This window comes from Solanum dulcamara, chromosome 6 (assembly GCF_947179165.1).
Source record: "Solanum dulcamara chromosome 6, daSolDulc1.2, whole genome shotgun sequence".
NCBI lineage: Eukaryota > Viridiplantae > Streptophyta > Magnoliopsida > Solanales > Solanaceae > Solanum > Solanum dulcamara.
The window spans coordinates 16403539-16467737 of NC_077242.1; the positions used below are offsets into that span (position 1 = coordinate 16403539).

Consider the following 64199-nt stretch of genomic DNA (forward strand, 5'->3'; position numbering starts at 1 on the left):
CTCAAAAAGGAACGAAAAGAGAAAAGCTCTAACAACTAAGGACTCAAAGAAGTCAAGACAAAAGAAAGAGGTGAAAAGAGAAAAAACTCTATCAAATAAAGACTCGAAAAAGTTGAGAAAAAAGAAAGAGGATTAGACGTCAAAGGCGTATCAATCATCAAAAGCACAAATTTAGTGTGATGCTCAAGGAGAGATTAAGTCACTTTTATCCCAAATTAATATCCCACCCGTTCCCTTAGCCTACATTACAAACCAATAAACAAGCCCTATATGATCTCATTCCAAATATTCTCACATTAGTGGAGACTTACATGCAGGCCAAGCATATGGTATCACAGTTGCATGCGTTGAACTTTCTTGAGAGTGTGAGTGCACTTTGTAAAATGTTCTCAAAATCAAACACTTCATATATGTGCGAAATAGAACTTTCTTTATTGTGAGGGCACTTGAAACATGATGATTGGTATAATTCTAAACCTTTGTTGGAAGCATGAGGAAAAAAATCTTGTCGACACTTAAGTATGTTTGAGGTACTACTTGAAGCTATAAGAATTACCTTGAAGTCAATCTCAGTTATGAGAAAGGAAATGAGAAAGGAAATGAGAAATATTTCTATGCATTCCTAACTGTTGATACCAATTGTAGTCAAAATTTGACTATCTCTTTACATTCACTAAAAAAAAAAAAAAAAAAAAAAAAAAACTCTTGCATTTGTCCTTTGAAAGTGGGTAATCCCATTGATGTGAGATGCCTATTTTACTTCATTGGATCGTCCATATCAAACTGGTGGAATATCTCGTGTTTTAAGCTGGAAATGTTGTAAGTAATACAGTTTTCCATGTCATTATGCTCATATTACACATGTGTCTACTGATTATCTTGTCTCAGATTTTGCAGCATTCATCATCCAGAGAATTGGAACTACATTTGACCTGATTCCTGCACCAACAGGATATGTAGGCGCCACAATGGCTCGGTCATGTTCTCTGTAAGATTTTCATTTCTCCCTTTTAATGAAAACTGGGACAGAATTTTTGAGATCTTCTCAAAAATTCAGAAGAAGATACTATCTCCAGCAAGTCAAGATTGGAGATCATGTTAATATATGCAACTGGGACAGAATTTTTGAGAAGATCTCAAAAATTCCATCAAGAATTGTCAGAAGTTCGAAGTCAACTTCAAATAATCTCCAACATTGCTAGAATGAAGCGAACTCAAATTCAAGTTGCGAGCCACCGAGGCCTCGTATAACTTCTATCAAAGACATGAGTTCCAACGAACACGAGTTGTTCAAAAAACAAAATAAAAAAAATAAATAAAAAAAATAAAAAAAATTGTCAAATCATCCAAGAAGATGACAATGCATTTCATTTCCATTGCATTTTCATTTGACAAGAGGGCCATTCATATTTTATTTTATTCATATTATATTATCGGAGGTGGTAATATCATTTGCCAAGAAGGCCATTCATATCATATTTTATTCATATTATATTATCGGAGGTGGTAATATCATTGCCAAGAGGGCCATTGCATTCATATTATATTACCGGAGGTGGTAATATCATTGCCAAGAGGGCCATTGCATTCATCATTGCCAAGAGGGCCATTGCATTTTCATTGCCAAGAGGGCCATTGCATTTTCATTGCCAAGAGGGCCATTGCATTTTCATTTGCCAAGAGGGCCATTTATATTTTATTTTATTCATATTATATTATCGGAGGTGGTAATATCATTTGCCAAGAAGGCCATTCATATTTTATTTTATTCATATTATATTACCGGAGGTGGTAATATCATTGCCAAGAGGGCCATTGCATTCATATTATATTACCGGAGGTGGTAATATCATTGCCAAGAGGGCCATTGCATTCATCATTGCCAAGAGGGCCATTGCATTTTCATTGCCAAGAGGGCCATTGCATTTTCATTTGCCAAGAGAGCCATTCATATTTTATTTTATTCATATTATATTATCGGAGGTGGTAATATCATTTGCCAAGAAGGCCATTCATATTTTATTGCATTCATATTATATTGCCGGAGGTGGTAATATCATTGCCAAGAGGGCCATTGCATTCATAATTGCCAAGAGGGCCATTCATATTTTATTTTATTCATATTATATTATCGGAGGTGGTAATATCATTTGCCAAGAGGCCATTCATATTTTATTGCATTCATATTATATTGCCGGAGGTGGTAATATCATTGTCAAGAGGGCCATTGCATTCATCATTGCCAAGAGGGCCATTGCATTTTCATCTGCCAAGAGGGCCATTCATATTTTATTTTATTCATATTATATTACCGGAGGTGGTAATATCATTGCCAAGAGGGCCATTGCATTCATCATTGCCAAGAGGGCCATTGCATAATCATTGTCAAGAGGGCCATTGCATTCATATTATATTACCGGAGGTGGTAATATCATTGCCAAGAGGGCCATTGCATTCATCATTGCCAAGAGGGCCATTGCATTTTCATCTGCCAAGAGGGCCATTCATATTTTATTTTATTCATATTATATTACCGGAGGTGGTAATATCATTGCCAAGAGGGCCATTGCATTCATCATTGCCAAGAGGGCCATTGCATATTCATTGCCAAAAGGGTCATTGCATTTCAATTTGCCAAGAGGGTCATTGCATTTTCATTTGCCAAAAGGGTCATTGCATATTCATTGCCAAGAAGGTCATTGCATATATCCTACCAATGGATTTTCATTCGTCCTACCAATGGACATGCAACATATCCTACCAATGGATCTTCATTTGTCCTACCGATGGACAGATAGTTATTTTTTCAAGTATCCTATCAATGGATCACCATCCTACCGACATGCAACATATCCTACCAATGGATCTTCATTTGTCCTACCGATGGACAGATAGTTATTTTTTCAAGTATCCTATCAATGGATCACCATCCTACCGATAGTGCAGCATTATCCTACCAACGAATCAATGAGGATTTTTCCAACATGCAAAGAGGATGAAAGAAAGTGCGAACGACATCAAAGAGGATGCAGCACAACGTGGAATCCTTTTAGCAGCGAACTGGGACACAGTCCAAAGAATAATGTCAAACTCATAGGACACGAGCTAAGGAAACGACTTCCACCACAATAAACTACATTTCTATCGGAAGGCGTGTGGTTATTTCGGGGTTCATTCATAATTCAAAACTCGTACCAACCCCTTTTCAAAAAGATGAAAATGGAGTCGGCCAAAATTGGATTTGTCAATTTTCTTTGTCCACGATCTCTTTTATCAATCATATCCAAAGAAAGGGACAGCTGTTGACACCCAATTTTGGCCATCCACAACGCAAATTAGCTATCGAGTTTCTTTGAATTTGAACATTTTGAAACAATTAGCTTTTATAAAAAATATATATATTTTCATATTATTCTTAACTATTTTTATCTTTTTATAAATTTTAGTATAATATACATATTTCTATATAACTATATATTTGATTAATATTTATGTGGTTATTCAAAAATTACCTTAAAAGATTTTATTTTTTACTAAATACAATGTTAGTTAGGTTAGTTTAATTATAGTTTGCATTTTTGAAAATTTTAGTTTTTTTCTAAAAAAAAAAAAAAAAAAAAAAAAAATCTCAAACTCCCACATCGAAAATACATGGAAAACTTGGGGTTTTTGGAGCCTATATAAAGGCTCATATTTTCATTAAGAAGAGGAAGAAGGAGGAGGTTTTTTAACCACCCCAAAGTTAGAAATTTTCTTAACTTGGCTAGGATTTTGGACTTTTGTCCCCAGCCTAAAAGTTGTGAAAATTTCTAGCTTTCAATCTATATTTTCTTCACGGAAAATAGGAGATTGAAGTTGAAATTTAGGCTAAGAACCCATGAAAGTTCGAGTCTAAACTTTTTTTAAAATCTTTTTTTTTCTTTGTTTTGTAGATTGGAGTTCCATCAAGCTATTGAGTGGTGGTGAAATTGTCTTCCGCTCATCGTTTTCAATCTTGGCCTGGAAAGAGATTGGAGTTCCATCAAGCTATTGAGTGGTGGTGAAGTTGTCTTCCGCTCATCGTTTTCAATCTTGGCCTGGAAAGAGGTAAAATATTTTTTTAGTTTTATTTTATTTAATTATTTCATGTTTAGTTGATTCATAGTCTTATTTTTTTTTTGTTAGTATGTATATAAGAATAATTAGATTAATGATATAAATTTGTTATAGTTAGTATGTGTTAGGATTAATTAGCTAGCATGTGTTAGAGTTAATTAGCTAGAATATGTTAGGATTATTTCATTAAAGCATTAGTTTTGTTCATTATTTTTCCAAGTAGTTTGATATTATTATTATTAACTATTATTATTATTATTGTTTGTTCTTGTTATTATTGTTGTTGTTATTATTATTGTTGTTCTTATTATTGTTGTTGTTATTATTATTGTTGTTGATTACTATTATTATTATTGTTGTTCTTCTTCTTCTTCTTCTTATTATTATTATTATTATTATTATTATTATTGTTGTTGTTATTATTATTGTTGTTGTTCTTGTTATTATTATTATTATTATTATTATTATTATTATTATTATTATTATTATTGTACTTATTATTGTTATTATTATTATTATTATTATTATTGTACTTATTATTATTATTGTACTTATTATTATTATTATTATTATTATTATTATTATTATTATTGTTGTTGTTTTTCTTGTTATTATTATTGTTGTTCTTATTATTATTGTTGTTGTTATTATTATTGTTGTTCATGTATTATTTATTGTATTTATATTGATTCGGGTTGTAATAATTTAGTTACTTATGTTAGTTATACTTTCTTAGATATTAATTTTAATTTATTTTAACCTAATTAGATTCCCCTAAAGATAAACCATTAATGTTAATTTTACTCTTTAAATGATTTTCTACCTTTACTTAGTTATTTGATAAACTTTTACTTTTAATATATACATCTATATTATTTTCAATGTTTAAGTTTAATTTTTTTTTATTTTTTTTCTAAAAAATAATTCTAAAGTCTTCATTTCACTTTAAATTAATATTTTCAAAAGTTAGTCAAATAATTTTTAAATCGTCGGATAACCGCGCGTTAGCGGCCACTTTGAATGCTTAATATCTTCTCAAAGTGGAAATAAGAACCTCGTACCTTTTTCTCTGAATTTTTAAGACTTAAATCTGTTAGGGTCTTTTAAATTAAGTTTTCTTAATTTCTTTAAAAAAATTGAGTGGCGACTCCTTTTATCTAAAATTGATTTTTTCTCTAAAAAGTTGAAATTAATTTTAAACCGTCTTTTTTTCGATATAACAATGACAATAAATGGATAAGAATCTTATCATTTACGAAATTAAAAAATCTTTATCCATAAATTATTAAAAGAAAAAAAAATGAGAATAAATTCATGAAAATCCAAAAATAAGAATAATTATTAAAAGAAAAATTTTAAAACTAAAAAAAATGTGTAAAAGATTAATACTTGTGTTCTTTAACGATCAACAAGTATTAAGACGTTTAAATTTGAGTACAGAGAGCCAAAATTTGGTGTCAACAGCTTGCCCCTCTTTGCTCAATGATGAAGAATGATTTGTCGAGCAAAGACGTTGACTAAGTAGTCGATTTTGGCTGACTCGCGAGATGGTCGCGGTGTGACCAGGTGGAATTATATGGGATTGTGAAAAAATGTTACGAGACTTTGATTTCAAGTCACCTACATATCTCTGATTTTACGAGAATTAGGCCGTGTGGAGTTCTAGATGCAAAATTATGGTAAATTTTGATTGATTCTCGAAATTTGCCCCAGTATTGAATCGTAATGACACTGTTTTCTTTTGTGATAATGGTAGAAAGAATTAAGTACAAATGGAGGGTTGAAAATGTGATGTAAAGGGCCTTCGATTGGCAAGGACGACAAATGTAAAAGCTAGAGTGTGGATATATGCATTAAAAGTTGGGTACATATAAAACATGTAAGGTGGGTGCCTGTGAAATATAATGAAATACCCGTATTAGAAGGTGGACAAATATAAAATATAATGTAATATCCGTATTAGAAGGTGGGTGCCTGTGAAATGTAATGCAATACCCGTATTAGAAGGTGGGCGCCTGTGAAATGTAATGAAATACCCGTATTAGAAGGTGACGCCTGTATTTGAATTTAAAATGTCTGTATCTTGAGGCGAAAAATGTGTTTTTTTTAAAGAAATGTTGAAAAGTAAACAAGACAGAATCACATCTTGACTTCAGTTGGTACCAACAATTAGTATTATGCATAAGAATTTCACCGTCTTTTCTCAGAGATCAACGTCAAAGTAATTCTTATAGTTTCAAGTAGTACTTCAAACATTACCTAAGTGTAAACACAATTTGTTCGTCTTGTTTCCAATCAAAGTTTCGAACTATATTTGTCCCTCATGTTTCAAGTTCTCTTACCACAAAGAAAGTCCTAATTTTCACATATTTGAATATTATAATTTAGGACATTTTGGGAAGTACGCTCACGCTCGGAATGATATTCATGCATGCAATTGTGATACCATAGGCTTGGCCTTCATGTAAATCTCCACTAATGTGAGAATATTTGAAATGAAATCAATTAGGACTTGTTATTGGCTTGTAATGTAGGTTTAGGGACGGGTAGGATAGTCATTTGGGATAAAAGTGACTTAATTCCTTCTTGAGCATTGCACTGAATTTGTGCTTTCAACGTTTTGTTAAGCTTTTAGCGCTTAATCCTCATTGTTGTACCTTTTTTGTTTGCTTTTGGACTTCTTTTGAAGATTACCTTTTCTGAGCTTTTTTCCCTTCTCATCATTTTTTGAAGTTTCTCCTATTTATTTAGAGTATTCTCCTTTGCTTGAACTTGTGGAAAAATTTCAACTTTCTTTTCTTTTGAAGTCATTTTTGCATTCTAAATTTTGAAAGACTTTTTCAATTTTTGCCTTTGACAACTTTGAATCTTGAATATTCTTTTGTAACTCACACATCTTCAGTGCGCTCAAAAAGGTCAGGCCAAGAGAGATAGTGCATATAAGCACTCAGAAAGGGTATAGGCTAAAATGTGGTTGTCCAAAGAAAAGGCTTAGGCTCAAAGTGGGGCATGCTAAGGATTATTATCATTTGGTAGGCTTTGAAGGACACAAACGGGTCAAAGAAGGCCTACAATCATTTTTCAAATCAAACATTACTCATAATTTCGCCCCAATAAACAATTAGGCCAAGTTCTAGATCAACATTGCAATGTAATGAATTAATCTAAGGCTCACCACACAAATGCACATGAAACAATGAGGTTGATGTCGCTCTTGTATTAGATGTATGCAGGAGAATTTTCTCAAGTGTCACTAAGGTGCAATTAAGAGGTACTAAAAGAATCTATGGTTTACCATGAAGTTGATCATCTCTATCATACCAAGTATTTCTTCCTCATGCACACTCCTAACTATGTTGGTACCAATCAAGTACAATTTTCGATTCCTTTTTTTTTTACAAAAAAAATGGGACCGAACTCAAATAAGGGTTGTCTACGTATCTTGTAGAAAACAAGAATCAGGTCTGCGTAGTTCAGGCATACATGGTATAAGACATATATTTTGAACAACAATATACCTTTTGAATGAAAAATAACAAAAATAAAAATTCAATGAGTCATTAAAGGACAGACTAACCAAACTAAAAATGAGTCACATTGAAGGGCAGACTACCCAAATTTTGAAAAACATCAAATAATTTTTTTTAAAGAAATGTAAGAAAAAGAAAATCAAAGATATTTACTAAACATAACATCCTATACAAAAGTTAATATGAAGAGATAGACAAACTTGGAGCGATGCCTCGCTAGTCAAGTGTTTGAGTGCAGCCTTAGTTGAATTTTTGGGGATTTTCCTCAAAAATTTTGCCCCTGTTCCAGCTTCAACAAACTCTGGTATTCAATCTTGTGGCAAATGTCTTCTCGTGATTTTTTTTGTCTTTTTAAAAATTTTGCCCCAGTTTCCATTGTAGAATATTAGAAAGCTCTTGGGAAACGTGATCGAGCCGTGGTGGCGCCTACGTATCCCGTTGAAGGGAAATCAGGTCAAACGTAGTTCCAACATAAACATACCTGTCTTTTTATGACTAATATGTATTAATGATTGTGTTTAAAAGAGGTGAGGCTATGAGTTAGAGTTCAACGCTGAACCAATATATTTTTAGAATGTACAGGACAATGAAAATGATGCATTGTAATCTAAATACACCGATTCTAAAATTAATGAGTTTTGAAAGGATTTCGGAGAAGTACAAGACACTTAATCGCATGTTCAGTGTGTGATACTGTACAATTATGACTCGATAGAAATAAAGTAACCAATAGAGTGTCAATAAATATACAACTACAGTCTATAAATAAATATCGAAAATGGATATTCCGTTAAAAGAGATTTCATCTCACCTACCATAGAAAGATCTAGAACCATTTGACATCATCCATGACATCAAAATTCTCCATTGAATTTTCAAGATCATCCTTTATGATTATGTTTATTTATTGTTAGGTCCGTCCTCCACACCTATAAATACCTATCTTATTTCCTCATTTTATTCACCAAGCTTTCTTAAGCAACTCTTCTCTCTATATACTTCTTTACTCCTTCTCAAATATAGTTTTAGTTTTAGTAGTATAAAAATACTACTCTGGTGATTCTTATACTCCGGGTAGTACACAAAACAAACCGGCGAGAAGAAAAGGCTAGGGGTCCAAGAGTGTTCCAATTCGAAGTAAAGCTTCCGATTTAAGGTATGTAAGGCTTTCATAGCATCGGATTGAGTTCGTCTATGCGCTCAATATTTAAATTCATTATAATTAAAGTTATAGTTGAGTTTTATCCAAATCGTGAATTCTAAATGAATTAATTCTTCTTCTATTAAGTTAGATATATTTATGCATTAATATTATTATTATTATTGTTATATGTCATATTATTGGAATTATTATTCATTGCTACTTTCCCATGAATCCTAATTGATTTGATGTTCATTAATATTTTTACACATGTTTTGAGTAAAGATATTGGCTTTTTAATATTTTCATTGATAAAAATAGTAATATGAATTAATACTATATATGTATTTTATTGAGTTTTGAAAGAGAAAAAGAGTTGAGTTTAAATAAATTTGAGTAAATGATGTTTTGAGCAAAATATTTTCATGAGGTGTAAATGATGTTTTTGAAGTATAATAATTGATGAAGAGGTAATGAATGAGTTTGATGATTTAAATTAAAGTCCAATGAGACTAGATGATGAGATTAATATGAGCACATATTTTGGGAGTAGTATTGAGCACCGAGTTGGGTAAGAGTTTAATTGACTCAAACCCCAGAACTACGTAGCCAGCGTAGGATGGAGGCTATGCCTCTTAAGTCCCAAAAAGAGGACTTTGATGAGTGGATCCAAGATTGTGATGTCCTTTACCCTGGCAAGGTATTGGATGGATGTGGCAACAACATCGCTTCATTGTATCATCGCTAACTCATAAGTGATGGTTGTCGGTTAGAGAAACTTCCAACTGAGTAAGTATTGCTTGTTACTATTATTTTTATTATTATATTTTAAACTTGCATAAATATTGATGTTGAGATGATGTTGAGTTCTGAGCTGGGTTTTCTTGAGAGGAGTTTCTTGATATTTGTCCTTACCTTCCTGCCATTTTACATACTCGTACATTCCACGTACTGACGTCATTCGACCTGCATCGTTTTATGATGCAGATACAGGTGTTAGAGATCCTCAACAGGCGCTTCTTTGAAGATCATTATTTTTCAGCTATTTGGTGAGTCCTTCTTGTATTCGGAGGAACTCTTTATTCTTTAATTATTGTTGAGTATTATGTTTCTTTTAAGGTAGCCATGGACATGTCATTGGCACTATCTAAGAGTATTAGAGGCTTCATAGACAGAGTTTAATGATGTAATTGGAGTAGTTCTCCTTTGAAACTACTTCTTCTAAAAAAATTTCTTCTTTCATTAGATGTTGTTAATGGAGAGCCCATATAAGTATTCTTATTAAGTCTTCCGCTGATGAATGAATAAGTTATGAGACCAAGTGGTTCTCTTAGAGGCCAGAGATGATTTCTGAGTGCCGGCCACGCCTAGGGTACCCTCTCGGGGCGTGACAATTAAATTTTTACAAATGACAATAAATGATTAAGAATCTTATCATTTACGAAACTAAAAAATCTGTATTCATAAATTATTAAAAGAAAAAAATGAGAATAAATTCATGAAAATCCTAAAATAAGAATAATTATTAAAAGAAAAATTTTAAAAGTAAAAAAAATGTGTAAAAGATTAATATTTGTGTTCTTTAACGATCAACAAGTATGAAGACGTTTAATTTTGAGCACAGAGAGCCAAAATTGGGTGTCAACAACGAGTCATGATAGATAGAGAAGGGGTAGATGTTCCGTATTGTGATGATTGAAGTACGCTTATTCCAATTAACGCTATGACGTAGAGTAATAGATGGGATCTTATTGTGTGCACTAGATAGGTAAGAGTATATTGCTTTCCTCTTGGTAGGAGTTAATGAAAATGTGGATGTAGAAATGTTAAGGTAGGCATGAAAATTCTTAAATGATTATGACTTCAAGGGGGTCATAAAGTGGTTAAAATGGTAGGCTTGAATATGTGTTTGTAGGTATACGTGTAATGGTAGTAGGCTATTGATGACTTCTCATTAAGGGTTTCAAATGAGTGTATTAGAATGGTTATAGAACTAGACTTGAATGTGCTATTGATGGCATGTGGGTGAATACGATGTATTGGGTGTTTCATTATTAGGTCTCAAGGTTTGTGGAATATGGTAGTAAGGGGTAATACTCCCGGGATAGATTTTCCTATAGAGGTATCGGATCCTAAGGCTTTTTGGTAAGGTGGCCTATGAATTTGATTTTTTATTGGAGTTTGCCCCGATTCATTCGGTATTCCATGTGTCTATGTTTAGAAAATATTTGGGAAATCCAAGTTCCATTGTGCCTTTGGAGATAGTGAATGTTGATGATAATATAACCTATGAAGAGGTTTTGATTAAAAATTCTAGACCGGCATGTCAAGAGATTGAGGAATAGGGAAGTTCCATCCATCGAAGTCCTTTGGAGAAATCAACAAGTTGAAAGCGCTACATGGAAAGTGGAAATGGATATAATGTTACCCATATATTTTTCACTCTAATCAAGCCTAAGGCACTAAGTTATCCATGCTCAAGTGTTTAAGGTTCCTATGTTTCAGTTTTTCTAAGTCCTCATGTGCATGCATATTCATGAAGTTGAATTTTAAAGTTATGATTTATGCTAAAGCATAGAGATTTCATGTTTGATGCATTTCAAGTGTCATTGTATATATGTTGGATTGTTAGTCCTCGTGCCATGTCCTTTTTATGCTAGTGATTCTCATTCGAGGACGAATGTTCCCAAGGGAGAGATATTGTAACATCTCAAAATTTCTATGCCAAGACTCGAACCATTCTTTTAGGCGTATGAGGTCGAACTCATCGACTTTTAATGTATTTATGAGTTAGGATAAATTCATAAGTATTTGAAGAGTATTACATGTGGTTTAGGGTCATAAGGGATCTCTAAAACCAAGTCAAGTTCAAAGAATTTCTATCGACTAAGTTTTCGTAAGAGACCGTAGTAGGGTCAACTTCAAACGACCATATATCCTAAAATATAACGAATTGGGTGGATCATACCTATCAAATTAAAGGTCTTTGAGTTTTCTTTCCAACGCCACTAAGATTATAATTTTTGGAGTTTGGAGTAAAATGTTATGCCCGATTGAACAGAGAGGTCCACGACAAGTCCGTGACGCGGACCTGACGCGGACCTGATGCGGACTTGGCCAGTTTTCTAAATTGTTTTTGTCCAAAAAGGTGCACGACAAGTCCACGTCATGGACCTGACGCGAACCTGACGCGGACTTAGCCAGTTTCCAGATTTTGGTAGGGGCATCTTGGGAAAATTACCTAATAACATATATACGTACTTGGACGCGTTTTGGGTCATTTTTTTCCAGTTTTCACCTCCCCAAAAATCCTAAACTTCATTCTCCTCTCTCTCAAATCATCCCCTCCAATTTTTTTCTCAAACTCAAAGGATTCAAGGCTACTCATAGAAGACCAAGAATCAAACTTTCTTAAAAGCTTCAATCTAAAGGTATGTGGGTTTTCATCCATGGGTTTTTCCACCCATAGAGTCCAAATGTTTTCTCAACTTTGCATTTCAATTCAAAATGATGAAATCATATGGACTTTTACATGATGGTTTCAAATGCATAGATTATGATATATTTTAAGTTTATTTACTCCTATTGATATACAAGTATATTGACTCTCAATTTCAAGTGATGAGTTTTTATGAATTTTCATACTACGATTTCAAATATATAGATTCTTGAATATTTGAAGTTTATTTGTCTATGTTGACTTATGGTGATTCTTATTTACATGAAATGGATGATTTATCAAGTTCTTTCTATGAAGGCTTGAAAGTAGTTTCGAATTATATTGGTGGGTTGTTTTAAGATGTTTGAATGATAAATTATTTCATTCTCATGCATGTTAGATTTGATTTAAATGATTTAAAAGTTGATTGTTTTGAACCCACCTAGTTTTCTATGGTAAAGTAAAGTTGAAATGAAGTTTGACTCCAATGAATGTTATGAAGTAAATGTTTATGAAGGAGAGTCTTTATGAAATGATTGATTGATGAAAGGGCTTCTTAGCCAAAGTAAGGTTTCAATATAAAAGGACAATTCTCACATTGAATCAAATGAAATGTTTAAGGCTATGATATGACATGTATGACATCCCTATTGGCCGTCAACGCTTTTAAATATTTTTTCAAAAAGGAAGGTCCGATTATCATGGTACCCGAAATACCATCACTAATTGTAAACCTAATTTTCTTATAAATCAAGGTTCATTAGTAGAACGGTAAATAGGGCATGGCAGCCATGATGATATTATAAATCAAAGGTTTTAATGAGCTATTCCACCGATTGATGTTTTAAATATTAAAGTTTTTATATTGATGTTCAAACGTTATTCCGTGGGATTTGATCTAGCACCGAATGTAGCATGTAAATGGAGACTCGACCTAAGGGGTCTTTAAGTAAAGTCTCATGTTGCATTAACTATGTGCCACCATAGGAGCCCTTATCGGATAGGCCTTTGTAGCCACCAAATATTAAATAATTGAATGTAACCTGAATAGAGTTCTACCCGGCAAGTAGTCTCCATGTGCCAACGTAGGGGCTTATGTTGGATTCCATGTAATAGCTCGCATGGTCTTAAATGTTGGTTATGGTCACTTTCCCACAAAATGAATATTTTAGGATTTCATATGATGATGTCTAATTCATGCATTCACTTATGCATATTGCTTACTCATGTCTCTCTTATGTTCTCATTTCATAGCATACTCATATACTTAGTACATTCAAAGTACTAACAGATACTTTTGCCTATATGATATCACCATGTAGGAACCGACGTCGCTCCTCGACCTCCTCCATGTGGCTAGCTCGAATTAGTTTGAAGATTGCTTATGGTGAGTTCCCATGGTTCGGGAACAACATCCTTTTTATTCTAAGCTTATGTTATGTAGAACATTAAGACTTTTATTAAGGTATTTCTTAACGCTTATTTTGAGGGTGAGCTAGAAACATGTCTTAGCCCCCGCCAAGTCTTTAATGTAGAAGGTATGGTTGGACATAGAAAAAGATGTTATGTTGTCTTTAATTCTTATTAAATGTGAAGTCCCTTAGTCCCTATATCCCTTTTGTTTTTTGCTTGATTTATTTATTATTACCAATGAAATGCTTAATGAATGTTAAGAGGCTTGGGTGAGGTACCTCTGGGTGTCTCATTCGCCGTGTCACGTGTAGGCCCTAGGCTTGGGTCGTGTCACATATTTAATTGAAAAAATTGTTACTTCCATTAAGGAAAAATGACCAAGAGATTACTCAAGTCAATCAATTTTCATTCAGTAGGATAATGCAATAACACATCAGTTGCGATGATAAAGAATTTCGTTGAGTGGCTACAAAAGACGGATTTGATATCCGATTGATGTGTCAACCTCCAAATTCTCCAAATTTAAATATTCTAGATAGATTTTTAGTGCTATTCAGTCCTTATAACATAACGAGGCACCAAAATCTGTTGATGAGCTTATCAATGTCGTTGTGAAGGTATATGAAGATTTTTCGACATCCGTATTTTTCTAACATTGCAATCATGCATGGTTTTCATAGGTATAAAATTTTGCATATCAAGAAATCTATGTTAGAAAAAGAGGGTCAACGTCATGTTCAACTGAAATGTAGTTCTGAATTGGTACATGAAGTACTCAATCATTTAGGGGGAAATTAGTTCCTAATTCTTTTTATGATGATGGTAAATTATTAATCAGACTTCACATTCGAGGAGTGAATTCGTGTGTTGGTGATTGACGAATGTGAAAAGAAAATTGTAGTTTGAGAATTGAATTGTAGGACAAGGATAATGGCAATATCTTGATTTTCATCGCATTAATTTTAAGCATTGTGAATATCTAATAAAAATACCTAATAAATGTAAAGTGAAAAAGATTTTAACATACACTAACAAAGCAACTTCAAAATTGTTAGTGTGACATCTAAGTCATTTCTTTAAGAAAATAAATCAGAAAAGGAAGCTGAACAAAATCATCTAATGAATTAAAATGGGAGCTAACCAAAATATAAGTCAGGTATGACACGAGTTTCATAAACAAAGTAAATATAATTATAGAATATTAGACTTACATGTACGATTCGCACTCGCTCACCAATAAAAGATTTTTCATCACGACCATGTGTATAGACATACAAATGTATTTCACTTGGTGTTGGAACTTACCCCTTTTCAATAAGCCTATACACGAAAAAAAGACTTTACTTCTATTTCTACTTAAAAAAATATATTGAAAGCGCTAATAACGATGAAATAACCAAATCAAATATCAATAAGAAATATGCAAAAAACAAATTGGTGCTGAAAATTATCAATTATAGCAAACAAAACTGGAAACATAGCACTAGAATTTTTGCATATCAATTATACCAAACAAAACTAGAAATATAGCACCAGAAACTGCTATTCCACCCTTTTCAAACAGATAAGGTTGCTTGAGCACCAGAGAAATCAGTTACAGGTATAGCAGAGCATATAAGCATAATCAAAATGGAAACATAGCACCAGAATTTGATGATAGATTGAATCATCTAGTTCCTACTAGAAAAATATTGGGGTAAAGGATCGATTATAATTTCAGGTATGGAGCCCGTCGGCAATCTGCTTTAACAGGAAGCAAAGCTAATTCTTTGCTTGAGGGGACAGCTAACAGGAAATCCCGCTAACCAGTTATCCATCATCTTTATAATCAATTACGAAACTGAACGTGGATGAAAATTGAATTTTAATGAACAATACTTCATAAATTATTTTTGAGAATGATTATATTTAATAAACAGAAACACAAACATTGCGCCAACTTACATGCAAATTAGTTCCTATCATAAATTGCACTAGTAAATAGATAATGTTACCACAAATGCTACTCGTTTCAGAAAAAAGAAAAATCAAGGGGGTAACACCTAGAATGTTGATTTGCATATCAACCCAGTTGAGAAAATCATCAGACTAATCAAATTATAAGAATATAGCAACTTTCACGTATAAACCACACATCTTTCAATGACAATTAATCCTACCATAGGTCTTTATACTCTAAAACCTACACATATGTGTGAATCTCAACTAACAATAACACACAAGCAATGATTATGAATATAGAAAAATTCTCAAGCCCAAAAATAGTCAATTAAATAACAAAGATGTTACAGGGACTTGTGCAATAATTTTGCAGCTCGTTGGCTTCTCATTTTGGAGTCATTTAACTGATTTATCTACCAGGTAAATCTTTCATCCACAAGTTATGTGCTATTGTTGGATGTCTATAGAAGAAAACACCTTGAAGGCTCTCTTTCTTGAGTCAACCAGTAATGAAGAGTAATTAATCTTAATAAAATTTGGTGAACAATATTTAAATATTGTCCAGAATGTTTATTAGAGTTCTTCATTCTCAAATGCTTCTTCTCCTTCGTATGGAAAGTTGTTCAAGTCCAATCCATCATCCACAACATTTAAGTTGAAGTCATCACCGACTCTTTTTTTTCGAGTGTTCAACTTCCTTCATTTGATCTTCAACTTTAATGGAGTCGTTAATTTTAACATCTACTGAAATTTGAATTTGAATTTTGATGTCCATGTATATAAAAATATATGCATAATACTTTAATGATTCTTCTAAAACTGATTTATAGAGTACTTAAGTTAAAGGGAGTAAGTGCATTACTTGAACAAGTCTTGTAACTTTAAAATGACCCGTACTTTTTGAAAGCTGCAGCAATAACTTTTTTAAGTGTAGTGTTGTAACTTTAAAATTGTCTTTTTGAAAATTGCAGTAATAGAGTACTTTTTTTCACATTTCATAATGACTTAATTATTAAGTGTAGAGTTGGAAAAAAATGACTAATTATTTCTTAATTATTTTAATTAACAATTAATTTGGAATAACTATTTTTAGTATACCTAACAACTATAAAAGTAAGTTATTTTTTAGAATTGCACAAAATATTTTATATTGAAGGAGGAAAATAAGTCAAGACAGTCAACATGGTCAAATTAAGGCACTACAAGTCGATCACAACTTAATAAGAAATCAGATCGTGATAATAACTTCAGATATTTTTGACTGAAGTAATATAAAATTGGCTAAATTTTCATAAATATATTTCTGAATTTTTCATGTATGTCCACATTTCAATCATGCATGATTGAAGTGTATGTAAAAATTGGTTAAAATTTTAGTAATGTATATTTGGATTTTTTTATATGAATTTTGTTGTGTTCTCAAATTCAACAGTTCTCTAACACAAGATTCAAGGCTCAAATTAATTCCAAATAGGCTTAAAATTGAAATATAAATCTCTTACATAAAAATCAAACTACAATCATTAATCTATTAAAACACAACAAATCTAACAAACTCATGTTGTGATAATGATGATTTGACATTATTTTCAAGACCATTTGATTTAAACTTATTTTTTATACTTCAAATTTCTTCAAAACATTATATTTCAATTACTACAAATTAAAAAAATTCTATCATACAACAACTACAAATAACACAATTTTATTTGAAGTCACTAATATTGATTACCAAGTAAATATTTTTTAAAATATGGATATAAGTTAAATGATGGCAACAAAATATGTTGACCCATGAAATTTTTACATTGGAAAAATTACATAACTAAACAAACTTATAAGGGTTAATTACGCTATATAACTATTCTTTAAAATAATTACAAATAAGGGTTATGGTTTAATAGATTAGCTATTATGAGGGCCCCACATCTGAATGTTTAACCGGCTTGTATCAAGTCAATCTCACTCAAATTTTATACAAAACCTTTCAACTTCTCTTTCCCCTCAAACTCCTTTTTTTTAGCCCGTTTGGATTGGCTTTAAGCCCCTTTTTAGTTTTTGAACGTGTTTGTTTAATGCTGACTTTAAGCCATAAAGTTCTTAAAGTCAGTCAAAAATGAAAAGTTAGGATTCCTAACTTTTTTTCCAAAGTGCTTAAAGTCATTTTCTTTGACCATGAAAATTATTTTTATATCCCTTATATTTTAACTAAATTCCCAAACTACCTTTTTTTATTCTTTTAACCCTAAAATTCACATCATAAGCACTTTTATCCAAACACTCAACTATTTATTTATAAAAATAACTTTCAGCACTTCAAAGTTCTAAAAGCACTTCATACATAAAAGTTACTTTTTTAAGCCCATCCAAACGGGCTCTTTTTCTCCTAAATGTATCTTCTCCGTGAATCACTCAACAGAGTAAAATTTTAATATTTTTTTTCGTTTTCCCCTCCGAATCTACAAGAATCCATCTCAAGGTAAATCTCAATCTCTTTTATTTTTGGTTTATGTATATTTTGTTTGATTTATTTCCTTTGCCTCATATTTTTCACTTTAAAATTTGCAATATCTCAGTAAAATCAGGGTTTTTATTTCAAATCATGGATGAATAAACTCCTTCAATGCGGATTACTAGAGGTATACATTTGCATGTACCAAATTCTGTTCAACATCCATCATTTTCCTTGGGTCTAACTCAAGTTTTTGGAGAATCTGCAGGATCTATTGCTAAATCTAAAGCAATGTCTGAAAATAAATCAGAGCAAGAGATTAGGTCTAAACTTCGCAATGACTCTAAAATAATTGAAGAAAAAAATTTAAAAATCGAGGTCAAAAGTGTCGAACAAAAAAAGAGAAATGCAAAAAAATTGTTCTGAGGCTGACTCTATGGTTTCCAACAAAAAAAGAAAAGCAAAAGAAACATCTTTAACTAAAGATGAATCCAAAACCCATAGTGAAGATGATGATGATGCAAGTGAACATCGTGATTGTGGTGATAAGGAGGTATTTCTTGTTTTCTTTTAATTTATTTATATTTGTATATGTATCGGTTTAATTCCATAGTATTATAAATATTCAATGCATTAGGAATATAAATCGAAGAACATTTATACAAGTAATAAGTTTTTGTTATAAATATTTTTTGTATATATATCAATTGAATTTTAATATCATTCCAACATCTTTTATTTGTATGTATGTTTTATCAGTTATATTTATACATCTATAATTATTTGTACATGAATTTTTAGTATTTGTAGGTATATAATTCATTTTTTATAGCAGAGGTATACAAAATATTATTATTATTTATATGAAACAAACATTTGTATATTAATATATCTAATTACTTTATGTTGTTTACTTATAAGTTATTTGATGACTAAGTTTGTTTTACAATTGTTCGTTTTGAAGTTTTAATTAGTTTTGAATTGTTACTTGATGTTGTCCAGTCATGATCATATTGATTTAAGTGTTATATGCACGTTTAGTGTTATCGTAATGGATTATATATGCGGCTGTCTTGTTTCTGGAACTAGGTCCTTTATATTGTTGACATCTAGTTTCAAATGATTTACATATTTGTTTGACCTCTGTGGGAATTGATTGAATGGCCATGTTTTTCAACATGATTTTGTTTTTTTGTTTAATTCTAGCTACATAGTTGGTTTGTGGGTATATAATAGATTATTATGCTCAACATATACAATTTTGTTAATGTTGATTGGTAATTAGGTAGTCCAATTCATGATCAAAGAAGGTCCTACGGAGGCACCACATATGCAATGTTATAGAAACGTTAATGTAATAAAAAAATATGATCAAATATTTGTCAGAAGATTTTGTGAAATAGAATGCTTTGCCAACTTGGCTGCTATGCATCGTTGTACTATTCAAGCACAGATTTTTAAGTGTTTCATGCAACTAGAGTTAGAAGACAGTACAAAAGATGTGTTTTTGATACATGTTAATGACACAATATTACATTTCTCCCGTAGTGAGTTTTCACTTATATCTGGGTAGAAATGTAATGAGGACTTGTCAGATTTTGTCTTTGATACTGAACAACCGAATAGAATGCTTGTTCAGTATTTTGAAGGTAGAGACAGTGTCACTAAACCAGAATTGATTCAATGTTTTACTGGCAAGGTATGGAACGACAACAATGAAAATGCTATTAAATTTTCGATTTTATATTTTGTGCACACCTTTATTCTTTCAGAGGAGTCTAATAGAGTATCTATAAGAAGATTTGAGTTTGATTTGGTTGAGTCTTGGCAGATTTATTGATTATCCCTGGGGTAATAGAGCTTTTGGTGAACTCATAATGTATATCCACAAGAAGATGACACCTACAGAAAAGTACTAGACTTCATGGCTTCCCACTTGCTATGCAAATATGGTTGTATGAATGTTGTTGAGAAATTGACCCCATAATTGCTATTAAGATTTCTGACCACATCCCAAAATTTCGAAATTGGGAGACAGAGAATGATAGGCAGGCCCCGCTTTGACTTCTTAAAGAATGACATGTTTTGGAATGACAATAATCCGGTACATGTAGTTTCATTTGCAATTAAAAATTTATTATATATACATTTATTCCTGTAAATTATGATTCTTCTACAATTAAATATTTTATTTTTAACTATTTCATATTAGTTATATAATTTGTAAGTTTCAGTTTATGCAAACTATAATTAGTTCTGTATTATATTTTTGTATATAGTAATTATACAGTTTCACAGCAGTTATGTAGTTTATATTTTTTTTAGTTTTATACAAATCTGCCATACTATATCAGTTATATAGTTTGTATAATAAGTGATGCAAATATTTTTTTAGTATATTATAATATAATTATACAGATTAATAGTAGTTATATAGTTGTATATCTTTCAGTTTATACAACTATTTAATTAGATATGCAAATATTTTGTATATTATAATTATATAATTGCATTTTGGTTATATAGTTTGAATATTTTTCAGTTAATACAAATATTTAAACATTTATGCACATATTTTCTGATTTTTAGATTTCTCTATATTGATTGTTTTCAGGAACATGTCCTACTCCAATGGATCTTTCAAGTATTCAATTACCCCCGAAGTATGTCAAACAAGATGCAATTCCTCCTCCCACATCATTTGATTCGGATGACGACCTCCAATATCATCCAAGATCAAAAGAAATGTTGAAGTTAGTGGTTCTTCACCGTTAAAGAAGAAGTCAAGGCAAGTTGATCCTAGTCTTCCTAAGAAGTCACCTCCAAGACATGCTACAAAAAGGATTCAGCCACGCAACCGCACACTTGCACCACCAACTACTGTCCCTATTTCCAAGAAGCAATCTGTTGTTGCTCCCAAAAAGACAGTCATTAAGAAGTCTATGGAGCGTAAAAAAATCCGACTATGCTAGTATAGGATTTTAATTTATTCTTTTTTGACACAGGATGCTAGTAACCCTCAGGAGGGTAATGGATTGTCTGATAGTCTACGTGTTTATCATGAAGATGCTCATAAAAAAGATTTCTTCTGTGATGTTCCTTCTTCTAGTGAGGTTGCTCCCTCCGATGCAATTCAACAAGATTCATGTACCATGCCACTTCATATCACAAATCAGGTGGTTTCTAAATCCGATACATACTTCCTAGCCTAAACCAGGTAAGAAGTATAGTCCTTCAACAGTCGGAACTGGTTCAAGAGCAGACTCCAGCACCATTGCAGCGAATCAGACATCCAGGTCGATATAATATATCGTCCTATTTGACATCTTTTGGATTAGAAATTGGTTAGATTTTGATATTATACAATATTAATTTTTATATATGTATAACTGGCAGCACTATTAATTAAACAACGAATCATGTTCTTATCTTTCAGGTAGTTCATCCAAGTTGCCTGTTATTTTTGAAAAAAAATATCCATTTGATTCAATTATTAGCAACGATGACTTACCAATGTATATGTCTGTCATGACCCCAATCTGCCGTGACTGGTACCCATAATACTTATTCTAATGGGAGAACCATTTCTACAGCCCAACTTATCAAACTTTAGGAGATAACGGTTAAAGACTTGCAGAAGCAGGAATAAATTAGAAATAATGCTGAGTTTCCATAAATTCAGCCATGTTAATAACAACTAAATGCGGAAGTAAATACATCCTAGGAACTGAAAGTCATCGTACGAAAACTCTAACTAACAACTTTAGAATAGGAGTATAACTCCAAATTGAAACTAGTAAATGAATAGAAACATTGTCTGAAAATCTGAGTCTCGAAAGAGGGACTGAGATTACTAGAAAAGTCCACGGTAGCGTGACAAAATAGCTCACTCTTGGACTTTGAACAACTTGGTAATCTTCCAATCGAGGTATCTCTGCAACGGTTGAATATGTCATGTACTCATAGACGAGTAAATTTCAACAAAATAAGCATATACATATACAGAATAAGTCAACCACATCTCAATATCACAACTCAATGTCTTTCACATGTTACAATTTCACATAAGGGTCCTCTCAAGGGACCTACAACCATCAACTTTGTGTCGAAACATGACACCCGATCCAAATATGTATCGGAACGTGACACCCGATCCCAAGATATCTCAATTACAAGAACATTCAATGTTTACAACATTTATACCACCAAGAACAGGCTTATCACAATAACAGGCCATCAAGTGATCATTTCACACATAATCTAGCATGTTTCCCCATTCATATACACACATACATATCATAAAGCAAGTTAACAAGTATATGAAACACATACGGGAAACTAGAACATCACCTACCTCAAATTCAAGCTTTCTCAACCTTATAATGCAAGAGTCTTCCCTTTCTAGGTTCGTTCTTCTCGTTCTTGGTCTAGAAACATTAAATACACATCAAGGATTAATACAATGGTCTAACTATCAAGAAATATAACACAGTTTCATTTTCTAGGCCAAACCCATGATCCCAATCCTACTCTAAAGCTATTTTCCACCATAGATTTTCAGTTCAAAACATCCCCCAATGATTATCACTCATATTTCTAGTTTCTAAGAATCAAAGTATGAATCTAGGGAGTAAAAACCTTACCTTAAGCATGGAAATACGGGAAAAATCAATGAAAATCGCCCTAGGTCGCTTCTTGAGGTTTTAGAAACTAATTCTTATAGAAAAGACTGTTTTTGATATTTTTCACGATTTAAGTCGCGACTGTCCCTTTCTGACGGAATATGCGGGAATAGTGAGCTCGGATTTTGTGCTCCAAGCCCCCATTTCACAACACACCCCCTTTCAAATACGTATTAAAATATACCCTTCACGCAAACTTCGATTTCGGGAGTTTTACTCGCCCGAATGCGATTTTGCGAAGCCGCAAATGCTCCGTATCGTCTTGGCTATCAGCCTGTCTAATCAAATGATAAATTTTACCTCCCATTGTTCACATGATCACCCTAGTCCTCACTTGACTCAGAATTCGTCCAAGTCTGGCCTAGGCTCAAATTTTCTGAAGTTACTACCCAAAATTTTTTGGCCCGAAATCCTTCCCCATTGGTATATCCCTAAAGATGGGAGCAGTTCGTTATAATGTCATTTTGGAAATGGTTAAGGGAAGATCTTCTAGATAGACATCATACCAAGTAAGTCGCTTTGTTATTATACAAAAATATTAGATTTATATTGCTAGTACTTATTTGCAGGAGAATCAGTTTGTTGTTTTGAGTATTACCTACCATCAAATATATAGTTATTTTTGCTTTAATAACATAATATTATTACTTTAAGAAGATTTATTTGTGTTATTGTTCCGAAGTTCTTAGAGTTAATACAGTAATATTCATTGTGATTTGTACCTTTTCTTTAGCTAGGTAAATAGTTGTTATGATAACACCATTTTGGTTGTTGATGGGTTTTGTGGGAGGTGGGTCATAGTTCTTACGAGAAATAATAATGTTTGTAGCATATGGGTTCTTTTGTCGTATTCTTTCCTTTTCAACCTTAGATTGAAAACTACGTTAATTTGTTGACTTCGGTATATTCAAATCATTTTCTTTTTCGTGCTTTCATTTGCTGGATAGCTTTCTTATATTGGAGAAAATCATTGATAATTAGAAGCATAAAAAAACAGTAGCACTTATTGTGTTACTGATTTGTATATCTGTTTCACTAATTTCTGTGTCAGATTTGTATAAATATTTATTTGTTTGTGTATAATAAACGTAATTGTTGTATAACATTATATTGAACAATAGGAAAAAAAAATGAGGATCGTTACAAGAAAAACAAAGCAGCGCTACCTGCCTCTATGAATTTTGGTGTTGTCACTGTTTCAGACAAGAATTGGTTTTACAAGCTTGCAAATGAGGACAGTTGATTGATGACTCGATATCTGTTTGTATTTATATTAGTTTTATAAATATTCCATAAATTTATATAATATGATGCATCAATTTTTTCCCCCATCATGAATACCTTTATTATGTATTCCAACATATAGATGTGATCTTCTACTATTTAAGGAAGAAAGTGAAGTACTACAGCAACACCAATTACAGTTTCAGCACTATGAATTGTAACTTTGGAAATTTGATTCACAATGTTTGGGAATCGTATTCAGATATTGAGAGAGTGGCAGTTAAGGCTAGTACAGAAGAGATCATTATTGAGTATATCAAGGGTTATCGGATGCATGCAGCTGTGCCATGGCACACGGTTGACAATATTTTCATTCCAGTGAACCATCCTACTAAGGTTTCACGAAGTCAACACATACATTCACACACATACATTCACAGTTAGGGACCATGTTCAGTCCATGCCAATAAAAAACAAGAGGAGCTCGCGGTCTATTAGCACTTGAAGGGCTACACAATGGAGATCGGATCGGCCTCGTATGGAGCGTCGTGAATGTGAAGGAGAAATTTCATTGGGTTTTGATTGTGGTATCCTTCAATGATCGTTGTATATATATAAGATTCTATCAGGTCTGCCTTGCATGATTCTTACATTTTGGAGGAGATCAAGAAGTATGCACAACTCATTCCAATGTATCCGTCAATGTCCGATTTCTACTCAAAGAAAGGTTTGGATGTATCTCTTCACCCTAAGTACAAATTTCACTCGGATTTCGACTCTTTTGATGTTCATCACGTGGAAGGTATACCACAACAACTAGAAGGCAGCATGTAAGTATTACCAGCTTGTTTTAAATTTATACTTAATCGAAATACTCTAATAACCCTTTTTTCTATAGGGATTGCGGGTTGTTTGTTTCACTTTATGCTGAGTATTTGAGCTACGACAATGGTATTACTGTAATTTCAATTGACTCAAATTTAATGCGCATCAGATATGCTCTACTATGGTGGAATTATGGGACAAAAAAGATTCAAGCAGATGCAGTTAGCGATAGTGAGGCCCCAGAAAAACCTATTAGGAACCAGCCCGTTTGTGAGATTAGTGATCGAATCATAATACATTAGATTCGATTTTCAATTTCTTTAGTTTTAGCACTGCAAAACTTTAACACTTATTTTCTCTTTTTTGTCATGTTTTACTGATTCGTAAAGCAGTGTTTTCTATTTTTGAATATTTATATTATATAAAGTTAATTTATATTTTTGGTTTGAAGTTTATATATCTTTATAAATTTTGGTTTTTTATATTATTATACTTGTAGATTGAAAAACGTATATATATATTATGCTCAGATTTGTATAACTGTTTAATTATATATGTATAATAAAAGTAATTGTTGTATAATATTATATTGAACAATAGGAAAAATAATGAGGATCGTTACAAAAAAAAAAAGCAGCACTATCTTTATAAATTTGATTTTTATACTATTATAACAAAATATTATACATATACAATAAAAAAAAGTGTATATATATTGCAATAACACAAAATTAACTCTATACAATGAAAAACATATTTCAAATAAAGTATTAAAATATCAAAAGTACACAATGTATTTTTATTCAGTGGTCATATACAAATATAAATATATTTATATACAAATGTTATAATTTAATAACAACAATAGAATTGATAATAATATACAACTTAGTATTCACAAACGTATAAAACTTTTAAAAAAAATATTCATTACACAAAAACTAAAAATATATGTATCAATCATATTCTAATATTCAAGTAGATATGACAGCATCTTACACTAATCTGTAAGCTATTAACACAAGTATTCTTGATTAATTTGTTTTATATATTTATACAAATGTAACACTATTATACAAACAGAGGTATAGACAAAATTCTACGAATACACTATGACAATTGTATGAAAATAAAAACATTTTATTTATTCAACAATAAAATTATCAGTCAACATTGTTTGCTTGTGACCATATCAATGAAAATAAAAACTAACATAATATCCTTTAATATTAAATTAAACTGTAGTTGTAAATCATCTGAAATAGGTTGAGGCGTGTTTGTACAAGAACGTCTGTTATGACCTGCAACACCACATATACTACATGTAGTGTTTCCTTTGTTACCAAACAACTCTCTTGCTGATTTGTCACGTGTTTTCTTCTTTTGCCTTCCATGAGATCTTTTAAATTTTGGAGGCAGCACATCATCATTCAATATGTGTATGGGTATCACCCATTCTGATTTATCTGGCAAAGGGCATATTGACTCATACGTCTTCAACACAGTAGTTGGTTTGTATAAATCTGAACAATATTCACCTAGTTCAAAATTTTTAAACTTTAACATAGCCCAAACATATTCACATGGTATTCTTTCATACTGAAAAATATCACAAGAACATGTCTTATTCCCAAGACAAACAATGAAATTCTTTTCTTCGTTGTTCACATTGTGAATATATTCAGTTGTCGCCACCACCTACATAATTGTATAAATGTATGAAAAATAAGCATTCAGATACAATTATGTATGTTCAAAAATAAATTATATATAAAAAGATTAAAATAAAATTGAAAACATACTGTCATTCTTGTGCTCATTGCTTCGTTGATAATGAGTGTCTCCTGATTCTTATTAATCAGCGGTGTAAATGTATATCTTGCTTCTTTGTTATTCTAGATTCCATCTTTCAAACATCAGCCGAACTTGTTCTAGAAAATTAAAAATTGACAACTCTCTTGCCGAAACTAAAGCAACATTTATACTTTCTGCAATATTAGAAGTCATAACACACCCCCTATGAACTGGTGCATAAACCCTAGACCACTTATCATAACCAGCTAGCTCTAAGTATTTCTTTACCCTTATATCAACCTTTGCTACCGTAGCCATATATATGTTTTGGCCATAGTATAGAATACTGCGGATAATTTTTCATGAGACTTTTTGTACCTCTTATGAACTTTATTCCACAAGTGCCACATACAAGTGTAATGTGGCACGTCATTATACACTCTACTAACAGCCTTAATTATACTCCCATTTCTATCAGAAACAACATACATGTTACACCTTTCACCATATGCTCAAAAAATCAAGTCCATGAGGCGTCATTTTCTGAATCGAGAAAACCATATGCTAATGGAAATATATGTCCTATTAAAGTAGTATACAATTTAAACATTATATAAATAAGTATAGTTATACAATTTTTTTAGCAATGACTGTATATGTATATATATATACAAGATATATGTTTCAAATAGATAATAATATACGGATGCCATACCTGCACCATCTGTAGTACTCGCTGCAACAAAGGTCCCATTATACGGTCCTCTAAGATGACTTCCATCTACAACAACTACAGGTCTACAATGATCAAATCCTTTTATAAAAGGATATAACGCAAGAAACATATAAAGAAACTCGTTCTCATCAGTTTTCTTCATACGAATATGTGACCCCGGGTATGTAGTATCAAGCACATACAAATAGGATGGTAGTTTTCCATATGATCCAAAAGAAATCCCCCTCTAAGAAATCAATGCCTTTTCTTTAGCGCTCCATGCCTTCATGTACGTAACATCTATGCCAAGTTTCATTTTCATATCATTTTTGATGTCATCAGGCATATATTTTCTTTTATGGTCCACTAACTTCGGCTGAACAATTCCTCCAACCAAATTGTTGTTTGCTTGCCTTTGTGAATAAACTTTTTCCTTCAAAGGATATGTATATTCATTTTTGAACTCTCGAATCTTGAACATACCGGATTTGTTAACATCTGATGCCCTCAAAATCCAATCACACTCATCAAAGGTACACACAAGAGTATAACTGTACAATTTTTTTTTACATACAATCAGTTCATATAAATAATTCAATATTATACAAATATTACAACAATTTTTCTATATATTGATACATATATGAGCTCACCTTATTGAATTTGACCTTTTAGTCTTAAATTAACAGCCTTCAAAGTAGATTTGTCCTTATATACCTGATCCTATTACACATACTTATGACATGGATCTGTAATAACCCCATCGATATCTCCCGAATCAAACGCATCAAGTGGTTGAATCAATTCTTCAATATTCAGATGCCTTGTATCCATCTCTTCAAATTCGGCCACACAAATAGCCCCAAAACTTTCCACTAGCGCATGACTAGAAGTTTCACAAATTTCATTATTTTCATATGTCTTATCACAAACACTAATACAGACCGGATACTTGTTAAAATCATGTATAGTTTTCTTGAGCATCACATACACCCTAACTCCCATGTTATTGTGTATCATCATTGGTTTTTTGTTTTCTTTAATTTTGTATTCCGTTGTTATTACCTTTGCGTTCAAATTAACACCAACTTGATTTTCAATTAAAACATACAATTCTTCATAAGATGTGTGCTCCTTAAACAACCCTCTCCATATTGTAATCCACATAACAATTTTCATCATTCCAATTTTCTGAATGCATTACCATAATTTTATTGCAGGCATCGCTGTTTTAATTAAAAAATTAATTAATATTACAAATTATTGACAAACATATTTAATTATACATAAATCAAATAAATTTTTTTCTATAAACAATTAAATATACAAATCAAATTGAAGAAAAAAATCTGGTACGCTATATGCAAACAGGACACACAATTAAATTATACAAATATTATAATATACAAAAAATAACTTTCAATAACTCCAGTTTGTCATGCTCGATATACAAATGCTACTTATAAATGTACATTTAGATTTTTATAGAAAAAATTAGATATACAAATTAAAGTGAACACTAAATATTCTGGTACGCTATATACATCAATGCTACTTGTTTTATATAGCTAATTATACAAAATAATCATTACAGGATATACAATTATATTAAATAAATATTTAAATATAGTAAACTGACTTTCAATAACTACTCTTTGTTAACATCTATATACAAATGTTACATATACATGTAAAAATAAGTAATTATGCAAACGATAAAATAGCCAATCACAATAGAAGAAAAAATAATTGTGTATGTTTTTGACACACAATTAATGCTCGTATATAAATACGTTTTTGTCAACATTTCTTTTTAAATCAATTGTATAATTCGCATTAGTTGTTTTATACATTGTTTATACATATACAATATTTACAATGTCATAACTATATATTTCAATAAGAACATCTATATATTTATACAGAACAATTGCTAATCAATCTATAACATTACGTAATATTTTTTCTCGGAAATAGCATAAAATCAAGAAAAAGTTTGTAAAAAAAGACATGAAAAAATATGAATACATAACAATCATATCAAATACGAAATTATTAATTGAAGAAATACATCGCCAAAAAAAAGATTCCGATTCTTACCTCCAGATTTTTAAGCAACGCACTAAATCAAAATTATTCTTCTTAAAAATCTGGAAATTTCTCATTCGAAGCAAAGAATCACGTGATTTTCCTGAACAAGAAGATGGTTTTGTTTAAGAATACCAATCACTCTTAATAACCTTAAATTAAGGGATACTTTCCTTGTTAAAATCGGAAAATATGTTCCATTAATTTATATTAAAAAAAAAGATTTGTATAAGGCAATTAAATAAAAAACGAAATATACAAGGGAAAATAATTTAACTATTTAATTTGTAGTTATAAGTTATAAATAGACAAACTATAGCTAAGAAAATCATATTATATTTCAAACATAAGCTATTTATGAAACTTTCCCTTTAACATTTTCTCTTGTTATAAGATCGAAGCCCAAAATGTAAACCCAAGGCCCAAAAGCTCTTAGCAACACTAATCCCTCTGGCATATATAAGCGAAGGAAAACCTAGCTAGGGTTTCATCCATCGTCAGTCGTAACAGCAAGAAAAGTGCAGAAAAATGGTGAAATTCCTTAAGCCAAACAAAGCCGTAGTGGTTCTCCAAGGGAAGTACGCCGGGAGGAAAGCGGTGATTGTTCGAGCTTTTGACGATGGTACACGTGACAGGCCATACGGACATTGTTTGGTTGCCGGCGTTGCCAAGTACCCGAAGAAAGTGATCCGTAAGGACTCTGCGAAAAAGCAGGCGAAGAAATCACGCGTCAAGACTTTCATCAAGCTTGTCAATTACAACCACATCATGCCTACTCGTTACACACTGGATGTTGATTTGAAGGAAGCTGTTACTGTCGATTGCCTTCAGTCACGTGACAAGAAGGTTACTGCTGCTAAGGAGGCCAAAGCTAAGTTTGAAGAGAGATTCAAAACTGGGAAAAATCGCTGGTTCTTCACCAAACTTAGATTTTGAGTGGTTTGCTCTTTAATTTGCTACTTTTTCTATTCTGGATTTTGCTCTATTTTGTTTTGTTTTGTTTAAACGACTTTTAATTTGAAAGGATAGATCTGGTTTTATCTTTTATCAATATTCGCATTGCTAATGTTTTCTATATATATGTTTGTTACAAGTTATTAATATTGCAGTTGTTATGATGGAAATGAACATCACTGTGGGTATGTTTGACAAATCCCAAATTAGTAGTATGATCTTTGATAAGCGAATATCGGTGTATGGGAGTTGCAATTTAAGATTGTTGCACGTCTTTTACTAGTATATAGGTGTATGTTGTGGTATTACACCGGGTATGTTGTTGTAGTAGTGAAAACACAAAGGTAGGATTTGAATTCGTAATTTTTATTGCTTTCTGAGGCGTTGCGTGCATTGACCTAATAATATTCGATGGACGTGTCAAGGAAAGCATAGAATGATGTCAATCCGAAGTCCTTTATAGCAGTTTAAGTAAACTGGTTTCTTATCTAGTTTGCTTGAAAGTTGGATTGCTACATGTAATTATCAGAATTCCATCTGGGTCTTACGGAAATATTGACCCCAGTTTTTTTGTTCTTAATGTGTATGTAGTTGCTTCAGATGGTGAACTCTCTCTTAAAATTGAAGTGTAAGATGTTCAAGTTTCCAAAGCATAAATGAATACTCAGTATTAAAAATTGCATCTTGCTACCTGTCTCCTGCTACATTCTATTTTGTCATTTCCAAGTTTTAGGATACTCACTCTACATTTGAAGTCCTTTCTTCTTCCTATGATTGAATGAATGCAATTTAGTTGTTTTCATATTTACTTTTAAATTATAGCAAGTGCTGTTTACAGTACAGTTATCAAATAGAGATAGGTAGAGGGGGCAGGCTTATTGTTTGGTCCTTACGATTTCTCGGTCATAAATAAGTGTAGTTATCAAATAGAGATAGGTAGAGGGGCAGGCTCATTGTTTGGTCCTTATGATTTCTTGGTCATAAAAAAGTGTAGTTATTAGCATTCTGTAGTCAAATTTGATAGGAGTACTTGTATGATATGTATGGCTTCAGTAATCTGTACTTGGATCAGTTGTTGTGTCTCTGCCTTGCTGTTTATTGAGCTCACTAATTTGATTAAGGGGGTGTCTAGATGTAGACTCTTTTCCTGCTAATCTCTCCAATTCCAATGACATTATGCACGGTATTAAGTTAAAAATGCTCTCTTTTTGTTTATATTATCTTGTTTTTGATGTTTCTGCCGCCTCTGGTGCTTATTGATGAAATGCTTTCTTCATCCAATGATCAATTTTGCTTGCTATCATGTTGTTAGCATAGTTGCCAAGCCAGTTTTATTTCAAAGTTGCAAAGTTTTCCCACATTTTTCTAGTCTGATGGCAAGCTTGAGTACCATGAATGCAAATTGCTCTATGGTTTTGGATTGTTGCTCAGAGTTTCTGTTTTGTTAGTTTTACTCTACTCCTTGTCACTTTTTGTAATTTAGTTTACAAATATTACTGAATGCAGTAACAGTATGTCAGTTTTTGCACCGTTCACTTGTTTTAATTAATGTTTAGTCTAATAATTTAATCATTGATGATTGAATTTGCATATCACAAAAACCGAAAGGGAAACAATTAGTTTATTAATCGATATGTGTATACTCGCTTTTCTTGATTGGTAGAACATGTTCCAAGTATTTTGTTGTTCCAATCAATTTTCAGAGTGTCAATTATTAAATTTAAGAGATATAAGGAGAAAAAAAACATATAATAGTGTATAAGGGTGTTTTATGTATTGTATTATACAGATGTTAATAGTGAAAAAGGAGAAACATGGGTGTAGGTAACGTATAATAATATATAAGGATGTTTATTTAATGTATTATATAGATATTTAAAATGAAAAAAGAGAACAATGAAGAGGGTTTTATCATCTATGGTAGCTCCGGGAAGAAAGTAATAATAATAACTTTAAATTAAATTTGGCTTCATAAAATTTAATGTTATTATTTTGGTTAGTTTGTATACAAAAATTTATTGAGCCATGCTCAATGTAAATTGTTTATTTGGGAACTACATAGGAATAAGTATACCAAAAAAATTGTTCAAAAGTATTTGGGCCGTTAGTCCAAAATTTCTTGATTTCATTAGCTGAGATATTTTTGACCCGTAATCTTAGAATTTCACTAGATGGTTTTGTGGTTTTGTGATCATATTTGTTCTTGTACTCTCATAAATAGTTCATATTTATCCTTCGTTATATTTTTTCATCATATTTGTTCTTTCCATCCAACTTTAGAGTTATATTTGTTTTTGTACTCTCAAAAAGGGTCATATTTATCCCTACACCGTTAAATCCTCATGTTATCAATATAGTTATTCTTGTACTTTTAAAAAGGATCATATTTGCTCTTGTATTCTAAAAAAATGTCATATTTAACCCTATGCTCTTAAATTTTCATGTTCCACCTTAATTTTCTTATGTAATTTATGGAACATATTTATTTTTTTCAATTATATATATTAACCCATTTATTGAAAAAAGTGAAAAAATATATTAGCGCATTTATTAAATAAGTTATTTGCCCATTTATTAAATAAGTTAGTAAATTAATTTGGAAAACATACGTCTTGGATAAATAAATTGTTAGCCCATTTATCAAATATTTATTAAAAAATAGGAAAACTTACATAAATATACAATATTAAGAAAATATTTATCATTTATAGCAATAAAAAAATAATTTCACTGAACACTTATAATACATTTATAATACAGTTTTAATACATATTGCACAGAACTATTTATAAAACATATATAATACAAGTTTTATAGATGAATAATACATTTATCACATATTTTAATAGACTTATAATACATTATGTTAGTTTCTTACTACACAAACATAATATATATTTTAAAACACTTATAATACATTTATATTGTATGCATAATTCACTTTTAATACAAGTGTAGATTTATCATAATATTGTTATATATTGCTATAAAGGGTAATAAATAAAAAATATCGCTAAAATTAATAATTAATTTCTAAAAAGCACTCAATCAAGTAATTTTTTCTAAAAAATATGTCCAAGATCCTCATATTCGGATATATGAATTCTGCCCCTATTAATTTACTAATTTATTTAATGAATGAAATAATAAACTATTTAATAAATGCTTTAATATATATTCTCCATTTTTTCCAATAAATGAATAATTGAAAAAAATGTTTCGTAAATTACATAAGAAAATTAAGATGGAATATGAGGATTTAATAGCGTAGAGGTAAATATGACTTTTGTTTTAGAGTACAAGGGCAAATATATTGATGGCATGAGGATTTAATGGTGTAAAGGTAAATATGACCCTTTTTGAAAGTATTAAGGACAAATATGACTCTAAAGTTGGATGAAAAGAGTAAATATATTGAAAAAGTATAACGAATGGCAAATATAACCTATTTGTGATAGTACAAGGGCAAACATGACCCTTTTCCCTTTTATTTTTATTTTATTACATGATCGTTTTCACAATTTTTTTTAAAGAATTACATAGTGTAACAACAATAACAACCCAGTGAAATCCTACAACGTGGGGTCTGAGGAGGGTAAAGTGTACGCAGACCTTACTCCTACCAAGGTAGGACGGCTGTTTCCGAGAGACCCTCGGCTCAAAAGAAGCATAAAAAGAGGTTATATAAGGCTAAGAAGTTCAGAGCGATGTGAGAAATCAGATAACGAATAACGCAAATAACAAAAGTAACACAGATAAAATAGAGTAATCAAAATACATAAAGTAATAGAGAGATAATAACAGAAGTCAGAGCACAAGAATTACATAGTGTAGAAAGTTAATTGTCATTTTTCCCTTACCTTTTTTCAATTTACCAAAATTTCTTTAAAATATGGTAATCCGGATATATTAATTTAGTAATCTGAATACATTAATTAGAGTTTTATATATCAGCAAGAAGGGGTGTTCATGGTTCGGTTTGGATCGGTTATTGGTTAAAACTAAACCTATTTAATTGGTTTTCAAATTTCTAAAACCAAACCAAACCAAAAAAAAAACCGTCGGCTTGGATCAATTTTTTTTGGTTTAAAAATAGTAAATTTATTGAAGTCATCTATATCCTGATAGTCACAAACACCCAGTACATGAACAATCCACAGGAAAGCTACTATAGATTCAATTAAATAATTAAACAATACTAGAGTTATTATTATACGAAAAAATGATTTAGTTAGCTAATATTAAAGTCATTATACACCAAAGATCAAATCTTTATAGCAAAAAAAAATAATCCTAAACTCAACAATTGAGGAACCACCCTGAGGAGGGGCACAAGAAATTTATATACCAAAATTTAAGTGTTGAGTTTGAGAAAATGGTAAAATTAAAGACTTAAGTTAATTAAAATTTAATAAAATATTTATATTTTATTTATGAATAATATATAAATAATTATGATATTTATATATATAATTTCTCTGTTCGGTTTGATTATTTTTGCAGTTTATTTTTATTTAAACCAAAACCAAATCAAATAGTATTGACTTTCAAAATTTAAAATCAAACCTAATAAAATCAAACCAAATATCGATTTTTTTAAAGTGGTTTGGTTGGGATTGCGGTTAGGTTTGGTTTTTTAACCATAACCATGAACAACCATATCATCAGGTAGTATTTAAAGCATGATACATTGAACACAGAGATAATTTATGAATCAGAATTAATGTGTTTGGATTACTAAATTAATGTATCCGTATGAAAAGAAGGAATTTTTGAAATTTTTTGAAATGGATGAAAATAATAAAAAATATAGTAAATAAAAGAGTATAATTAGATAATTTTTGCATTTTTTTTCTTTGAGAATAACACATAAGATCTATTAAAATATTCAAGAAACATCTTTTATTTTGACAACTTTTTTGTGAAAATGAGTCAATTAGACTTGTTCAATTTGAATGTAAAAAATATTTTTGTTAAAATTAAAAGAAATTTGTAAAGGATTGCAAAATCAATTTTTTTTGGATAATAGTATATTATATATATATAGTTAAACAATTACATTGTTGTCGATACTAGCTATTACAAATAGGTTATCAAAACAGACTAACTTATTACAAGTAATCCTTGAAACTATTTTAGTAGTGGGTACTCCTTGATCTGTTTTGATTATTGGCTTCACAAAGTCCGGAGGAGTTAGCATTATAGTAAGTTGAGAGGACGAGGTTATCTTGGAACCCATCTTAGACAAAAAGTTTGTTAATTGGTTTGCTTGACAGAAACTGTGCCAGATAATTGGACTCCCCAACTTCTTCACAAGCAACCTGCAAGATTGAATAAAAAAAGCATAAATAGGTTCGATATGGTGTAAAGGTTCTAGTATGTATGTGGAGTCGGATTCAATTTCAATAGGTTTTAAATTCTTATTATTGCTGTTTGGAGACCATGGAGAAGGCCTTCCAGTTCAGCAACAACATAATTTTGGGCATTGATAGTTTTAAAATAACCTGCTATCCAATTTCCATTGTGATCTCTAATAACCCCACCTATTCTCCAACATTGTTGTGGTTGGAGTAGATCCATCAATGTCTAATTTTTAAACCCCTTGTGGCAGGAAGATACCATTTGATGTGGATAAGACAAGTGGAGATGGAGTTAGTCGAGTGACTTGAATGGAGGATATATTCACATGTTTTGTCCTTTACCATGTTAAAGGATGGAAAGGCTTTTTTTGTTGTTGTAGACATTATGGTTTCTATTCAGCCATATGTGCCATAAGGCAAAAGGAAGGAAGTCGATCCAAGTATAGTTCTTACCATCATCAACAAGGGGAGTTAAATCCTTGAGGGCATGAAGCCAGTTGTTGTGATGGGGAGGGGTAAGAAGGTCGGTATTCAGACTCAGGTCGAGCCAAATTGTGTTTGCTATGTAACAATGGAGGAATATGTGAGTAGTAGTTTTTTTCTCTTGGCTACAAATTTGGCAAAGAGGGTCTTGAGTAATGCCTATACGATGAAGGTAGGATCGACTGGGCAACCTATCATACGCATAGAGCTAGAGGAATAACTTAATCTTATTCAGCGTATGAAGCAACCTGTCACGATCCAAAAATTGAGGCCATGATGACACATATCCCAACACCCCACCTAATATGTAACTCTAAAAGTAAAACTCATACGAGACTCCCAAAAGCGAAGTACCTGGAGCGTTAGAATCACCCCCGAATCCATTAGAATCATCATAAATCAAATCTTAGTCTTCGAACTCAATTTGGTGACCAAAGTCAAACTTAGCTCATTAAAATTAAACTTTTCAACTTGAGACCTCAATTTTACGATACAACTCCGAATTCAAAAACGAAGACACTCCTAGACAAACTTCCATATTCCAGAGCTGATGGAACTGACGAAATCCCGTTCCGAGACCTGTAGCTCTGATTAGTACCAAAAATCACTTTTTAACAACTTAATTTTATAAGCCTTGAGAAGTTTTCCAATTCACAAATTATTAAGACTTTAACACATTCAACCACATAAAGTGATCAAATAACACTCGGGGAACTTAAGAGAGTGGTAAAATGATAATTTTTTGAGAATTTTCAAAAATGACCCTCAAGGTCATTACAACATCCACTACTAAAAATTATGTTCGTCCTCAAACATAAGATAAAGAAAAGTATCTGGAGCCTCAAAAAGCTGATGGTATCGAGCTCGCATATCAGACTCTAACTTCTAAGTCGCCTCCTCAACAGGCTGATGCCGCCATTACACCTTGACCGAAGTGATCTCCTTAGTCCTGAGTCTACGAAGCTGCCTATCTAGGATAGCTACCGACTCCTCCTCATTAGTCAAATTAGGACTTAACTCTACCGCATCATAAGAAATCACATGGGACTCATCTGGTACATACTTGCGAAGCATAGAGACATGAAACATCGGATGGACAACTGATAATCTAGGGGGCAAGGCCAACTCATAAGCCACCCCACCCACTCTCCGCAAAATCTCAAACAAGCCAACAAACCTAGGGCTAAGCTTTCTCTTCTTTCCAAATCTCATCACACCCTTTATGGGCGATATTTTAAGCCACACACAATCACCCACCATGAACTCTAAGAGACGAACCCTCCTGTTAGCATAGATCTTCTGACGAGTTTGGGCTGTCAATAGTCGACTATGAATCAAGAGTACCATCTCCATAGCATCTCTAAGTAAGTCGGTATCCAATGCATCAACCGCAACTGAATCAAACCACCCAATGGGTGATCGACACCTATGACCATATAATGCCTCAAATAGTGGCATCTGAATGCTAGAGTAATAACTGTTATTATAGGCAAACTCCCGTTAAGGGAAAGTATTGGTCCCATCAGACACCAAAATCAATCACAAAGGTCCTAAGCATATCCTCCAACACCTGAATAGTCCCTCGGTCTGGGGATGAAATACTGAACTCATGTTTAGTCGCATACCCAAACCACGCTGCAATGCCTCCCAAAAATGAGAGGTAAACACTGAACTCCAATCCGACACAATAGAGATAGGTACCCCATGCAACCTAACAATCTCACGAAGGTAGATCCTAGCTAACTGCTCCACATTGTAGCTAGTCTTCACCGGAAGGAAATGAATTGATTTGGTCAATCGGTCCACAATCACCCAAACTGACTCATACTTATCCAATGCCATGGGTAATCCAGATACAAAGTCTATGGTAATACGCTCCCACTTCCACTCAAGAATGGGCATCCTTTACATAGGACCACCCGATATTTGATGCTCATACTTCATTTGTTGACAATATAGACACTTAGCCACAAAATCAACAATGTCCTTTTTTATGCCACACCACCAATAGTTTATTTCAAGTCATGAAACATCTTTGTTACTCTCGGATGAATAAAATACTTGGAATAATGGGTATCCTCCAATATCATACATACCCAATCACCAACCTTGGGCACACAAATGCAACCATTAATCCTAAAAACTCCCTCCAGATCAAGAAAGGCCTATTTAACTTCACCTCTCAATACTTTATCTCGAATGACCCTTAACTTGTCATCCTCAAATTGATGTGTACGAATATGGTCCATCAAAGTAGACATAGCCTCCACAAAGTCTAAAATATTATGATGCGTAGAAATATCAAGTCGGACGAACTGCCTAGCCCAAGACTGAACCTCCAAATCCAAAGGCCTCTTATCACGACCTAACCCCATGGGCCGTGACTAATGTCCGAATTGGACACTCGTATACACACATATTATTTATAGTCAATCGGTAATTAAACATGATATAGGGTTTATATGGGCAACACATCATCTCAAACTGTCACTTATATATATACCAAAATCACCTATCTCTTGGGAAGTCTTAATTGTCAAAAATAAGATAACATAATACGTAAGCCGAGAAGGCTTCCACTCTAAATGTAAACATCCCAAAATATAAGCCATACTAGTACACCGGACAATATCTATATACAACCTACTCATGTGTCTGCAGACCTCTAAGAGGATTAACAATAGCATATAATGGGACAGGGCCCTACCGTACCCCTAAATACACAAATATATACATTATAAGGATTAGTACCAAAAGTTTAGGCTTCGAGACAATGGAGCACTTCAAACCCGCTGAGTAGAACCCTAAGCTGGCGGCTCTCCAAAATGAGTATCTGTACCTGCAGAAATGAAACGTAGCCCCCCAAAGAAAGAGGGTCAGTACGACATATGTACTAAGTATATACGCATAAAATAAAGTAAAAAAATCATAGCTGAAGTAGAAGTTTCACGAGACAAGTATGATACATAAGAAGTCATTGTACCTGTGCCTTATAAAATAAAGTCATGCATGCTTATATCATATATCATATCCGGCCCTTTATGGACTCGATGAATCTTCGTATACATACATATCATATTCAGCCCATCATGGGATCGACGCCATCATCATGTCATCATGTCCTCATGTCTATCATCATATATATATATACCGTATCCGACCCTCTAGTGAGGGACTCGGTTAATTATGCAGTAAAACTGTGCACGAATACATACCCAGCCTGGGACTCGATGAAAGATACATTAAGGTATGCACAAGTAGAATAATTAATCATATGTATTTAAATCTTTATTTGAGACTCAATAGAATAATTAAAATGGACCATCATTTGAAAATCAAGACAATAGTCATTTAAAGTAACCTTCGATCGCCGTTATAAATCATGCCAAATGTGAATTATACCGAAGCATGAATTATACTAAAATATGAATTTTACCGACTAGAATGGCTGGAACCATACATATAAGTCAAGGTATAATGATCCACATTCTGAAAATTTAGACCATTAGCCATCCTCGTATACCTAAGAATAAGAGTTTCTTTGGAATTTATACTTTCGTCGTTCGTTTATTTCATATGGATCATGCCAAAAGAGAGAAAGGTTAGATTTACATACCTTTAGCATTTATACGAATATGTTGCCCAATATTATCTCAACCTATATTAAAACGTTAAACACTATGGTTAAGCTATGGACAGGAATAAAATGTACTCTACCGTTAGTAGGTTATTTTTTAAAAAAAATTGGACAACACCTCCCTTATACCACTCACTTTCCCCACTTTCAAACCAGCCATCTAATTATCAAGTAATAGCAATAATCTAACATATTGACATAAAAAAATATATTATTGACAATAAGCCTAGAATGTTGCCACCCGAATTATGTTATCAAAATAGTAAGTTCGTAAAACCGAGTACCTCAAGTTGTATCCAAAGTTTGAAATTAAAAAGGGCAAAAATGGACTTTATGACCTTCATGAAACTTTTAAATCTCTGTCTGAAGTTTTTAATCTAAAAGAAATTAATTCAAAACTCATTTTGTACAAAACGATAGCATCAAAATACTAACAGCTATACATGAGGGATTTTTCAATCAAGAATCTGGACAATACTTGTCTTATGATTCATCCTCTTTTTTTTGATATAATTACAGCATATATAGGCTCTAATATAAACATAATAGTTGTAGGTACGTGTATTATCTTTCCAAAATATATTTATTTTCTAAAATCAAAGGTCTACACAATGATATATTCAAGAATTACTACAAGCTACGCAATTCCAAAAATGGATTTCAACACTTACAATTTCCATACACCTTATTCCTCCAAATTCAAGAATAACAACTCATCAACAACATCAAAACAATATCAACCATTATTATACATCATCACTAAGCTAATTCCATCTATTTAATCCACTTAAAACAACCCCTTAACCCATAAATCTCAATAAATCACCAAACGAGTTTATAACGCTATTTTCACCGTTCTAATCCGTTAAAACTCTAAATAAACTTGTTAACAATAAAAAAGGGACTTTAATATTACCTCAAGTGTGCAGTAACTACATTAAATCTTCTCCTTATTGGCTGATATTTAACTCAAATTAAAGGCAACGAGGCGTACAATAATTTTCTCTTCATGAGCTTCGGATTTCGGGACTCGAATTTTGGTCGGATTTGGTATTTCTCTCTAAGGTCTTTCTCTCTCTCTCTCTCTAGAAATTTTTGGATATTTCCTTGTTTGAGAATAAATAAGGAAGCTTAAAACATCCCTTAATGATGTGGTTATTGGGCCTGACCCGAGTTGGAATTGGGTTGGGCCGAATCCACTATTCAGCTTGACCCATCTCTCTTAATATATATATATATATATCTACTTATTCCGATGTCACCTCTAGACCCACAACATATGGTTGGAAAGATATTTCCATTGGCTACAACTTTTATTTTGAGGGTTGTCCCAAATTACCAAATTATAAAGGGGTTATGGCCTCCCAAAATCAGCGTACCCAAAAATGTGACTTTAAGAAAAAAAATATTTGATGGTTTCTATTTTGATTTGGCTCAAAGGTCCTTCTTGAGATGTCTTTTACTTCACATAAATTATCCATATAACTTGTCATTTACAACAAATCATGTCATTTTAAAATTCAAAATTAAAAGTCCTTGAATTTATATCCATTAGCTCACGAATAGTTTAAGATGCAAAAATACAGAATATAACATTCTTCCCCCCTTTAGAACATTCATCCTCGAATGTTAAACTTGCCTCATATATATTATGCAACCACATATAGTTTCATCTATCAATGAATATAATTAATCTAGAGGTTTAGATTACCTGTAGTAGTAGAGAACAAGTGAGGATACTTATCCTTCATTTCCTCCTCGGCTTCCAGGTCATCTCTTCTCTATTTTTATTTCGCCACAATACTTTGAAGGAAGCCACATCCTTAGTACGTAACCTTCTGACTTGGCGATCAAGTATAGCTATAGGGTTTCCTCGTAAGACAGCTACTCCATCACCTGGATATCACCCACAGGGAATACTTTAGAAAGATCACCAATATATTTGCGATGCATCAATACATGAAAGACAGGGTGCACTACTTCCAAATCATATGGTAGGTCCAACTCATAAGCAACCTTGCCTATTCTAAGAATGACCTGATAAGGGCCAATGTATCGTGGGCTAAGCTTACCTTTCTTGCCGAATCTAATTACCCCCTTCATGGGTGACACCTTCAAGAACACCCAATCATCAACCTGAAACTCTAAAGGCCGACGTCGATTATCTGCATATGATTTCTGTCAACTCTGGGCTACTAATAATCTCTCCTGATTGAGATTCACTTTATCCACAACTTGCTGAATCATATCTGGGCCTATTGGTTTAGTCTCACCAACCTCAAACCAACCAATAGGTGACCTACACTTCCTACCATACAAAGCCTCATATGGGGCCATTTGGATAGTAAAATGGTAGCTATTATAATAAGCAAACTCAATAAGAGGCAAATGATCATCCCAGCTACCTTTGAAGTCAATTATACAGGCCCGTAACATATCTTCTAGCATCTGAATGGTACGTTCAGCCTGTCCATTAGTCTGAGGGTGAAATATTATACTAAGATTTACTTGTGTTCCCAATCCCTTTTGGAATGATCTCTAGAAGCTAGCTGTAAATTGAGCTTCTCTGTCTGAGATAATAGATATAGGAATCCCATGAAGTCTTACTATCTCTTTGATGTATAACCTCGCATAATCTTCAGCTGAATATGTGGTTCTAACTGGAAAAAAATAGGCTGATTTTGTAAGCCTATCTACAATAACCCATATGGAATCATACTTCCGTGGAGTGCAAGGTAAGCCTGTAATAAAATCTATATTAATTGCTTCCTATTTCCAAGTCGGGATTTCCATCTCTTGTAATAGTCCACCAGGCTTCTGATGCTCAATCTTAACCTATTGGCAATTTAGGCACTAGGCTACGAACTTTGCTATGTACTTCTTCATGCCATTCCACCAGTATAAGCATCTAAGGTCATGATACATCTTTGTTGACCCTGGATGAACAGAATATTGGGCACAATGTGTCTCTCCCATAACCTGCTGCCATAGCCCTGCAATCTCAGGTACACATAATCTTCTCTTATATCTTAGTACTCTATCAGGTGTGAGCTCGAATGGGGTTTTTTCCTTCTGAAGGGCTGCATCCCTATACTATGCCAGAATAAGATCTTCATACTGGCATTGCTTTACCTCTTCCATAATAGAGGATTCAACTACTCCTCGAACAAAAACTTCACTATTACTAGAATTCGCCAATCGAACTCCAAGGTTAGCTAACTGGCAAATCTCATGGACTATCTTTTCCCATTCTGGTTGTACATCTACCAAGCTATCCATGGATTTATGGCTAAGTGCATCTGCCACAACATTTGCTTTTCCCGGGTGGTATAGGATATCAACATCATAATCTTTCAGCAACTCTAGCCACCTTCTCTGACGCAAATTCAACTTTTTCTGTTTAAAGATGTATTGGAGACTTTTGTGATCCATATAGATATCAACATGTATGCCATATAAATAATGCCTCCATATTTTTAAAGCATGAATTACTGCTACTAACTCCAGATCATGAGTTGGATAGTTTCTTTCGTGCTTTCTTAGCTGCCGTGAGGCATATGCTATGACTCTACCATGCTGTATCAATACACAACCTAGCCCAATACCAGAAGCATCACAATAAATAACATAGTCATCCGGTCCTTTAGGAAGAGTTAGAACTGGGGCCGTGGTCAACTTGTCTTTTAGCAACTAAAAGTTTCTTTCACACGCATCGGTCGCCAGAAAACTACATACCACCGTAGGTGTCATAGGTCTAGGCCAAGTCTTTACGGCCTCAATTTTCTATGCATCTACTCGGATACTATCAGCTCCAATAATATGCCCCAAGAATGCTACTGAAGTCAACCAGAATTCACATTTAGAGAACTTAGCATACAACTTTTGGTGCTGAAGCACCCTAAGTACCATTCGCAAATGATTAGCATGATCCCCTATTGATCATGAGTAGACCAGAATATTATCAATAAATACAATCACGAACAGGTCTAAGAATGGCTTGAACACTCAGTTCATTAGATCCATAAATACTATTGGAGCATTAGTCAGTCCAAAATACATCACCCTAAACTCATAATGCCCGTATCAAGTTCTGAATGCAGTCTTTGGAATATCTGCCTCCCTTACCCGTACCTGGTGATAGCCTGACCACAAGTCTATTTTTGAAGAGCACTTAGCACCCTGCAACTGGTCAAATAAATCATCAATTCTGGGGAGAGAGTATTTATTCTTTATTTTTACCTTGTTCAGCTGCCTATAATCAATGCACATTCACAGTGACCCATCCTTCTTCCTCATAAACAATATCGATGCTCTCCAAGGTGATATGCTGGACCTAATGAAGCTTTTTCCTAATAAGTCTCACAGTTGCTCCTTCAACTCCTTCAGCTCCGCAGGTGCCATTCTATAAAGGAGAATTGAGATGGGCTGAGTATCTGGCAATACATCTATAGTGAACTCTATCTCCCGCTCAGGAAAAAGACCTAGAAGTTCATCTGAGAATACATATAAAAATTCGTTAACTATCGGAACTGACTGGAGAGTCGGTACCTCTGCTTCCAAGTTATAGACATGAACCAGATGATAAATATAATCCTTTCTAACTATCTTCCTGGCCTTGAGGTATGAAATAAACTTACCCCTCAGCTATGCTGTATTGCCCTCTATTTTAGGATTGGCTCTCTTGGGAACTGAAATCGAACTACTTTTTCTATACAATCAATATTAGCATAACAAGAGGATAAACAATCCATGCCCATAATAACATTAAATTTTTTCATATCTAACTCTATCAAATCAGCCTTGGTATGACGACTATATATGATCACCAAATAATCTCTATATACTTGCTTGGCTATAACTGAATCTTCTACTGGTGTAGCTACCTCAAATAGTTCTATCAATTCAGGTTTTATTCTGATTCTATTAGCAACAAAGGGAGATATATATGATAAGGTAGAGCCTTGATATATCAATGCATATACATCCCGAGAGAAGATTGATAGTATACCTATAACTATATTTGGTGACGCCTCTACGTCCTGTCTACTAGCCAATGCATATATGCAGTTTAATGGACCGCTAAAATTGGAAGCTCCACCACGGCCTCTTCTATGTCCTATTGATGTCTGAATACCCTGCCCCATAAGGCGCATAACTATAAAAAAAGATGCACCAGCAACTGATCTAGTAGGCTGAGCTACACCACTTAGATTACCCTAAATGGATAATCCTTCATAATATGACCTTGATGACCATAAGAAAAACAAGCAGAAGTAGCGAGACGGCACTCCCCAGAATGGGCCTACCACACCGAGAACACCGAGGCAAAGGTGGCCTCGACTGAATCAAACCCCTGGGTATTTGTAAACCTGAAGCCCTAGAGCTTTGACCAGCTCCTGAATATCCTATGCTATCAAATCTCTTACCTATGAACTGTGGGGGTGCACTCCGGGCTGGCTGAGAAAGATACCTACTATACTGTTGAGGCTATTCACCTCGAAACTCATTAAATTAATCAATCGATCTAGCTCTCTTGCGCTGGCCTCGATTATGATCTCTATCAGGCTGACGCCCTCTGTGTCGATCCTCTACCCCTTGTGTATATGCCTATACGCGAGCAATATCCATACCTGGCTGAGAAGCTATTACCAGCCAATTATCAATCAAATAACGATCTAGCCCTATCACATAACGATGTACTCTATCAGTCATATTAGCTACAATAGTGGGTGCATGTCTCGCCAGCAAATCGAACTCAAGGCTATAATCTCTAACACTCTTGTCATTCTTCCTCAAATGTAAGAATCTATCTACTCTGGCTCGGGAAGGCCTCCACAAACTCACTCAACACTGCTGGAGGAGTGCCCTCACCCCTAGATGACTCCTATAACTCATACCAATTAATAGCTACATCACATAGTCGATATGAAGCTAACTCAACAGACTCAGTCTCAGAAGCCTTAATTGTCCTCAACGTATATTGCACCTATCAGATAAACTCTTATGGATCCTCTGTGGGCTTTGACCCATAGAACTCTTGGGGGTTACAAGTTAAGAAGTCACAAACTCTTAAACTATCATGTCTATCAGCATAATCAACTTCTAATCCATGTTTGCGAGCCTTCCCTACCGTTATTCTGGTTAGTAACTAAACTGCATTTCTCATGGACCTATCCTCTACCCCTGGCTGGGGAGATGGAGGCTCAGGAACTAAGGCATCCGGATCTGTAATTGCTGCTGCTCTAAGATCCTCTAAAGGTGGTGGTGTAGGAGAGCTCGCCGATTGGAGCATAACCTCAGAAATAGACTGGCACGGGCCCTAGTAACTTTCGGGGTTCGACTAGTCTCTCCTGCTATTGACTTTTCCTTCTAGGCAGCTGTCTCTTTTCTTGGAGGTATCATTGTAAATATAATAATACGTTAAGGAGAAATTATCCTGGTAATACAACTCTATCACACGATTTAAAGAAGAAAGAAAAAAAGATAATATCCTAAATATCCTATAGCCTCCTGTTTATAGGTGTGGTGAACAACACACCGATAAACAAAACTCTACTAGACACGGTCTATAGACACTCCGAAGAAGAACTTCTCTAATACGACTTTTGTCACGATCTAACCCCATGGGCTGTGACTAATGTCCGAATTGGACACTCATATATTCACCTATTATCTATAGTCAATCGTTAATTAAATATGATATAGGATTTATACAGACAGCACATCGTCTCAAACTGTCACTTATATATATATACCAAAATCACCTATCTCTTATAGAGTCTTAATTTACAAAAATAAGATAACATAATACGTAAGCCGACAAGGCTTCCACTCCAAATGTAAACGTCCCAAAACATAAGTCATACTAGTACACCGGATAATATCTATATATAACCCACTAATATGTCTACAGACCTCTAAGAGGATTAACAAAAGCATATGACGGGACAGGGCCTCGCCGTACCCCTAAATACATAAATATATACATTATAAGGATTAGTACCAAAAGTTTAGGCTCCGAGACAATAGAGCACTTCAAACCCGCTGAATAGAATCCTAAGTTGGCGGCTCTCCAAAATGAGTATCTGTACCTGCGGGCATGAAACGCATTCCCCCGAAGAAAGGGGTCAGTACAACATATGTACTGAGTATATAAGCATAAAATATAGTAAGAAAAATCATAGCTGAAGTAGAGGTTTCACGAGAAAAGTATGATACTCAAGAAGTCACTGTACCTGTGCCTTATGAAATAAAGTCATGCATGCTTATATCATATATTATATCTGACCTTTTAGGGACTCGGTGAATCTGTCGTATACATACATATTATATTCAGCCCATCATGGGCTCGGCGCCATCATCATGTCATTATGTCCTCATGTCATATCATCATATATATATACCATAACCGGCCCTCTACTAAGGGACTCGGTGAAATATGCAGTGAAACTATGCACAAAAATATACCCGGCCTAGGACTCAGTGAAAGATACATTAAGGTATGCACGAGTAGAGTAATGAGTAACTATATGCATTTAAATCTTTATTTGAGACTCAATAGAATAATTAAAATAGACCATCATTTGAAAATCAAGACAATAGTCATTTCAAGTAACCTTCGATTGCCGTTATAAATCATGCCAAATATGAATTATACTGAAGCATGAATTATACTAAAATATGAATTTTACCAACTAGGATGGCTGGAACCATACATATAAGTCAAGGTATAACAATCCATATTCTGAAAATTCAAACCATTAGCCATCCTCGTATACCTAAGAATAAGAGTTTCTTTGGAATTTATACTTTCGTCGTTCGTTTGTTTCATATGGATCATGCCAAAGGAGAGAAAGGTTAGCTTTACATACCTTTAGCGTTTATAAAAATATGTTTTCCAATATTGTCTCAATCTATATTAAAACGTTAAGCACTATGGTTAAGCTATGGACAGGAATAAAACGTACTCTACCGTTAGTAGGTTATTTCTAAAAAGGAATTGGACAACACCTTCCTTATACCACTCACTTTTCCCACTTTCAAACCAGCCATATAATCATCAAGTAATAGCAAAAATTCAAACTATTGACGTAAAACAAGATTTATTATTGACAATAAGCCTAGAATGTTGCCACCCGAATTATGTTACCAAAACAGTAAGTTAGGAAAACTGAGTACCTCAAGTTATCATTTACAAAAAATCATGCCATTTTAAAATTCAAAATTAAAAGTCCTTGAATTGATATTCGTTAGCTCACGAATAGTCCAAGATGCAAAAATACAGAATATAACACCTCTCATCTGCCTTAAGGAAGTCCAAGCTACCTATACTAGATGCTTTGTGATTCAGGGCATCCGCTACCACATTAGCTTTGCCCAGATGATAAAAAATGGCGATGTCATATTCTTTCAATAAATCTAACCACCTACGCTGCCTCATGTTCAGATTCGGTTGAGAAAAGATATACTTAAGGCTACGATGGTCAGTAAAGACCTCACTATACACACCATAGAGATAGTGCCTCTACAACTTCACAACAAACACCACTGCCACCAACTCTAAGTTGTGGGTAGGATAGTTTTACTCATTACCTTCATAAAACACAATAAAGGACACATCTTTTTCGAGTAAAGCTAGAATAGGTGTTGAAGTCAATAACTCCTTGAGCTTTTGAAAGCTCGCCTCACACTCATCAAACAATTGAAATGCCATGGCCTTTTGAATTATCCTAGTCAATAGGACTGCAACAGAAGAAAATCCCTGGACAAACCGATGATAATAGCCTGCCAACCCAATAAAACTCCAAATATTAGTAATCAAAGTAGGCCTAACCCAATCACGGACCATTGAAACCTTGGTTAGATCGACCAGAATATCATCCTTGGTCACCATATAACCCATGAATGCCACAGACTCGAGCAAAAACTAACATTAGGAGAATTTTGCATACAACTTCTCCTCTCATAATCTCTGAAGGACTGTCCTCAAGTGACTAACATGTTCTGCCTTATTCTTGGAATAAACCAAGATATCATCAATAAACACAATCACAAATGAGTTCAAATAAGATTGGAATACCCGATTCATCAACTCCATAAAAGCAGTTGGGGCATTATTCAAACCGAAGGACATAACCATAAAATCATACTGTACATAATGATTCTTAAATGCAGTCTTTGGGATATCATATTCCCAAACTCTCAACTAATGATAACTTGACCTTAAAACAATTTTAGAGAATGCTAATACATCTTGAAACTAGTCAAATAAATCATCAATACGAGAAAAGAAGAGGATACTTGTTCTTGATGGTGACTTTGTTCAATTGTCGATAGTCAATACACATCCTCATAGTACCATCGTTCTTCTTCACAAATAAGACCAGTGCTCCCCACGGTGATACACTAGGTCAAATAAACCCCTTCTTCAACAAATCCTCCAATTGTTCCTTTAATTCTGCCAGAGTCATTTGATAAGGAGAACTAGAGATAGGCTTGGTGCCCGACTCCAAATCAATCATAAAATCGATAACACAGTCAGGAGGAACACCCGACAAGTTTGTAGGAAACACATCCATAAATTTCTTACCACCCTCATAGGCTCTAACGGGGATGACTTCGTAGTAAGATCAATACATGAGCCAAATAATAAAAACAACCCTTATCTATCAGACAATGAGCATGAATATAAGATATCATCCCCTTAGGATATGAACTCAGATTATCCTTCCACACTAAGCTAGGAAAATTGGAATAAGCTAAAGTCACGATCTTTTCATAACAATCTAATACGGAGATAACCAGTCCATACCCAATATCATATCAAAATCAAGAATATCTAATAAAATTAAGTCAACACGGGTATCTCTATCCTTAAATATCATCAAACATCTCCGATATACCCGATCCACCAATAATAACTCATGTATCGGGGTAGAAACAATAAGAGGCACAATAAGAGGCTCACACATATAATCACTATCCATATCAAAATAAGTCGATACATAAGAATAAGTAGATACTGGATCAAATAATATTGAAGCAGGATGTTGGCAAATTGGAACAATACCTGTAATAACTACATCAGAGGCCTCTGTCTCAGATCTACCTAGTATAACATAGCATAGCTGACGGTCACATCTATCCTACGAACCACCATGAGCGCCACCTCTAGCTCCACCCTAGGTGCTAACTATAGTGTCTTGTGTAGTACCTTGAACGACTGTATTAGGAGTAAAATAAACAGCGGGTGTCCTAGGCCATCCAGTAGAAGGATCACATCTAGGGCAATCTTTAGTCTTATGCCCAAACTCATCACACACAATACAACCTCAAGGACCTGATCCCTATGGAGGATAACCAAAAGTATCAATACGTTCTCTGGAGCCCAAAGAACCACTATACCCAGCCTGACCCAATCTAGATCCACATGTACTATCTGTCCCTAAATAGCTGTCTGGACTGGTCTGTCTTGATAACCATGAGTACCTAAACCCGAGTACTTCTTGCCCTTAGAGTAATAACCACAAAGCTGACCCTGCCGACGGAACCTCTTGGCCATGCCCAGTAAAGCATGCCTGATACTCTCTATCATCCTGGAATGGTCAATAACACTCTGAAAGGTACAACCGAATAGCACAAGGGAGGTTGTAGCCTCCTGAAGATAACTTGTGAATCCCTTCACCAGTTTGCGAATATACTCAAACTCAATGGGAATACTATACATAGCATAATGAGATAACTTACGGATAGGGAGACTCATACTTAGATGCGGATAGAGAGCCCTATTTTAGTCTATCAAACTCTGCGCTGATTACAAAGGATATAAGGCACAAACCTCTCAAGAAACACCTCTGAAAACTGCTCCTAACTCATCATAGGGGAACCAACAGACCTACGAGCAATAAATGATCTCCACCACTCCTTTTCCACCCCTATAAACTGATATGAAATGTAAGCTACTCCATATTCCTCAAGAATACCTAGGTTGAACAACCTATCTAGGGAATCATTCAAAAAGTCATAGGCCTTCTCCCCGGCCGTACCATCAAATCTGAGAGGCGCCAACTAAATAAATCTATCAAAGCTCTTCTTCTCAGCTACCAATATAGCAGCACTAGCATAAATTGGTAGAGTAGCAAATCTCAAAAGTATGATACAAGGCACAAAAAAGGAATCCAAAGTCTGAAATCCAACACTAGGCCCCTGAATTGGTCGCGTAGTACCATTTATGATAGGAGAGCCTGAAGTACCTAGTAAAACAGCATGAGTCAAAGCACCATCCAACATAGACAATAGACTAACCAATAACTCCTGAAGCATCGGAGCACTATCAGGGACCGCAAGAGGCTGGGCTGGCCTCTGCTCTATAGTCTTTTGCTTATAATCATTCTAGTGCTCATACATCGGCTCAGGCGATGTCTTTCTAGCTTGGCCACGAGTAGGTTCCTCTCTCCTTGCTTGGCCTCATCCTTAAAATCTACTATGTCCTTTACCTCACCCGCAAACTGGGGCTCAAGTGGCAGGTGCAACCTCACTCTCGATGACTCTAGCTCTAGTTCTCACCATCTACGTAGAAGGACTAGATTAGAGGTATATAACACTTGATATGAATAACTCACACGAAATGAATCAAAAGAAGGAATTTATCCTAATAAGTATCTTGTAGCCTCTCGAAGATAAGTACGGACATTTATGTACCGATCCATAAGACTCTACTAGACATCTTGCTCTTTAACTCATTAGACCGGTGAACCTAATGCTTTGATATGAATTTGTCACGACCAAAATATTGAGGTCTTTATGGCACACATTCCAACACCTCACCTGATGTGTAAGCCTAAAAGTAAAATTCATACGAGACTTCTAAAGGGGAAGTGATGTAGATCAAAGTGACACTACTTTCAGAAGGCCTTTCACAAGGAGTCAAGTTAAGTTCCTTCAAGAATTGCAAGCTTTATGGATGAAGATGGAAACTTTAGAAGGCTCCAACATGGAAGACTTGAAGATATTTAATATATTAAGTGTACTATCATTTTAGTTACCTTGTAATTTTGGTGGGGGGACAATTGGGTCTTTCTTCTATATTTTAGCCTTTAGTATAGATAATAGATATTAGGGTTTCATAATGTATTTTTTGGAGAGAAAAATTGTGCCTCTTGTGAGAGCTTGGAAACCCTTTATTGAATTTCAACATCTTGCCCTAGGATTTGCAAGTAACGTTACTACCTTCTTGAAGATTCTAACAGATTAGGTATTTCTCAATTAAGTGGTGTTTTGGTTAGTTTCACCATTACATTTTTTAATTGTTTGAATTTAATTGTGTCTATCTCTTTTTAATCTATCTTCCAATTTTTATTTTATTTCTTCATCTTCTTGTTTCACATCAGGAAGTCATGCCACAAAATAAACAAAAGCTGAAAATAAATAAAATATTTAAAAATCGGGTGTCATAAGTGTATAGAGCATCTAATACAATGATTGAATCTAATATACATCATAAGTCTTTGAATAATAATAAAGTCTGGAAATAAAAGCTACAACTAATGGCTTTTTGAATTCCAAGACCTCACCACTAATCTGAATAGTAAAATATCCACAACAGAGGGAGATCAGTTGCCGCATGGAATACCCTAACTAGGATCTGTATAAAAAAAGAACACATAAGTAGTGGTAAGTATAATCCATATGTATTCAGTAGATTTAACTGATTGAGTATAAGGAATTAATCAAACATTATGAAATAAACTAAGGAACGCTTCCACCTACACGCAGAAAAGTCCTATTCTGGCTACGCTGCCAACAATTTATATAGAACAGCACCGTTAAAGTAAATACATAAATACAGTTTAATATCACATTTAAACAGATAGATCAAGTATCATATGTATAAATGCAATGTAATACAATATGATGATGCAATGATATGATAATATGAGAGGATCAAGAATGTCACACAATCTATTGTATACACCTACCGAGCTGTGCTACCAAGAAAGACCTATGGGGGTCTCGCAGACCATATACCTTATCACAATCTCAATGTATCAACTACCTCACCACCCAGCTTATGACCAAGGACTCATGATACTAATATATCTTCCACTTGCCACCTACTCGTGGTCAAGAATATATGAAAGGTGACACATTTTCTTCCTCAAAAATAATTTTTCACAATTTTAAACTTCCCAATGATCAATGATAATATGAATGACGTAGGTAATAGGAAGGAAATGCCTCATGTATGCTCAAAACCCCCAACTCAATCCCTCATGCGGGAATTTCAAGTCAAATAGTCTTTTCACATCTCTAATTCAGTTAAGTCATGGATTACACAGTCTTAACACAGATAAGATATCAAATAAGGCTCCCACACAAGCTGCACAACACATATAAGCCCCCATACGGGCATTACAATATAAATAATCCCCTACATGGGCATCTCAAAGAAAATTAACAGCTCCAAGCTACATTACGACCCTATCCAAAATTCTACAACGTAGAATTTGACTAATCACCCCAACTCAGTCCTAAAAAGGATAGTCAAACCTACCTCAATTGCTGAAACCGCACTCAAACGCTCTATTGGATAAATAACCCTTGAATTTAGTGCCCAAAATGACAATCCACTATCAAGAATGAAACATACGCATTATAAGGAGTCCAATAACACCTATATTGATAGGTTTCAGAATCGGAGGTAAATTAGTCCAAAATTAGTTAATTTCGAAAAGGGTTGAATCTGAAAATTTCTTAAAAATTTACATTCTACTAGTAATAAGGAACTCATGATTGAAAACCCCATAAAAATAGAGTTCAAAATGAGTTAGAAATCACTATTTTCCTTAAATTTGGATTAGGAAAGAAAACAAGAAATTTGGGTTTGAAACTAAAGATTAGGAGTTGAAATCAGGATATAAATGATGGAATATGAAATATTTTAGTGAAATATTACTTACCTCACGAAATTACTAGAAGAACTCTCTCTAAAATTTCCCTAAAAAGCTCACAAAATGGTGAAAATAGGGTCCCCCCCCCGATCTTTTACTGTTTTAGGCCAATATTATTCTCTGTGAACGCGGATATTTAACATTACGAACGCGAAGCTCACTGGCAAGACCCTATGCAAACGCGGACCAACTTTGCGAACGCGGAGAAGGGAAAGGCTGCACTCCGCGAACGTGGACACACTCTGCAAATGCGGAGAAGGGAATGAACGTACTCCATGAACGCAGACACACTTTGCAAATGCAGAGAAGGAAATATGACTACACTAGATAGCAGTCCAATTTTTATATGACTACACCACACAAACCATATATGCCCTTCTACTAAATTTAACATTTTGGAATCAATGGAACCTTCATAATTCAAATTCAAGGTCTCCTTTACTCGGAATCTGATAGGTCGCAGCTAAACTAGTTTCGGCACTTGAAATATCCAAAATACCCTCGAAATCTCTAAAAAGTATAACGAAGCCATTTCTAGCATTAGAATCATCTCCTGAATCTATTGGAATCATTAGAAATCAAACCGAGTCTTCGAACTCGATTTGTTGACCAAAATTAAACTTATCTCATTAAAACCAAACTTTCCAACTTGAGACCTCAATTTCACGATACAACTCCAAATCTGAAAATGAAAACACCTAGACTAATTTCCACATTCCAGAGCTGATGGAACTAATGAAATCCCGTTTCGAGACTCATAGCTCTAATTAGTATCAAAAACTATTTTTTAACAACTTAACTCTATACGACTCAAGAACTTTCCCAATCACAAACTATTAAGACTTTAACATATTCAACCATACAAACTGATTAAATAACACTCGGGGGTATTAAAGAGAGGGGTAAAATGATAATTTTTTAAGAATTTCCAAAAAAATGACCCTAAAGGTTATTACAAGACCATACCGAGTAATCATGAAAAATCTGCTTGGGAGTTAGGTGCAAGATTTTTAGGACCGACTTAGTAGTGAATAAACCATTAGGATTGCCCGTCCAATAAGGCTGGTCAATGTAGCCCTAGACATTTGTCAATCGAACTGCCCGCGCTTTGTCCAAAAGTTCTAGGGGGGAGGGGGTTGAAAGAGGTTCTTGACCAAGCCCGTGAGTCTCCATTCAATATGGAAGATAGATTCGCATTTTCTTCGGTGTGAGTTACAGGACCATGAGAGATCTAAGAGAGGAGGTATTGGGGATCCATCTATGGTACCAGAAGCTAATGTAATTTCCCATGCTGGGATTCCAAGATGTGTTTTTTGAGCATAGTTTTCCTTCTTTGAGAATATTTTTCTAGATAAAAGAATTCTTTGGTGACGATTTCTTATTATTGTATTTAGTAATAAGAGTTTGTGTCCAAAGCTTCGAATGGTTAGTGAAGAGTCTCCAAAAAAGACTAGTAAGGGGGATTTTATTTCTTGTTTGAGCCGCTTGGATTCCTATTCCTCTATAGGTCGTTATTTTTTCCCATGAAAAAAAGTGAATATTTATTTTTTGATTAGTTGACCCCCATATAAAGTCTCATTGGATTTTGTTGATAGAATTACAAGTTTTTTTGAGAAGGTCAAAATATTGCATGGCATATATCGTGATCACATTGAAGGTGGATTTAGGAAGGACTAGCCGATCAGCCATGGTAAGGAAGTTGGTTTTCCAATTTGAGAGTTTCTTCTTCATATTATTCAAGATATATTGAAAGTCATAGGTCTTGAGTTTCCCATTGAGGATTGGAAAGCCCAAGTAGTTCCCAAAGTGGGTGGAGGGACTAATACCGTAGGATTCTTTTACCAAGCTTCTAACATTTTGATTACAATACTTTGAAAAGATTGCTTTAGACTTAACAGAGTTAAATTTTTTTACCAGATAATTTACAGAAGTGTTCCACATCAAGTGAATTGTGTCAATGTCAGCTTTAGCAATAAGAGTAAGATCATCCGCAAAGAAAAGATATGAGAATTGCGGACCATTCTTAGTAAGTATAATAGGATTCCATTGCAGGGAATCTACTTGTGATTTATGTTGGTTGAAAGGAGTTTCATGTAAAGAATAAATTTATATGGGGTCATGAGGTCTTCTTATCTAATGCCCTGTGAAGGAGAAAAATAATTATTTTGGGTTCCATTAACCAGGACAACGATATTGCTAAAGGTAATACAATGCATAATGATCTTTAGGAGAAATTTGAAATAAAGGAGGGTACGATAAATGAATGACCATTCTAGTCTATGAAAGGCTTTTTCTAGGTTGATTTTGAGCATAAGACTACCCTTAGAACTATTGATTTTGTTGATGTGAGACATAATTTCCTAGACTAAGATGACGTTATTGCAAGCTCTATGCCCTTTTAGAAAACTAATTTGGAACGGGCCAATCAATTCGTCTAGATATGGTTTTATACAGTTTGCAATATTGTTTGTAACAATCTTGGATTGTATTACAAAGACCTGTGGGTCTGAATTTCTTGAGATGATTTGCATTTTTGAATATAGGGATCAGACAAAGGAAGGTGTAGTTAAGGTACATTGGGACAGTTTGCATTTTGAAAATGTCGTGGTAGCAATTTAGGATTGACTTGATTATGTGTCTCTTGGATGCCTCATTAAAATCCTTACAAGAAAATTTTAATGGGACAAAGCCTATGAGGGGAAAAAGAGTATCGCGTATTAACTCCCCCCCGTGAGAATATCAATCCAAATAATTGAATCTTTACATTCCAAACTTGTGCAACATCTTCTCAAAAGTTGCAGTTGATAGAGATTTTATGAATATATCCGATCGATACATCTCGTAAAGTGATGTATCCGATCGATTTATCTCGTAAAGTGATGTATTCGATGTCCCGATACATCATATTATATGATGTATCCGATCGATACATCGCATAAAGTGATACATCCGAGAATAAGAGAGAGTAGAAATTTTGTACTTTTTTCAAATGGTAGGAAAGTTTAGAGAAAGTAGTAAAACAAGTTGTGTATTTAGGTAATTGTTTCTTAAATTAATTCATATGAGGATTATAAATAAGTTTTTCAAGAACTTGTATATGCTTCAAACATTTTTAATCCTTTAGATATTTTAAAATCAATTTTGTCAAGTGAAAACATCCAATATTAAATGTATGACCGTAGTGTCTAGATTGCAAATCGAGTAAGCTTTACGTATATAAACATGCATCATTCCACTTGATAATTAATTCTATTCCAACATGCTTTAATATATGTAGAATTCAGATTCTCATAATCTTTTACAATATTGCGCTATATTGTATTAAAGATATCTTCAATAAGATATCACTTTGTATTGAAATAACTTGTTGAGATCTCATCACTTCATTATTTTCAGGTATCTTAACCTCTAAAGAGATTTCATGAAGTGTTATGTCGTAGGCTTTTCAAGAGTACATTGCCTCATTATTATGACCATTTTGATCATTTGCCCCTCTCTATTTTTTAAGAATTATTTTATATGGAACCCATTGATCTTCATGCTTCATGCATGTCATAGACCTTCAAGGACATTCAATAAGAGCATTTTCAACTAAATATGAAATTAATTTTGGGTCAACAAATGCTACAAGCATTTGACTTGAAATATCTTTTAAGTGAGGATCATGTCCATAGCAACTTATTAACTCCCTTTACATTAGAAAAACTAACATATATCTCAATTTGCTTTGAGAATCCATCTGTGTGCATCATGGTACATCTATTAATCATATACCACATAAAAATTTATTAGATGAAAATTATTTGAATCTGAAAAATATGGATAAGACATTGGGTTTAAGTTCCATCAGTATATGGTCTAAGATATTTTTATATTGAGAGGACATTGGGTTTAAGTCCTAATTGTCACCACCCCGACCGATCGTGACTGGCACCCACACTAACCCTTCAGTGGAAGAACCATTTTTTACAACCCAAATTATCAACTTATGAGATAAAACAGTTAAAGACTTGTGAAAGCAGGAATAAAATCAGAATAAGACTGAGGTCCCATAAACTCAACAAAATAATTTAAATATCAAACGAAATGAGGAAACATCCTAAGAACTGAAAGTCGACCATACCAAAACACTAACCAAATGTCAATAAAAGAAAAGGGAAACACTCTCCAATAGAAGTGATAATATTAAATGATTGTCTGAACATCTGAGTCCCGGACAAAAGACTTAGACAATGAGAAAGTCCACGGCAGCATGACAGAATAGCTCACCCTTGAACTTTGAATAAGCTTCTACTCTTCTAAATGAGATCTCTTCGAAGCCGGCTGAATATGCCCTATACACTCAACAAAAGGCAGTGCACTGACTTTGTTAACCTGTCAACCACTACCCAAATGGAGTCATACTTCCCCAAAGTCTTGGAAAGTCCCACCACGAAGTACATGGCTATTCTCTCCCACTTTTATTTAAGAATGGGCATTCTTTGAATCAAATCTGCAGGTCTTTGGTGCTCATATTTCACCAGTTGGCAGTTCTAACACTTGGCTACATATTCAACTATGCCTTTCTTCATACCAGGCCATCAATACAATTGTTTCAAGTCTTGATATATCTTAGTCACTCCCAAGTGAATAGAGTATCGTGAACCATGAGATTCAGACAAAATTTTCTGAATCAGTCCATCTACCCGGGGAACAAAAATTCTTTCCCTAAAGTGAAGCACCCCACCTGCATCAAGTGTTGAGTCTTGAGCCTTGTCTATCAATATTTTTCCTCTAATTTCAATTAAGTTATCATCTTCAAACTGCTTGGTCTTGATCTCTTCTATAAAAATGGGCCTTAAATCAACTGCAACCATTATCCATCTTTATCTGAGATGCCTAGCCTAATGAACCTGGACTCCCAGGCCTGAATTTCTCTAGCTAGGGGCCCTTAAGGGCTCCCAAACAAGCTAGACTGTCCTGTAGTCCACTTTAACTGGATAAAGTGCATTGACTTTGTTTACCAGTCAACCACTACCCAAATGGAGTCATACTTCCCCAAAGTCTTGGAAAGTCCTACCATGAAGTCCATGGCTATTCTCTCCCACTTTCATTCAAGAATGAATATTCTTTGAAGCAAACTTGTAGGTCTTTGGTGCTCCTATTTCACCAGTTAGCAGTTCTGACACCTGGTTACATATTCATCTATGTCTTTCTTCATACCAAGCCACTAATACAACCATTTGAAATCTTGATACATCTTGGCCCCTCCCAAGTGAATAGAGTATCATAAACCATGAGATTCAAATAGGATTTTCTGAATTAGTCTATACACCCGAAGAACACAAATACTTCCCTTAAAGTGAAGCACCCCACCTGTATCAGGTGTTAAGTCTTGAGCCTTGCCCATCAATATTTTTCCTGTAATTTCATTTAAGTTAACATCTTCAAACTGTTTGGTCTTGATATCTTCTATAAAAGTGGGCCTTAGATCAATTCTAGTCATTATCCCACCTTTCTCTGAGATGCCTAGCCTCATTAACTTGGTGTCCAAGGCCTGAATTTCTCTAGCCAGGGGCCCTTAAGGGCTCCCAAACAAGATAGAATACCCATGCTAACCGGTTTTCAATTGAATATGTCTGCCACCACATTAGCCTTACCTGGATGATATTGGATGGTAACATCATAATCTTTGAGCAACTTTGTCCACCTGCATTGTCCAAAATTCAAGTCCTTCTGGCTGAACATGAGATATAAGCTGGAGTGATCAATAAACACCTCATACTTGAATCCATACAGATAATGTCTTCATATTTTTAGTGCAAACACTACCACTGCTTACTTCAAGTCATTAATCAGGTAGTTTCTCTCATGACCTTCAATTTTTGTGAAGAATATGCTACAACATTCTTATCTTGTACCAACACAGCACCCAAATCAGAAGGTGAAGCATTATAATAAATAATAAAGTCTTTACCTTCGATTGATAGGGTCAGAATTGGTGTTGTGGTCAAAAAAGTCTTGAGCTTCTGAAGCTTTCTTCACATTTGTCAGTCCATTTGAATGGTACCTCCTTTTTATCCAGTCTAGTCAAGTGAGCAGCAATAGAAGAAAAAAATTTCACGAACCGGTGATAATAACTACCTAGTCCCACAAAACTTCTAACCTCTATCAGGGAACTAGGCCTAGCCCAATTCTTAACTACCTTAATATTTTGTGGGTCCACCATTACTTCTTACTTGAAAACAATATGGCCTAAAAAGGTAACTGAAAGCAACCAAAATTCACACTTACACAATTTTGCATATAACTTTTATCTTTCCAAAACACCAAAAATAATTCGAAGATGATCTACATGTTCCTGTTCACTCCTTGAATATACCAATATATCCTCTATAAATACTATCACGAATGAATCCAAGAACAGCGTGAACACCCCATTCATCAAACTGATAAAGATTGCAGGTGCATTGGTTAACCCAAAGGACATCACCAAAAATTCATAGTGTTCATATCTAGGACGAATGAACCCCTTGTCAAGAAGCTCCTGAATCTGAGCCTTAATCTCTCTCAACTCTTCGAGAGTGTAATATCTCAAAAAAAAATATGCCAAGACTCGAACCATTTTTTTAGGCATATAGGATTGAACTTGGTGACTTTTAGTTGTATATATGAGTTAGGATCAATTCTTAAGTATTTTAAGAGTATTAGATGTATTTTAGCGTCATAAGGGATCTCTAACACCAAGCCAATTCCAAATAATTTTTATCAGCTAAGTTTCGAATGAGTTCGTATAAGGGTCAACTTCAAATGACCATATCTCCTAGCATATAACGAATTGGGTATCCCATAACCTATCCAATTAAAGGTCTTTGAGTCTTATTTTCAACGCCACCAATATTACATTTTTCTGAGTTAGAAATCAAAAGTTATACTTGGTTGACCAGAGAGGTCCGCGATAAGTCCGCATCACGGACCTGCAGCAAACTTTGATAATTTTTCTAGATTTTATTTTTTGTCGAAAAAAAAGGTGCGCGACACGTCTGCATCGCGGACCTTTCGCGGACTTGTTCGGTTTTCCAAATTTTGTAGGGACATTTTGAAAAAAATTACCTAATATCCATATATAGAAATTTGGATGCGTTTTTGGGTCATTTATTTTTAGTCTTTCACATCCAAAGAACCCTAATCTTCATCCTCCTCTCTCTCAAATCATCCCCTCCAATTTTTCTATCAAACTCAAAAGATGCAAGGCTCCTCATTGAAGACCAAAAATCAAATTTTCTTAAAGTTTTACTCTAAGGTAGGTGGGTTTTCATCCATGGGTTTTTCCACCCATGGAGCCCAAATTCCAAATGGTGAATTCTTATGGGATTTTCCATGATAATTCAAAATGCATATATTATGGTATATTTGAAGCTTTTTGTGTTTAAATTGATATATTGACTCTCATTTATGAAATGAAAAATTTTGTTAGTGATTCTATATGAAGGCTTGAAAGGTAGTTTTAAAGTGTATTTGGTGGGTTGTTTTAAGATGTTTGATTCGATGCATTTATATCAATCTCATGCATACAAGTATTCTTTAAATGTATTTGAAGGTCTTTATGAATTGAACCCATATAGTCTTCCTATGTATTCATGAAGTTGAATTGAAAGTTTATGACCAAATGCCTATGTTTAAGGGAGTCTTGGGAAATGATTGAATGATGATGAAAGGGCTTTTAGCCAAAGAAAGGATTCAATGTGAAAGGACAATTCTCACATATTTGCTTCAAATAAAATATTTTAATGAGCTATTCCATCGATGATGATTTGATGTCGAAAGTTATAAAATGCTTATGTTATTATGATATTTAAATATTATTCCATGAGATTGACCTAGCATCGAATGTAGCATGTAGATGGGGACTCGACCTAAGAGTTCCTTAAGTAAAGTCTCATGTTGCATTAACTATACACCAACATAGAAGCCATTGTAGGCTATTTAGGCTAGTGGATCCACAATTAGCCAATAAAGTTAAAGTTAGAGAACGTTAAAGTTGATGGAGTTCTACTCGACAAGTAGACTTTCCATGCCAACGTAGGGGGTTATGTTGGATTCCATGTAATAGATCCCATGGTATTAAATGTGGTTAAGGTCACTTCCCCACAAAATGAATGTTTTAAGGTTTCTTATGATGATGTTTAATGTATGCACTCATTATGCACATTGCTTGTTCATATTTCTCTTATGTTCTTCATTTCGTAGCATACTCACATACTTAATACATTCAAAGTACTAACGCATATTTTTGTCTACATAATATCATTATATAGAAACCGATGTCGCTCCTCGACCTCTTTCACGTGGTTAGCTTGAATTAGTTTGAAGATTGCTTGTGGTGAGTTCCCATGTTCTGGGAATAACCTCCTTTATATTTTAAGCTCATGTTTTGTAAAACATTAAAACTTTTATGAAGACATTTCTTGACACTTATTTTGGGGTTAGCTAGGGACATGTCTTAACTCCCGCCAAGTCTATTAGTAGAGGTATGTTGGGACATAAATAGAAAATATTTTGAAGTTGCTAAGGACTATTGTTCCACGATATTTCCCTTAGTCCCGGTTCCCTTTTTATTTATTTACTTTCTGCTTGTTATCGTATGTCATTATCAATGAAATGCTTAACGAATGCTAAGAGGCTTGGGTGAGGTACCTCCGAGTGTCTCATTCACCGTGTCACATCTAGGCCCTAGGTCCGATCATGACAGAGAGTCATACGGTAGGGAGGAATGAAAATTGGGTGAGTATCCGACTCTAAGTCAATGTATAAACGAATATCTCAGTCAGGAGGCATATCAGGAAAGTCAAAAGGGAATACTTCCAGAAATTTACATACTACTGGAATAGATTCAATAAAAGGAGACTCTACCTCCACGTTATGGATTGGGCCAAGTAGGTCAAACATTTTTGCTCCACCATTTTTCTAGCATGGAGAAAGGATATGGCCTTAGTTGGCTTAGGCTTTTAGATCCCTTCCCACTCTAACATTTCCCTCTCCGGGATCTCTAGAGCCACAGTTTTTGTATTGCAATTAAGTAGAGCAAAGTAGGGAGATAATTAATTCATGCCTAAGATCACATAAAAATCTTTCATATCTAAGATCACTAAGTCAACCTAAGTTTGGTATCCCATAAACACAACAGAACAAGCACGATACACATGGGTGACTATGACTGACTCTCCAATAGGGGTAGATACATGAACAGAGCATTTAATATATCACACGGTGCCTAAATCCAAGGCATATTTTACAGATACATAGGAATAAGTGAAACTCGGATCAAACAAAATAATAGCCATCCGGTCATAGATAAGAAAAGTACCTGTGATAACTACGTCAGACGCCTCTGCATCGGTCTTGCTTAGAAATGCATAAAACTGATTCTTGGTCATCTTGAAAGGCTACCTCACTGCCTGGCTAGGCTGCCCCTCGACCTGAACCACCATTACCTTGGCCTCCACGACCTCTAAAATTTCCTCCTCGTCCAATCTGTGGACGCCCCTACCATTACTCCCCCCAGCCGCTGGGACCACTACTCTATCCTGCTGGGGCTCTGAAACCATCCCGCGAGGGTGAGGACACTCCCTTCTTATATGGACCGGTTCTCTATAGTTAAAACACTCGCGATCAAAATATGGGCGGGTACTTAGGAATGATGCTCCCTGACCCTCATGGACTAGATGTTGTTGTGGAGTACCTGAAAAACTGTCAGTAGAAGCAGGCAGCACTGACTGAATTGGTCGGGCTACATTCACTGGCCTTTCGAACCCTATGAAAGAAGATCCCTGTAAATTTTCTGTGCTCTTGGGCTTCTTAGCCAAAGATTTGGCTTGCACATCTTTTCTCATACCTTCAATTTTTTTAATAAAGTCTATGACTTTGTTGAAACTCCTGCTAGACGAACTCATATCGATAAAAGGTACCTGCAACTCGGGGTTCAACCCCTTCACAAACAACCTGATCCTCTCCTCCTCTATAGTGACCGACTAAGTAGCATACCTGGACAATGCATGAAACTTGGCCTCATAAGCAACCACTGATAACCCTCCTTATTCTAGAGCCATTAACTCATCCTTATTTTTGTCCCCCAAAGTACAGGGCACATATTTTTCTAGGAACAGAGTGTAGAACTGAACCCAAGTGAGTGGGGGCAACACAGACGAACGGCACTCCACATAAGCCCACCACCACTGCTTGGTCTTACCCTGTAGCTGAAAAGTTACAAACTCTACTCCATAAACCCGCCTTAGAGATTGAACGGCAATAAGATAAGTCAACGGTTGGTGCACTATACCCAGCTTATGCAACATCTTGTAATAATCAAGAATAAACTCATAAGCATTTTTATTTTCAGTACCATGGAAGATTGGGGGTTTGAGTTTGAAGAACTTGGAGAGCATGTCATGCTCAATACTGGTCATTACTGGACCCATGAGTGACTTGAAGAAGGCAT

The 64199-nt window shown here is 34.1% G+C and overlaps 1 protein-coding gene, 1 long non-coding RNA gene, 1 other non-coding gene and 2 pseudogenes across 3 annotated transcripts; 3 read left to right on the plus strand and 2 right to left on the minus strand.

The window, feature by feature from the left end:
• Positions 1-17943: 17943 nt before the first annotated feature.
• Positions 17944-21439, plus strand: LOC129892507 (uncharacterized). The gene is made up of 4 exons (XR_008767331.1): positions 17944-18038; positions 18136-18198; positions 18280-18564; positions 20626-21439. It is a non-coding gene; the product is annotated as an uncharacterized LOC129892507 (long non-coding RNA).
• Positions 21440-25909: 4470 nt separating this feature from the next.
• Positions 25910-26749, minus strand: LOC129892731 (uncharacterized; annotated as a pseudogene).
• A 92-nt stretch (positions 26750-26841) lies between these two features.
• On the minus strand, positions 26842-28085 carry LOC129892732 (uncharacterized; annotated as a pseudogene).
• A 1730-nt stretch (positions 28086-29815) lies between these two features.
• On the plus strand, positions 29816-30414 carry LOC129892593 (60S ribosomal protein L27-3). The gene has a single exon (XM_055968173.1). It carries the CDS (start codon positions 29868-29870, stop codon positions 30273-30275), a length of 408 nt encoding a protein of 135 aa, XP_055824148.1. The 5' UTR covers positions 29816-29867; the 3' UTR covers positions 30276-30414.
• A 469-nt stretch (positions 30415-30883) lies between these two features.
• LOC129893697 (small nucleolar RNA snoR137) lies at positions 30884-31002 on the plus strand. The gene has a single exon (XR_008767575.1). It is a non-coding gene; the product is annotated as a small nucleolar RNA snoR137 (small nucleolar RNA).
• Positions 31003-64199: the final 33197 nt, after the last annotated feature.

Coding starts and splice junctions, on each gene's coding strand:
- LOC129892593 (XM_055968173.1), top strand. CDS start 29,868: ATGGTGAAATTCCTTAAGCCAAACAAAGCCGTAGTGGTTCTCCAAGGG.